The 72089-nt window shown below is 41.0% G+C and overlaps 1 protein-coding gene across 1 annotated transcript; it reads left to right on the top strand.

Annotated features, from left to right (window-relative positions):
- Positions 1 to 38225: 38225 nt before the first annotated feature.
- Positions 38226 to 60773, top strand: LOC133059164 (chorionic somatomammotropin hormone 2-like). The gene is made up of 5 exons (XM_061146196.1): positions 38226 to 38400; positions 56799 to 56971; positions 57912 to 58019; positions 59771 to 59950; positions 60585 to 60773. Exons 1-5 carry the CDS (start codon positions 38226 to 38228, stop codon positions 60771 to 60773), a joined length of 825 nt encoding a protein of 274 aa, XP_061002179.1.
- The last annotated feature ends 11316 nt before the right edge of the window (positions 60774 to 72089 follow it).

Below are 72089 nucleotides of genomic sequence, written 5' to 3'. Positions count from 1 at the left end.
TCTCCTCACATAATATTGGCCTGGGTGATTGGGTTTGGATAAAATGACACCAATCTAAAGCATTAGAACCTAAATAGAAAGGCCCTTATGTTGTTCTCCTTACCACTCCTACTGCTGTTAAGGTCTACGGGATCGGGCCCTGGGTTCACTGCAATCACGTGCGGCAAGCCACCACGGAAGAACAGGAGAAGGCACAAGCAAAATGATAGACAAGACCTCACCCGTCAAATCCTTTAAAACTGAAACTCCTACGACGAGAGCCCTCTTAACTCTCCTGCTGATAATAGTTTTCATCGGCCCAGGAGCAACCAGCCACAACCCCCATCAGCCAGGTAACCTGACTTGGGTGATCTACAATCGTGAGACTGGAGAACTGCTTAATTCGAGCTCCAACGTGGCCCCCAAGAGACATGGTGGCCAGTACTGACCTTTGATTTGTGCGTGCTGGCGGCTGACGGTAATGGGTTTGGTCCCCACCAACTGACCAAGTTCTTTGCCCACGGTTCTTTCGGTCTGTTCACCCATAACTGTGAACGAAAAGGCCCACAGTACTACAAACAGGTGCCTGTCTATGTCTGCCCTGGGGGAGGAAGAGATCGGAACCAAATTAAAAAATGTGGGGGAGTTGACTCCTTTTATTGTGCTGCTTGGGGTTGCAAAACCATGGGAACAGTCCATTTCGCACCTCCAAGAATCCTTGAGCTCCTTGGCTGAAGTAGTGTTACAGAATAAGAGAGGTTTAAATTTGTTGTTTCTACAACAAAGAAGATTATGTGCAATACTGAGAGAAGAATGCTGTTTCTATATCGACCATTCGGGAGTGGTACAAAAATCTCTCCAGAAAATAAGAGAGAGACTAGCCCAGCAAAAAAGAAAACGAGAAGCCCAACAAGGCTGGTTTGAATCTTGGTTTCAGCGCTCCCCCTGGTTGACCACTTTGATTTCCACCCTCCTGGGTCCACTCATAATACTAATATTGTTACTGACCTTTGGTCCATGCATTTTAAACCGTCTGGTCTCATTTATTAGGGAGCGCCTAAATACCATCCAAATTATGGTATTAAAACAACAATGTCAGTCAATTTCACAGGGTGAAGAAAAAGATTCCTCTACAAAAGTACAAGACAGGGGGGAAATGTGAGGCTGTCACGGCTAACGCCATGACAGGCAGCCTAGATTAGGAGTAGGTCTGGTTTCCCGGGGTAACATAATTATCAGGCCTCCTGGAGCTAGCCAATCAACATATGCCTAGCAAGAAAAAGGGAAACTATCAGGGGAAAGCTGAAAAGCCCCACGTTGGGCCAACAAAAATTGCCTTGCAACTGTGTAACCAATCCGCTTGTGCCAACTACCTGCTGCTTTTTTTGACCTAATAAATACCCGAGAGAACTGGGGCTCGGGGCCTTTTCATCCTCACACCCTTGGTGAGGGCGAGAGGCCCTGGCTTGAGTCAGTAATAAATTCCCCTATTACAAGTTACACTGTCTCGAAGAGTCTCTTTTCCCAATCGGAGATCCAGACTACGGGCAATACACTTACAGATTAGGAAATCACATGTCATGGATACACTGAGGACTTAAACTGAGGTTTAAAAAAATCTCTATTTTCCAGAGGCAGGCTTTCAAGTTGTGGAGAAAGAGGGTGTGATATAAACAAACAAATTGCTATATTACGTGGTAGAATGAAGAATAAGATGTGATGTCAACATGGTGCTACAGTAGATTGAAGTAAAGCTAGGAGCCATCTGAGTGTGTCATGGGAGTGACACAAATGATATTGCTTTGTGATGGAGTTTTGAAAGGTTGATGGGATACTGATGTACTAAATAGGAAAACAGTATATCTGTCAATTCATTTAGGATCATCTTATGAGGTAAGGATCTCTGACATCCTAGATCAAGGCAACTGAGATATTATTGTAGGGTTAGAATGGAGAAATGCTTGTATGGATTTTCATGCATTAGGGAGAATCATATACGCCAAAATGGAGAGTTTGTCTTTATTCTACAAAGCAACAGGAAACCAAGAACATTTAGTCCAAGAGAGCAGTATGTCCAGAATTAGAAAAGAGAAACTTTAATGTGGATTGAGAAGTTGTGGCAGTTGGGGCTAGTAGAGAGAAAGAAAGACCAGAAAGAGCTGGAAATATTATGACATGAAAAATCAAAGAGGGCTCTGCCAGGTGATAAGATGCAAAGAATGTGAGAGATACAGGAAATGAAATAGACCTTGACCACATGCAAGGAATGAGGCAGACATAAGAGTCAAAAAAGGCATCCAACAATATGGGAGTGGTTGAGTCAATAAATGACTGAAAAGTAGAAAGAAGGGAGGAGAAAAATTAAGGTTTTATCCAAAAGCACCTGAGCTCTATTTTCCTGTATTTCAACAACTTAGTACCAGAAATCACCAAAACATGTTAAGCTTCTGCAGCAAATGATAGAAATAAGTACTCTACAGAACCTCTGTTAGACCCTGTGGAATACCAGAACCAAATCTCGAACCACCCAGTGATAACAAGCAGTAGTCACTAGTCATTTTTAACACTTAAATAAGACATAGATTGTAAAGCATAGATGATGAATGGAAATAAATTGGAAACAACACATTTCTTTACAGAGCCAGCCTAAACAAAAGCTAAAACTTAACCAAAATAAAGGTAATGGTCCCCTTATTAATGTGTCCACTTTCTCCAAGAGTTCCTCATTCCTTTTGCCTGAATCCTCCATTGTTTACTAACCCTTCATTGCCTTACTCTCAGCAGATGGTCAGCTAATCACTAATCAAATAAATAATTAAACAGTGTTCACTCCTGAGATATACTTGTATTGATGGACTCTTCAAACTGAAAAGCTTTCTAATGCCCTGAAAGTAAAATACTAATACTGGAAAGAATCCTTCCTAGCCTCTTTCCAAAATGCCTTCAGTTCAATTCAGTTCAGTCACTCAGTCCTGTCTGACTCTTTGCGACCCCATGAATTGTAGCACGCCAGGCCTCCCTTTCCATCACCAGCTCCCAGAGTTTACTCAAACTCATGCCCATCAAGTCAGTGATGCCATCCAGCCATCTCATCCTCTGTCATCCCCTTCTCCTCCTGCCCCCAATCCCTCCCAGCATCAGGGTCTTTTCCAATGAGTCAACGCTTTGCATGAGATTGCCAAAGTATTGGAGTTTCAGCTAGCTTCAGTCCTTCCAAAATATCTAGTGGGCATCAATTGCGAGTCTAGCTAATTAGACATCTTCTGCTGTAATTATTACCTGTTTGGATAGTGAAGACAGGAGACAGATGAAGCACCGAAAGATGTCGAGAAAGAAATGCATGGACAAGTGGAAAAAATAGCGTAAGCCTTAAACACGGATCTATGCCTGCACACCATACTATGTGTGATGGGAACCAGGTTGGCCTAATGAGGGATGGATCTTTCAAGAAAGATCCATATGAGTTGGCACTGAGAAGTTTAATTCAACTCAAATTGTTCAAGATGATTCTTTGATTCTAAGACTCAAAGCCACTTGTCTCATTTAAGTGCACTTAGTCTAAAAGGGAATATACTTATTGCCTATTTGAACACTGCCATTTCAGTTCAGTTCTGGCACTCAGTCATGTCTGACTCTTTGCGACCTCATGAATTGCAGCACACCAGGCCTCCCTGTCCATCGGAAACTCCCAGAATTTACTCAAACTTTGTCCATCGAGTCGCTGATGCCATCCAGCCATCTCATCCTCTGTCGTCCCCTTCTTCTCCTGCCCCCAATCCCTATGAGCATCAGGGTCTTTTCCAATGAGACAACTCTTCGCATAAGGTGACCAAAGTACTGGAGTTTCAGCTTCAGCATAAGTCCTTTCAATGAACTCCCAGGACTGATATCCTTTAGGATGAACTGGTTGGATCTCCTTGCAGTCCAAGGGCCTCTCAAGAGTCTTCTCCAACACCACAGTTCAAAAGCATCAATTTGTCGGCACTCAGCTTCCTTCCAGAACAACATGAACATCCATACATGACCAGTGGGAAAACCATAGCCTTGACCAGACAGACCTTTGTTGGCAAAGTAATGTCTCTGCTTTTTAATATGCTATCTATGTTGGTCATAACTTTCCTTCCAAGGAGTAAGCATCTTTTAATTTCATGGCTGCAATCACCATCTTCAGTGATTATGGAGCCCAAAAAAGTATAGTCTGACACTGCTTACACTGTTTCCCCATCTATTTCCCATAATGTACTCTGCAGATAAATTAAATAAGCAGGGTGGTAATAAGCAGCCTTGACATACTCCAGTCTGTTGTTCCATGTCCAGTTCTCTCTGTTGCTTCCTGACCTGCATATAGGTTTTTTAAGAGGCAGGTCAGGTGGTCTGGTATTCCCATCTGTTTCAGAATTTTCCTGTTTATTGTGATCCACACAGTCGAAGTCTTTGGCATAGTCAATAAACCAGAAATAGATGTTTTTCTGGAACTTTTTTGCTTTTTCGATGATCCAGCAGATGTTGGCAATATGATCTCTGGTTCCTCTGCCTTTGCTAAAACCAGCTTGGACATCTGGAAGTTCACGGTTCATGTATTGCTGAAGCTTGGCTTGGAGAATTTGAGCATTACTTTACCAGCGTGTGAGATGAGTGCAATAGTGTGGTAGTTTGAGAATTTTTTGGGATTGCCTTTGTCTGGGATTGGAATGAAAACTGACCTTTTCCAGTCCTATGGCCAATGCTGAGTTTTCCAAATTTGCTGGTATATTGCATGCAGCACTTTCACAGCATCATCTTTCAGGATTTGAAATAGCTCAACTGGAATTCCATGACATCCACTAGCTTTGTTCCTAATGATGCCTTCTAAGGCCCACTTGAGTTCGCATTCAAGATGTCTGGCTCTAGGTGAGTGATCACACCATTGTGATTACCTGGGTCATGAAAATCTGCTTTGTACAGTTCTTCTGTGTATTCTTGCCACCACTTCTTAATATCTTCTGCTTCTGTTAGGTCCATACCATTTCTGTCCTTTATCAATCCCATCTTAGCACGAAATATCCTCTTGGTATCTGTAATTTTCTTGAAGAGATCTTTATTCTTTACCATTCTGTTGTTTTCCTCTATTTCTCTGCACTGATCAAAGAGGAAGGCTTTCTTATCTCTCCTTGCTATTCTTTGGAACTCTGCATTCAAATGGGAATATCTTTCTTTTTCTACTTTGCTTTCTGCTTCTCTTCTTTTCACAGCTATTTGTAAGCCCTCCTCAGACAACCATTTTGCATTTTTGCATTTCTTTTCCATGAGGATGGTTTTGAACCCTGTCTCCTGTACAATGTCATGAACCTACATCCATAGTTCATCAGGCACTCTGTCTATCAGATCTAGTCCCTTAAATCTATTTCTCACTTCCACTGTATTGTCATAAGGAATTTGATTTAGGTCATACCTGAATGATCCAATGATTTTTCCTACTTTTTTCAGTTTAATTCTGCATTTGACAATAAGGAGTTCATGATCTGAGTCACAGTCAGCTCCTGGTCATGTTTTTGCTGACAGTGTAGAGCTTCTCCATGTTTGGCTGCAAAGAATATAATCAATCTGATTTCGGTCTCGACCATCTGGTGATGTCCATGTGTAGAGTCTTTTCTTGTGTTGTTGGAAGAGGGTGTTTGCTATGACCAGTGCGTTCTCTTGGCAAAACTCTATTAGCCTTTGCCCTGCTTAATTTGTACTCCAAGGCCAATTTTGCCTGTCACTCCAGGTGTTTTTTGACTTCCTATTTTTGCATTTCAGTCCCCTAGAATGAAAAGGACCTCTTTTTTGAGTATATTTGTGACATTTTAAAAATATACACAAAATATAAACCAAATGACAGTGAGATAAAAATAAATAGACATGGAATTGCTAACATTTTCTTCCCCAGGGAATGAGGCCACCCATTGTAATGGCCACCGGATTAATGGATTCTAAATGTACAGACATAATGATACGAGTTGTTTAACTATCATAATAAAGTAATTTCTTTTACATATAGCTTCAATCAAAGTTCTCAGAACACCGCAAGGAGCCAAGAATAAAATTACATGTGAATAACTCTCTTCATATGCATATGTAAAATTTTGGGAGCTCAATTAAGTAATCAACTTTAGTTCTTTTGTTATTCCATCAATTCATCTACTGGTAAATAAACCAAACTCTACAATAAATATCTTTTCTTCAGAGTTTAAATCTCATGTCATAATAAAAGTGGAGCAATGGCCTAGAAGAATGAATAAAATTTCATATGGATATCATTATATATATGCATTTGTAAAGAGAATTAATGAAAAAATACAGAAGACTTACAGTTTGCTGAAACTGAAAGTGTATACACACAGAGCTGTATATATATTACCTAGAAAAAATACTTTCTCAGCTTCTGATGACTTCTAAAGAAAGGGACTCCATGACTTTCATCTCCAGCCTACTGTGGACTCCTTTTCCCTTTTACCTCAACTTCCCTACATGAAATCTCTGCCCTATGTTATAAAACACTTCTTAGGCTTCTGGTTCAGACAAGATGGCCTTGATCTCTTTGTGCCCACTCCTCCGTTTGTTCTGGAAAAAAGAAGAGACCACTAAAGGAGACCTTGTGTATTTGGCAAGAAGAAGGGGAACTAGTTTAGGGCCTGAAGAAAGGAAGAGCAACAGAGCAGCACCTAAGAGAAGACAACCCAGGCCCAGCATTCCTGACCTCCAACCTAGCATCAGAAGGCAGCCTGAGAAGGGCTGTTCCTCCCAAAGAATAAATGTGAAGGAACAGCAGGTAGTGGTTTAGTTATGTCTGACTCTTTGTGACCCCAAGGACTGTAACCCCCTGGGTTCTCTGTCCATGGAATTCTCCAGGCCAGAATCCAGATTCCCATGTGTTCCGCCAGGGGATCTTCCCAACCCAAGGACTGAATCCAGGTCTTCACAAGGCAAGTGGATTCCTTACTGCCAGAGCCACCAGGAAAGCCCAAGAAACTCAATAATGGCATGGCTATTTGGAAAATAAAAGGATAAAAATGTATGTTAATGTTAGATAAAGTCGACTTGAGAGCAAAGAAAATTTCCATAGACAAAGGAATACAAGGACATTACATAAAGGAAAAAAGAGTGGAATCCCTGGGTCAGGAAGATCCCCTGGAGGAGGGCATGGTAACCCACCTTAACATTCTTTCCTGGAGAATCCCCATGGACAGAGGAGTCTGGCAGGCTATATAGTCCATGGGGTCACAAAGAGTTGAACATGACTGAAGTCACTTAGCACACATGTAAGAGAGGAAAACTTAAATGTTCTCACCAAAATGATCTTGAAAAGTAAATATGTGAGGAGATATTAATAGATATGTTAATTAAATCAATGAGGAAATCCATTAATAATGTATATCTATTTAAATTGTCCTGTATATGTTAAATATCTTTTATTTTATCAGCAAAATATATTTTTTAAAAAACTGAAAAGAGAAAAATAGCAATAATTTCAATGCTTTTTACATAGTTTTGTAGGTATTTCAGATATTGCAGTTGATATGTAAAAGGGTTTTTTTCTTTTTCTTTATTCCAGATAATAACCAGTGGGATTCACTGGATATTCAGAAAAAGAAGAAACCTTGGAAATTATCTAGGCAATCCTCCCATATTAATGATATATAAGTAAATCCAAGAATGATTAAGTCACTTATTTAAACTTACAAAACTGAGTGCAAAAGTAGAAATAGAAACCAGGTTTCCTAGGTTTAAGTGAATCTTTACCGAATAACCCAGCAAATGGAAATATCTCCTATGCTCTGCAAAACTTGATCTTATCTCTTTCACAGAACTGATCATATTCCACATTGTATTCACTGTCCAGTTAGCATAAGTTTTAACAAGTAAGTTATATTCATTGAAGGTTCAATCCTGGCATTTTTGTTCTTCTCATTTATATTCTCACACATTGCTAAAGCTCTTTATAAATGTCTTCTCCCTGGAATACCCTCACTGTCTTACCTGATTACCTCCTCAACATCTTTCAGATCTCAGTAAAAACCACTTCCTAAAAGCAGCATTTCCTGACTCTGTCACAGCTCAGGTCTCCTTGTCATGTGGACATATGGAATTCCTGTGCTTTTCACTCTTGAACATGTCCCAGTTGTGGTGCAACATTTAACTTTCAAATTCACTTCATTTCTGCCAGTGAACTAAAACCATTGAGGGCTTATCTTCCCATCCAAACCCTCATACATGATTTTTGGACATAATTACAGAACTAGAACTGTGGGGGCTTCCCTTGTGGCTCAGCTGGTAAAAAATCTGCCTGCAATGTGGGAGGCCTAGGTTTGATCCCTGGGTTGAGAGGCTTCCCTGGAGAAGGGAAAGGCTACCCACTCCAGGATTCTGGCCTGGGGAATTCCATGGACTGCATAGTCCATGGGGTAACAAAGAGTCAGACACGACTGAGCGACTTTCACTTTCACAGAACTGTGGATGCATTTGCTTTTAATTATTACCCTATTAGATGGAAAGGAATGGATATTCAGCCTTTTATTTCACATACACTAGCCCTCACAGTTTCCTGTCCTAAGATAATGTGATAATTGAGTCCCTGACTAAAGGCTGAATAGGACAGAACTAGACACAGTGTTGTGTGCTGCATGCAATATGTCAGCAAATATGGAAAACTCATCAGTGGCCACAGGTCTGGAAAAGGTCAATTTTCATTCCAATCCCAAAGAAAGGCAATCCCAAACAATGCTCAAACTACCACTCAATTGCACTCATCTCACACGCTAGTAAAGTAATGCTCAAAATTCTCCAAGCCTGGCTTCATCAATATATGAACTGTGAACTTCCAAATGTTCAAGCTGGTTTTAGAAAAGGCAGAGGAACAGAGATCAAATTGCCAACATCTGCTGGATCATCAAAAAAGCAAGAGAGTTCCAGAAAAACATCTATTTCTGCTTTATTTACTATGCCAAAGCCTTTCACTGTGTGGATATCTATAAACTGAGGAAAATTCTGAAATAGATGGGATTACCAGACCACCTGACCTACCTCTTGAGAAACCTATATGCAGGTAAGGAAGCAACAGTTAGAACTGAACATGGATCAACAGACTGGTTCCAAATAGGAAAAGGAGTACGTCAAGGCTGAATATTGTCACCCTGCTTATTTAACTTATATGCAGAGTACGTCATGAGAAACACTGTGCTGGATGAAGCACAAGCTGGAATCAAGATTGCCAGGAGAAATATCAATAATCTCAGATATGCAGATGACACCACCCTTATGACAGAAAGTGAAGAGGAACTAAAAAACCTCTTGATAAAAGTGAAAAGGGAGAGTGAAAAAGTTGGGTTAAAGCTCAACATTCAGAAAACTAAGATCATGGCATCGGTTCCCATCACTTCGTGGGAAATAGATGGGGAAACAGTGGAAGCAGTGTCAGACTTTATTTTTGGGGGCTCCAGAAAAACTACAGATGGTGATTGCAACCATGAAATTAAAAGACGCTTACTCCTTGGAAGGAAAGTTATCACCAACCTACATAGCATATTAAAAAGCAGAGACATTACTTTGCCAAAAAAGGTCCCTCTTGTCAAGTCTGTGGTTTCCAGTGGTCATGTATGGTTGTGATAGTCAGACTGTGAAGAAAGCTGAGGGCCAAAAAATTGAAGCTTTTGAACTGTGGTGTTGGAGAAGACTCTTGAGAGTCCCTTGGACTCCAAGGAGATAGAATCAATCCATCCTAAAGGAGATCAGTCCTGGGTGTTCATTGGAAGACTAATGCTGAAGCTGAAACTCCAATACTTTGGCCACCTCATGCAAACAGTTGACTCATTGGAAAAAACCCTGATGCTGGGAGGGATTGGGGGCAGGAGGAGAAGGGGATGACAGAGGATGAGATGGCTGGATGGCATCACCGACTCGATGGGCATGAGTTTGAGTAAATTCCGGGAGTTGGTGATGGACAGGGAGGCATGGCGTGCTGCGGTTCATGTGGTCGGAAAGAGTCGGACACGACTGAGCGACTGAACTAACTGAGACACAGTGCCCTGAACCTGCACTTGAGTCTCCTTTTGACCATAGGGTCTTAACTTCACTAGAGGAGTTCAGTTACTTAGCTGTACTCGCTGATCATGACAGATGAAAATACTTCAAGGAGTATCTACAAATCAAATTTTTTTTTTCCCAGTGGGTTTTGTCATACATTGATATTTGTACACAAACACCTAATCTCTCTCTGAATGTACAAAAAAATTCACCTCTTTACTGAAGTGTTACCTTCTTTTCCTAGATGAAAGTACCATCTTTCTCCTTATTGCTTCCTAATTTCATTCTCACCATTTTTATCTCACTGACCACACTCTGTCTTATAGTCACTTATCTGAACAACACCAACTCCCACTGCTTTAATTCAGTTTCCTTGGATCTATAAAGGCTGCACCAACTACCCTGAAGTTACCATTTACTGAATATCAACCTTGGCAGAAACTCGTATTTTTCACAGACCAGCTTATTTGTTCCTTTTGAGGTAAATATTACAATTAAAAGCAAAGTACTCAGCCTCTGGTATTTTGGATACACTGACAACTGGACAAAATCTTAACCGCTATTATAGACAAAAGTTCCTTTCGTGTTACTTTTTTTTCTTTGAGGAAAAACTTGTATTAAGATAGCTTTCAAGTGAATAGAAACGGGACCAGTATATTAATTGGGAAAAAACAATAAAAAAACACTGTTGCAGGAAACAAAAGTAGACAAATAATGCATCTTCTCTATACGTGAAGACTCATTTTTATGGGCAGCTGTTGGCTCAGACAGTATAGAGTCCGCCTGCACTATAAGAAACCTGGATTCCACCCCTGGTCAGGAAGATCCCTGGAAGAGGACATGTCAAACCACTCTAGTATTCTTGCCTAGAGAATCCCCATGGACAGAGGATCCTGGTGGGTTGCAGTCCATGGGGTTGTCAGACCATGGGGTCATAAAGCGTTGGACACGACTGAGAAATTACACATAGCAAAATTCCTCAAGGTGACATACTGACATTTAGAAAATTTCTCTAACTAGTATGCTTAACTACAACTCCTGCTTTTCAAAGAAAGAACGAAGATAAATGTAGTATTCCAAAACAATCAAGTAATGATTTCTATCAAGGAATTTTTCTTAAAGCTAAGTTAGAGAAATACATTGTGAGATAGAGCACATAATGAGAAGAAGATGAGATCCAAACATGGAAGCTGCATAGCTAATCGATAATTTTCTTTTCAAGAAAAAGAATAAAACCTCAGTTTGGGATCATGCTTGATACGGAGATTTGCATAATCTTTGGAAATGTAAAGGATTTTCTACTTTAATTTCCTTGTTTAGTTGAGAAAAACAAGGCCTAGAGAAGAAAAGATAAGTTTTCTGAGTCAAAGAGCAGTTATGTTAGGATTCTGATGAGAGCCCAGTGACAGGCCTTAGGGTCCAGTTGCTTCATCTTTAGGCTGACAGGCTGGTGATTGGGGTTCCAGTAATGGTCTTGTCTTCAGGCTGAATTGCTTTTACTTTGGGAAACCTCTGTCTTTGCTCTTAACACCTTCAACTGATCCCATAGAATCCACAATCTATTTATTTAAATGTTAGTTACATCCAAGGAAATATCTTCCCAAGTGAGCATGTCAAAGAACTACAATTTGAAAGAAATGTTAAGTTCTATGGAATATGTTACCTCATTCCACAGGAATTGAATATCCATGCTACCTGTTCCATATTCATGATCTTCTAAGGGAAAACATGACTGAGAGATTTCTTTTTTCCCATTTAATCATGTCCAGTGTTTTAGTGCATGCAGGCTGCTGTTACAGAATGCCAGAGGCAGGGTGGTTTATAAACCATGTTATCTATCACTGGTCTGGAGGCTAGAAGTCCAAGATCAGGGTGCCAGCATGGTTGAGTGAGTACGGGCCTCTTCCAGGACATATCCCTAAATAGAAGGGATGAGCAAGTATTTTAGGCCTCTTTCACAAAAGCCCTAATCCCATTCATGTGGGTGCTGCACTCATGACCTAATTATTTTCAAATGGTCCCATCATCTAAAATCGTCACTTTGGGGATTAGCTTTACAACATACGAATTTTGGGAGTACACAATCATTAGGCCATGGTCCCCAACGAGGAGACTGATTTGTCTAAGGTAACCCAGTGCCTCATGCTACTGAATGCTCTGTGGTACTGATAGGAAGCCAAGGACTAAGGAATTGTAGATTTCTCCTGGCATATACGCAGGGGATTGCAGAGTTTTGAAAGATACAGATAAAAACTGCCCAGGGAAAAAGGCATATAGGGCAGAGTCAAAGACAGTGTGAGCATGGAACTTTTGGTTTCCTCTTCCCAGGGTGTCATGGGCAGCTTTGTGTTCCCAGCACCTATGTGCCAACAATGAGCACTTGCAGACACGGGAGCCTACTCCAGGCTCTGTGTCCAGTGGTTTTACTGGGGCTCCACCTCGTAGGCCTGATTGACTGTCCATACAGCTGAACTCAGCTGCAAACCCCTCTAGAGGTGCAACTGATACTGCATGACCAAAACCCCCATCCTGAATCACATTGTTCAGGTGGCCCAAAATTTTTACTCTAAATCAGATAATTTGCATCCGTATCAGGCTGTCCCAAGACCCTCACAAAAATAAAAGCACTTTTCTCAGTGTCAATCTTTGACACCCTTAGGAACACTTTATCAGAGAAAACAACCGTAGGGTTTAGAGAGGAGCTACCAGGAAACAAGTACAAAGTCCAGACTTCCCTTTGGATGAGGCTGAGCCCTTCACTACAGAGCTGGGTGGCTGGTTTTGCCTGAGGAGACTCCCCTGTTGTAACATCACTTTAAGAAAATGTGAAGTGACAAACATTGGTCAGGCATTTATCTTCTTCTGGTCTTTCTCTGAAATGCTTTTCCTGCATTATCTTCATTAATTCTTTTGCAACTCCATGAGGCGAACACTAGTTTGAATGGAATTATGGAGAGAAGTAAAATAAGGCTTGCTTAAAGATTCAGAGCTAGTGAGTGGTGGAGTGGGAGTATGTACAAAGGCTACAGGACTCCAAGGTTCATACTTAAAGTCACTATGTTGCAAAGATACCCACATTTCTTTTTTTAGCATTTTTATTTACTTGCTTGCCTTGTGTCTTAGTTGTAGCATAGCTGGGTCTTCCACCTCTCTTGTGGAATGTGGAATCTAGATCTGTGAGCGAGATTGAACCCCAGGACCCCCTTCACTGGGAGCACGGATTCCTTAGCACTGGACAGTCGGGAAAGTTCCAACACCGTTTCCATTTGGAGTAAATGTTCACATGCAAGTGCATATCCAAAGAAGATTGTTGAATCAATATTGTCCAGTCCTATCTTTCTGTTCCACAGTATATATGAAATGAGGAAGTTGCAATATTAACTCTTCTTGCTATCCATTTAACAGAAATAAATAAAAGACAGAAGGTCATGAAGACTTACCATAAGCTCATGACGCCATGACCAAAGAAGGCTTAGGTGACAAGAGCATTTCATATGGTCTTTGTCTGGCATCCCAGAAATCTATACACCCTGGGGCATCACACAGTAATAAGATTCCAGGTAGTGAAAAGCATGCCTTTCTTTATAAAACTGGTCCAGGGCAATTCTGAAATGGGTGGTGGGAAAGAAGACCAGTATTTAAGCCTTCACATACTAATGCTTTCTCAGAGAGAAAAATTTAGAAAAGAATTCATATGAATGTTGAGAGTCTGAAAATTGTTTTCATTAAAACTCTCTCCATGAACACATGACATGTAAAACTTCAAGTACCCCAGAATACCGTGGTTTCTTACCACAGTCTGAGTAAACCTGTATTTTAATGATTTTCTTAATTTCAGGTGAAGCTTTCATTAACTTCCCATGTGACCAGTGGTGTTGACAATTGATGGATCAATTGGAACGGGGTTCCTGAAAATGGAGTGGACAGATTTGAAATGTAATCTGAAGTCTAAGTGAAGGGAGTTTGATACACAGAGGGAGAAAGGAATTTTAACTTTTCTGAGGAATGCTGGTTAGTGAGATGTGGTCCTCAAGAATCTATGTGAAAGAGTCCACTTCCTGCAACAACTGAGGACAGGGAAAAGGATGGAGTCTAAGCTCTGGTGTCAAGACAGAAGTGTTTCAACCCTCAGACCTTCATTATAGACAGACTGAGCTCTCTGAAGGCAACGGTATCCAAAATAGGATACCAGCAACAGCAATACAAATGACCAAGTGATGGAGGAGCAACACAGACCTGTTCTAATCAACCCAAGGTGTTCTTAGTGTGAAAATATTAATGGCCTCCTGACCACTTACTGTTTAGTTCTACTTTTGTCTGAGAGAAAAGTTCCTCCAAGAAGGATAGTTCACACTCCTTCCAGGAAGCCAACTGGTGACTCTAAGCCATGGAATTAACATTTGCATCTAGAATTAATTTTAAAACAATACTGTGTCTCCCACCATTCAAGTGGGTGGCCTTGGAAACAGCAGTTACAATCGTGATTTTAAAGAAATATTAAATACAGATGTTCATCCCTTGTTCTGCCTGTAAACTTTAGAAACATGTACTTGTGAAATTGTTTTTCAAAGATGGGACAGCTGCCTGCTTTTTAATTACCTTGATTACTGTAGAATATGCCCTAAGGTTAAAATTTCTTTTGCTGAGAAAAGTGACTTTTTTCCTACCACACCTAATCTGTTATCTTCTTCACTAAAATTCTCTAGCAATGTAAGTTCTAATTTTTAATTTGTTAATACCCACTATCCCCAGGAATCGTAGCAAAGAGTCGGACATGACTAAGTGACTGAACTGAGCTGAACTGACCTGAATACCCACTATCCACAGGAAGTAGAAGCTTTATGGACAAATGAGTACCCTGTCTTAATATAAAATGTCCCCATATGGCTACTGTTCTTAAAGACCCAGATGGCCATTCTTTCCTACCACCCAGAACTTTATTAAGTGCACATTTTTACATTTATTTGTGGTTCTCTTCTTTTTCTCCAATTTCAACTTTAAGCACCTCATTTTTGTTTTAATTTTATACCCCTATTGTCTCACTAGCCTCAGGATTTCTTAGTGAACATAGTAGACTCAGTGTAAATTTGAGTCATGCTCTGTGATAAAGAATACAACTTTGAGATATAAATCAGAATCATTAAAGAAACATGGTTCAGTTCAGCTAAGTTCAATCACTCAGTCATGTCCGACTCTTTGCAACCCCATGAATCACAGCATGCCAGGCCTCCTTGTCTATCACCAACTCCCAGCGTTTACTCAAACCCATGTCCATCGAGTCAGTGATGCCATCCAGCCATCTCATTCTCTGTCATCCCCAATCCCTCCAGCATCAGAGTCTTTTCCAATGATTCAACTCTTCGCATGACGCGGCCAAAGTATTAGAGTTTTAGCTTCAACATCAGTCCTTCCAATGAACAGCCAGGAATGATCTCCTTTAGGATGGCCTGGATGGATCTCCTTGCAGGCCAATGGACTCTCAAGAGTCTTCACCAACACCACAGTTCAAAAGCATCAATTTTTCGGTGCTCATCTTTCTTTGCAGTCCAAATCTCACATACATACATGACCACAGGAAAAGCAATAGCTTTGGCTAGACGGAACTTTGTTTGCAAAGTAATGTCTCTGCATTTAATATGCTGTCTATGTTGGTCATAGCTTTCCTTCCAAGGAGTAAGGGTCTTTTAATTTCATGGCTGCAGTCACCATCTGCAGTGATTTTGGATCCCAAGAGATAAAGTCTGACACTTTCCAGTGTTTCCCCATCTGTTTCCCATGAAGTGATGGGACCAGATGCCATAATCTTAGTTTTCTGAATGTTGAGCTTTAGGCCAACTTTTTCACTCTCCTCTTTCACTTTCATCAAGAGGCTTTTTAGTTCCTCTACACTTTCTGCCATAAGGGTGGTGTCATCTGCATATCTGAGATTATTGATATTTCTCCTGGCAATCTTGATTCCAGCTTGTGCTTCTTCCAGCCCAGCATTTTTCATGATGTACTCTGCATAAAAGTTAAGTAAGCAGGGTGATGATATAGCCTTAACATACTCCTTTTCCTACTTGAACAAGTAATCGCAAACATGAAGAGCTGTGGAAACAGGAAGGACTCACACTGTGGGAGCAGAGAGCAAGGGAACTCGGCTCCTAGTCAAAAGGGTTAGGAGTCACTGTCCAAGGAGCTGGTGCAGAAGCTAAAAATCTAAAAGATACATGGGAGGACGCTGAACAAACTAAAGAAAAAACGTTCTAGGCAAAGCAAAGCAAGGCAAGGAAGATGGTGCAGGATCATGGTATGTTCAGGGAACTGATCAGATCTGGTGTAGCTGGACTGGAAAGAGGAGAGGACAGGGCAGGAGTGAAGCTGAAACCCAGTCAAGGGCCAGATCTAGGAGAGACCCAGGAACAGTGGGAAGAAATTTAGGCTCTCTTCTATGGAAAGGGGGTAGCCATGCAAGAGTTTAGGTAGCGGAGACACAATTATCCTTCTATTTTTAAAGCAAAGTCCCGCTTAGAACGGAGCCAGTATTCGAGGGAGCAGAAGGGGATTCCAGGGATATTAATTCAGGGACTGGGGACCACCAGGAGATTGATGGAGCAGTTTGTGGTAGAAGATCTGGAAAGAAAATAAATCTTTAAAAGATTTAAGTAAAAGAATGTTTAAAATTTACAACAAAGTCTAATATGTAAGAGGGAAAAGCAAAGCAGGAGAGAAAGTTCTCTATCTATAAAATAACTAGGGAATCATCCCTGTCATGTATGATCGTGTGAATAAAAATATAAATGTGACAATGTAGACTACATAAGCATCTCTTAAACTGCCTAATGCATATAATAAACTCAAAAAAATAAAACGGCTATCTTTAGAATGAAATAGCAATTCACACTTCTTACAAGTGATGTGAGGTTGAATTTTTTTTCTGGGTCAAATCCCTTATCTTTGCACTCTACCACTGGGTGCAAAGACTGCAGTTCACCAATGCAAATGGAAAGAAATGTGACAGGAGACTTTGTATGAGGAAAGAGTCTACAGTGTGACCTCCAGATTATAAATGCTCCACCTTTACATGCTGGCAGCCAATAAAAAGTGTTATTTGAGAATATATATCAAACAGTTTGGTGAGATTTTTCTCTTAAATTTATGTAGATGTTCAAGACCATGATCTTGGTCATGGTTTGTGTTCTTTTCCAGGCTGCCTGTTTTTACTCCTATGGATTATACCTTTCTGATGAACCCTTTGGGATAGAATGAAATCGTGTGACTCTGTAGTTTGCACCTCCAGTGCCCAAGACAAAGTTCTTGGCAGGGGTGCTAGAGAACTGTGGTTGACCCACACACAAGGTATGCATAGATGGAGATGGCCACACACAGACCTCTCTGGTGGGCAGGGCACAGGAGAGCCATCACACAACAGAAGAAGCCTGTTTTACTTCTCTAACTATAGACACTGCAGCTATGAAATTAAAAGATGCTTACTCCTTGGAATGAAAGTTATGTCCAACCTAGATAGCATGTTAAAAAGCAGAGACATTACTTTGCCAACAAAGGTCTGTCCTGTCAAGGCTATGGATTATCCAGTGGTCATGTATGGATGTGAGAGTTGGATGGTGAAGAATGCTGAATGCTGAAGAATTGATGCTTTTATTTATTTATTTTATTAGTTGGAGGCCAATCACTTCACAACATTTCAGTGGGTTTTGTCATACATTGATATGAATCAGCCATGGATTTACACGTATTCCCCATCCCGATCCCCGCTCCCACCTCCCTCTCCACCCGATTCCCCGGAGTCCTCCCAGTGCACCAGGCTGGAGCACTTGTCTCATGCATTCCACCTGGGCTGGTGATCTCTTTCACCATAGATAGTATACATGCTGTTCTTTTGAAATATCCCACCCTCACATTCTCCCACAGAGTTCAAAAGTCTGTTCTGTATTTCTGTGTTTCTTTTTCTATTTTGCATATAGGGTTATCGTTACCACCTTTCTAAATTCCATATATATGTGTTAGTATGCTGTAATGTTCTTTATCTTTCTGGCTTACTTCACTCTGTATAAGGGGCTCCAGCTTCATCCATCTCATTAGGACTGGTTCAAATGAATTCTTTTTAATGGCTGAGTAATATTCCATGGTGTATATGTACCACAGCTTCCTTATCCATTCGTCTGCTGATGGGCATCTAGGTTGCTTCCATGTCCTGGCTATTATAAACAGTGTTGAGATGAACATTGGGGTGCACGTGTCTCTTTCAGATCTGGTTTCCTCAGTGTGTATGCCCAGAAGTGGGATTGCTGGGTCATATGGAAGTTCTATTTCCAGTTTTATAAGAAATCTCCACACTGTTTTCCATAGCGGCTGTACTAGTTTGCATCCCCACCAACAGTGTAAGAGGGTTCCCTTTTCTCCACACCCTCTCCAGCATTTATTGCTTGTAGACTTTTGGATAGCAGCCATCCTGACTGGCGTGTAATGGTACCTCATTGTGGTTTTGATTTGCATTTGTCTAATAATGAGTGATGTTGAGCATCTTTTCATGTGTTTGTTAGCCATCTGTATGTCTTCTTTGGAGAAATGTCTGTTTAGTTCTTTGGCCCATTTTTTGATTGGGTCATTTATTTTTCTGGAATTGAGCTGCAGGAGTTGCTTGTATATTTTTGAGATTAATCCTTTGTCTGTTTCTTCATTTGCTATTATTTTCTCCCAATCTGAGGGCTGTCTTTTCACCTTACTTATAGTTTCCTTTGTAGTGCAAAAGCTTTTAAGTTTCATTAGGTCCCATTTGTTTAGTTTTGCTTTTATTTCCAATATTCTGGGAAGTGGGTCATAGAGGATCTTGCTGTGATTTATGTCAGAGAGTGTTTTGCCTATGTTCTCCTCTAGGAGTTTTATAGTTTCTGGTCTTACATTTAGATCTTTAATCCATTTTGAGTTTATTTTTGTGTATGGTGTTAGAAAGTGTTCTAGTTTCATTCTTTTACAAGTGGTTGACCAGTTTTCCCAGCACCACTTGTTAAAGAGGTTGTCTTTTTTCCCTTGTATATCCTTGCCTCCTTTGTCAAAGATAAGGTGTCCATAGGTTTGTGGATTTTTCTCTGGGCTTTCTATTCTGTTCCACTGGTCTATATTTCTGTCTTTGTGCCAGTACCATACTGTCTTGATGACTGTGGCTTTGTAGTAGAGTCTGAAGTCAGGCAGGTTGATTCCTCCAGTTCCATTCTTCTTTCTCAAGATTACTTTGGCTATTCGAGGTTTTTTGTATTTCCATACAAATGGTGAAATTATTTGGTCTAGTTCTGTGAAAAATACCGTTGGTAGCTTGATAGGGATTGCATTGAATCTATAGATTGCTTTGGGTAGAATAGCCATTTTGACAATATTGATTCTTCCAATCCATGAACACGGTATGTTTCTCCATCTGTTTGTGTCCTCTTTGATTTCTTTCATCAGTGTTTTATAGTTTTCTATGTATAGGTCTTTTATTTCTTTAGGTAGATATACTCCTAAGTATTTTATTCTTTTTGTTGCAATGGTGAATGGTATTGTTTCCTTAATTTCTCTTTCTGTTTTTTCATTGTTAGTATATAGGAACGCGAGGGATTTCTGTGTGTTAATTTTATATCCTGCAACTTTACTATATTCATTGATTAGCTCTAGTAATTTTCTGGTAGAGTCTTTAGGGTTTTCTATGTAGAGGATCATGGCATCTGCAAACAGTGAGTTTCACTTCTTCTTTTCCTATCTGGATTCCTTTTACTTTTTCTGCTCTGATTGCTATGGCCAGAAATTCCAACACTATGTTGAACAGTAGTGGTGAGAGTGGGCACCCTTGTCTTGTTCCTGATTTCAGGGCAAATGCTTTCAATTTTTCACCATTGAGGGTGATGCTTGCTGTGGGTTTGTCATATATAGCTTTTATTATGTTGAGGTATGTTCCTTCTATTCCTGCTTTTTGGAGAGTTTTAATCACAAATGAGTGTTGAATTTTGTCAAAGACTTTCTCTGCATCTATTGAGATAATCATATGGTTTTTATCTTTCAATTTGTTAATGTGGTGTATTACATTGATTGATTTGTGGATATTAAAGAATCCTTGCATTCCTGGGATAAAGCCCACTTGGTCATGGTGTATGATTTTTTTAATATCTTGTTGGATTCTGTTTGCTAGAATTTTGTTAAGGATTTTTGCACCTATGTTCATCAGTGATATTGGCCTGTAGTTTTCTTTTTTTGTGGCATCTTTGTCTGGTTTTGGAATTAGGGTGATGTTGGCCTCATAGAATGAGTTTGGAAGCTTACCTTCATCTGCAATTTTCTGGAAGAGTTTGAGTAAGACAGGTGTTAGCTCTTCTCTAAATTTTTGGTAGAATCAGCGAATTGATGCTTTTAAAATGTGGTGTTCGAGAAGACTCTTGAGTGTCCCTTGGACTGCAACGATATCCAACCAGTCTATCCTAAAGGAGATCAGTCCCGGGTGTTCATTGGACGGACTGATGCTGAAGTTGAAGTTCCAATATTTGGCCACCTCATGGGACGAGTTGTCTCATTGGAAAAGACCCTGATCATGGGAAAGATTGGGGGCAGGAGGAGAAGGAAACGACAGAGGATGAGATGGCTGGATGGCATCACTGACTCAATGGACATGAGTTTGAGTAAACTCTGAGGATTGTTGATGGACAGGGAGGCCTGGAGTGCAGCGATACATGGGATCGCAAAGAAGTGGACCTGATTGAGAGACTGAACTGAACTGAACTATAGACACAGACCGTCACTATCACCAAGGAGGAGGGTAGTGTTTCTGTATTGTAGGTTAACATGCATACATTTAGATTTTGCAACTACAAGGATGCAGTTCTAACACAGAACAGGAATTGAACAGGCTTTTTTCTAAATTCATAAGATTTCCATATCTTTATACAGAATTATTCTTTCTGAATATTTCAAAAGACAAGGGAGTCTGCGTGCTGCAGTTTGTAGAGATGCAAATAGTTGAACACGATTTAGGACTGAAGAACAGCAACTCTAAATATTCTACTGTGCGATTACAATGCAGCTGTATCTTACCTAGGAATTAAATAAGTGGGGGAAATTTGTATGGAGAAAAACTTACGCTTGAACATTCTTGAATCACCCACAAAGAATGGTTCAGATCAGTTCAGTCACTCAGTCATGTCCGAATCTTTGCAACCCCATGAATCGCAGCACACCAGGCCTCCCTATCCATCACCAACTCCCAGAGTCTACACAAACCCTTGTCCATCAAGTCGGTGATGCCATCTAGCCATCTCATCCTCTATCATCTCCTTGTCCTCCTGTCCCCAATCCTTCCCAGAATAAGGTTCTTTTCCAATGAGTCAATTCTTCGCATGAGGTGGCCAAAGTATTGGAGTTTCAGCTTCAGCATCAGTCTTTCCAATGAACACCCAGGACTGATCTCCTTTAGGATGGACTGATTCGATCTCCTTGCAGTCCAAAGGACTCTCAAGAGTGTTCTTCAACAACACAGTTCAAAAGCATCAATTCTTTGGTGCTCAGCTTTCTTCACCATCATGGTATATGTTGTTTTATACATCCTTTGTGGTCTTGCAATAAGCCTAACATGGTCAGGCTTTCTCAAGCATTTAGACAAATTCCTACCTTGTTAGAGGAGAAACCAGATGAAACACTAGGCCTCCGTTTAGTGGTTAGTTTTTAAAAATAAATGTTAGTCTGTTTTCTGTTTTGTTTAAAAATATACACAATGTTTAGAGGTTGCTTTTTATTTATAATTACTACAAAACATTGGCTACATTAACCATGTTGTACAAAACATCCTTCAGCCTAACTTATATCCAATAGATAGTACACTCACTGTCACTAAATAACCCCCAACCCACTACTAACCACTAGTTTGTTCTACACATCTGTAAGTTTACCTTTCTGATTTTTTAAAGCACATTTAGATGAGTAAGTTAAAGCTATTCAACTCTACTGCAAAGAAAAGCACTTTTCTAAATCTATATTCAAAATCAATACTCAAAGTCCTATTCTAATTTTTAAAAACAATGTTCAAGAAAAATTTGAATGAATTTATTTTCCTATTTAACTTGTAAATTTCCTAACTCTTTTGCCTGTCACGTGAAACAGTAAAACACCATTGGCCTAATAAGTCATGCTTTCAATGAACTGGGGTATTAAATGTGCAGAAAAGACGGGCAGTAATGTAAGATTTCCCTACTCTTTGCTCACTCACAGGTGTACATTAATACAAATGAATCCCAATGTCATGTCATTCTAGACTTTTATTCATCCTCATTTTATTTTAGAACTGAAAGACAAGTCCAAGATTATCTGCCATGCCAGATACATTCTCTTTGCCCTTCTGGATATACTTTCTTCCTTCTCCACCATGTTTATGGCCTCTGTGGGATGGCCTAGGGACCACATCAACAGGCTGCCTTACTTTCTGTCTTCCTGTTGGGATCAACAAATGGGAAGCCATGGCAGGAGATGGATGGAAGGAAACAAAATGAGATCAGTGAACATATTCCCCTGGCCCCTCCTCTTAAATTGTCCCAGATACAATCACAGTTCTTCAAGGTGTCCTCCCCTGTAAAACTCTGCTTAAGTTCCACAGATGCCCCCTTCTTTGAATCTAGACTGATAAGAACTCTTTTAATATCACCCAACTCCCATAACTTGATAACACTCCTGAAATATTTTCATTCTATATACTGTTTGTTTGATTTCTAGATACTACAATTTAATAATTTAATTTTACACATGAAAACACTGAACGTGAGGAAACATGACTGTCAAATTCAAGGTCACACAACCACTAGCCAGCCAGTGAATGGCGATGGGAAGAAACCAGAACATTCCATTGCCAGGAACAGAAGCTTCCGTGAAGCAAATTAAACAGACAAAAACATGGAGATGTTCTTTGGACCACAGAGCAGGGAAGTTCAGTGGGACTGAGTTGGAGAACGGGAGGAGGCAGAGTCTAACCTTTGCTATCAGGAATGTGTCTCTTTTCTCCATCCCTCTCCTTAGCTCCAGGTTGACAGGAGGCTGTCCCCACAGAACAGAAAATGTGACTATTAGAAGCTGTAGCCTTACTCATCCCAAAAGTTCTAGCAAAGTCCCAGAGGCAAGTACCGTTAAGTTAGCAATACTCACAAGCCTGCCATGAACAAATTAGGTGAATCCTGAGTTGTCAGATTAAGACAGCGGGCCATCCCTAGAGTGAGGAAATAGGGTCAGCCTCATTCTCAAATTGCAGACTCAAGTGGAGAATAGATGATTTCTAAGAAAAAGAGACAGAGATAAAGCAGAAGAAAGTAACATTCCCTACAAATAGGGGTAGAAGGGGCCTAGAACCAACAGAAAACTGGTATAACAAGGCAAGAACAGAATCATTGATCTGAACCTAATTCAATTTATGTTTCACTGTGACACATACAGAAACCAAATATATGGCCTAATCTAAATCTTATTTCATTAAACCTAAAGAAAATAATCAAACTGTACATACCAATGATCAACATTAGTCTTGTAGTTACAAGTCACAGAGAATTATCACATACATTATCTCATTTAATTCAGTTTTTCCAGATTTGACATTCCATATACTCTCCCTGTGGCTTTTCTCAAGGTCAGACAAATGTTTGTGAACTTTGAGAATCCAAAGATTATTTATAAATGCCTCAATGGTGTTCACATGTGGTTAAGAAACTACAGTGTAAACATTTCCGAAAAACTCATGGTTGTCAGTTTTATTGTGCTAAGAATCACTGTGGAAATTCAGCCAGAGACCCATTAGGATATATTTCTGAGTCAAAGGCCAAAGTCCTTGGAATGGTCATGTCTTCTTTTCTGCAATCTGCATTTTACCCAGGCCCCAGGGTAACTCTAGTACTAAAAATAGAGCTTCCCCACTCCCTGTGAAACCCACTGACCAAGGCTTTAGCTATAATATTGCAGAAAAGCATGGATATGTGCGCCTACATACCCAGAAATGCATCGTTAGTATAAAAATCTCAAACAAATGATCAAGAGGCCAAGGCTGGCAGACTCTCATGAGGTTTTGAGGCAAACTGTGGGTTTGCTCTGGTGAAATTTAGAGGTCAGAAAATACATGAAGATGACCCCTTGATGAAGTATTTAATAAGCTTGGGGAGAAAACAAACTTGGTGTGGATTTCACTCAATTTAGAGTGAAAACTAGAACCTGATTGAGAAGGTTAAGAGGAAAGATAAAACACAATAACATGAAAGTCTGAATTTGTTTTTCCATTTCTTGATAAAGGTAAAATGTATTTAATACAAATAATCTTTGCTAGCTATATATACACACACACACACACACACACACACAAACACATATTTAAGTTGATATATATATATATATAAACTATATCTAATATAAAACAGGATATAAAATTCCATATATACAGTTTCAGACATTTTCTAAATTTCTCAGTTATGACAACAGATGGATTGAAGATTCCCAATATTTGCAACTGAATTACACATCATGTGATAGTTTCATATTTACTTTTCTAAATTGTGATGGCAACCATGGATCAATCCCAGTTGGTAGACAGGAGGTCAGTAATCCCCATGTCAGAATTCATTTGGTGCTCATACTTAGAAAAACTGAAGTTGATATGTCTGTCAAAATCAAAACTATTTTTAGTGCATTTCACATCAGAAGCAGGTGGAAACGCCCACTCTCTGGAGGAATCATCTGAGAAATCTAGTGGCAGATGTGAAATGAGGAAAGGAAAGGAGAAGTGAGTAAGCAAAAGGTGACTCGTAAGTCTTGAGACTCTAGCTCTGTATTCACTCAAATATCGCCAGTCCAGGTTGGATGCATGAGACAAGTGCTCGAGGCTGGTGCACTGGGATGAGCCAGAGGGATGGGATGGGGAGGGAGGAGGAAGGGGTTTCAGGATGGGGAACACATGTAAATCCATGGCTGATTCATGTCAATGTATGGCAAAAACCACTACAATATTGTAAGGTAATTAGCCTCCAACTAATAAAAAGAAATGGAAAAAAAAAAAAATATATGCTTCAGTTCAGTTCAGTTCAGTCACTCAGTCGTGTCCAACTCTCTGTGACCCCATGAACCACACCAGGCCAGGCCTCGCTGTCCATCACAAACTCCCGGAGTCTACCAAAAATGATGTCCATTGAGTCAGAGATGCCATCCAATCATCTCATCCTCGGTCGCCCCTTCTCCTCCTGCCTTCACCTTTCCCACATCATGGTCTTTTCAAATGAGTCAGCTCTTCACATGAGATGGTCAAAGTATTGGAGTTTCAGCTTCAACATCAGTCTTTCCAATGAACACCCAGGATTGATCTCCATTAGGATGGACTGGTTGGATCTCCTTGCAGTCCAAGGGACTCTCAGGAGTTTTCTCCAACACCACAGTTCAAAAGCATCAATTCTTCAGCACTCAGCTTTCTTTATTGTCCAACTCTCACATCCATACATGACCACTGGAAAAATCATAGCCTTGACTAGATGGACCTTTGCTGGCAAACTAATGCTTCAGCTTTTTAATATCCTGTCTAGATTGGTCATAACTTTCCTTCCAAGGAGTAAGTGTCTTTTAATTTCATGGCTGCAATCACCATCTGCAGCAATCTTGGAGCCCAGGAAAATATAGTCACCCACTGTTTCTAGTGTTTCCCCATTTTTTGCCATGAGGAAATGGGACCAGATGCCATGATCTTAGTTTTCTGAATGTTGCACTTTAGGCCAACATTTTCACTCTCCTCTTTCATTTTCATCAAGAGGCTCTTTAGTTCTTCTTCACCTTCTGCCATAAGGATGGTGTCATCTCCATATCTGAGGTTATTGATTTTTCTCTCGGCAATCTTGATTCCAGCTTGTGCTTCTTCCAGCCCAGAGTTTCTCATGATATACTCTGCATATAACCTAAATAAGCAGGGTGACAATATACAGCCTTGACATATTGCTTTTCCCATTTGGAACCAGTCTGTTGTTCCATGTCCAGTTCTAACTGTTGCTTCCTGACCTGCATACAGGTTTCTCAAGAGGTAGCTCAGGTGGTCTGGTATTCCCATCTCTTTCAGAATTTTCTGTAGTTTATTGTGATCCATAAGTCAAAGGCTTTGGCATAGCCAATAAAGCAGAAATAGATGTTTTTCTGGAACTCTCTTGCTTTTTCAATGATCCAGCAGATGTCGGCAATTTGATCTCTGGTTCCTCTGCCTTCCTTAAAATCAGCTTGAACATCTGGAAGTTCACTTTTCACGTACTGCTGAAGCCTGACTTAGAGAATTTTAAGCATTACTTTGCTAGAGTGTGAGATGAGTGCAATTGTGTGGTAGTTTGAGCATTCTTTGACATTACCTTTCTTTGGGACTGAAATAAAAACTGACCTTTTCTAGTCCTGTGGCCACTGCTGACTTTTCCAAATTTGCTGGCATATTGACTGCAGCACTTTCACAGATTCATCTTTTAGGATTTGAAATAGTTCAACTGGAATTCCATCACCTCCACTAGCTTTGTTCATAGTGATGCTTCCTAAGGCTCACTGGCTTCACATTCTGGCCTCCTCAGACAGCCATTTTGCTTTTTTCCGTTACTTGTTCTTGGTGATGGTCTTTATCCCTGTCTCCTGTACAATGTCACGTACCTTCATTCATAGTTCATGAGGCTCTCTGTCTATCAGATCTAGTCCCTTAAATCTATTTCTCACTTCCACTGTATTCTCATAAGGGATTTGATTTAGGTCATACCTGAATGGTCTAGTGCTTTTCCTTACTTTCTTCAATTTAAGAATGAATTTGGCCATAAGGAGTTCATGATCTGAGCCACAGTCAGCTCCGGGCTTGTTTTTGCTGACTGTATAGAGCTTTTCCATCCTTGGCCTCAAAGAACATAATCAATCTGATTTCGGTCTCAACCATCTGGTGATGTCCATGTGTAGAGTCTTCTCTTGTGTTGTTGGAAGAGGGTGTTTGCTATGACCAGTGTGTTCTCTTGGAAGAACTCTATTAGCCTTTGCCCTGCTTCATTCTGTACTCCAAGGCCAAATTTGCCTGTTACTCCAGGTGTCTCTTGACTTCCTATTTTTGCAGTCCAGTCCCCTATAATGAAAAGGACATCTTTTTTAGGTTAGGTGCTCAGCGCCTTTTACTTTTCTACTGACTACAAAACAGTAGGCAAGAAAAGAGCCCAAGTCAGCGTGTTTTCTTACACCACTCAGTCACTGAGCAATACAAGAGGTAGCCATTTTAGGGGTTGCAATTTCATTCTGCAAAGTGTTGGGAGGTTCCCCTAGGTTTATGAACTGAGTCCAAGGGGATTGCTGCTGCTGTTGCTAACTCCTTTCAATCGTGTCCAACTCTGTGCATCCCTATAGATGGCAGCCCACCAGGCTCCACTGTCCCTTGGATTCTCCAGGCAAGAACACTAGAGTGGGCTGTCATTTCCTTCTCCAATGCGTGAAAGTGAAACGTGAAAGTGAAGTTGCTCAGTCCTGTCCGACTCTTTGCAACCCCATGGACTGCAGCCCACCAGGCTCCTCTCCCTGTGGGATTTTCCAGGCAAGAGTACTGGAGTGAGTTGCCATTGTCTTCTCTGCTAAGGGGATTAACTAAAAGTAAATTCAAAAGAACCTGATCAAAATCTCTGAAGCACTTTCGGAGTTTAAGTAGAAATGAAACTCAGGTCTGGTAACAAAGATTCAGTCACAGATGAGTCAGATCCAGAACCAGTTTAGACAAATATCTGTGTATCATATCTTTTCAATCAGGAGTCTCCCCGTTTTCCAAACAAATGATTCTGTAGTATCATCTAAGATCCAGCATTCAGTTTTCCTCTCAGTCTACATATGAATTTTGACATGTTAGCACTGTGTTGAAAAGAGGATGCAAACAAGTAGATGTATCAGAGGTTGAGAAGCAAAATAAGAGCTACTGTTGTGGAAGGAAAAATATCACCTTGCCTAACTGCTGACATAATGTCTGATGGGCTAAGGCAAAGTTAAGGAACAGATCAGACCTCAAGATTCAATCTCTGAGTCTCATGTTTTGACATTCTGAACCTAGAGTTCCACAACATTATAGTTCACCATCATCATTTCAGGAAAGAATATGGGGAAAGAAAGAGTTGTCAGGAGAGTTCATTTTCATCACAATATGGTTAATATTTAGTTTCTGGCAAATCAGATAATGTATGCAAGGTACATATGTCGAGTAAATATCAATATAATATTCTAAAACTTTTGCATGCATAGATGCACACAGAAGACTCTTTCTAATGTCATCATAAAGTATGTTGAACATGCAAAGAAAAAAATAAAGAGCCCTATGCCTAAAATGTTGTGTAATCTAAAGATACAATTACACTCTACTTAGGAGAATGGCAGTCACCCATAAGATGGGTACTCAACAAATACTATAACAACAACAGAAACAGATCCTATGAACACAACTGATTTCCTGGGAAGAAAGGTATCTAAGGGGCTAATCCACATTATCTCTGTTTCTTATTTTAAATTCTTCCCTAAAATGCTATTCTTTCAAAAAAGTGCAACTAATCTGCATTCAAAAAGAGTGAGGTAGATAAAAGTTTGTCACCCTTGTAAATTAAGTGTACAAGATTATCACAGGTACAGGCAATTAATAAGCAGATTGCCCTACACCCAGAGTCCTTGGGGACCCGTCACTAGCAGTAAAGGGATAGTCGAGATTTCATCTCAGTTACAAACAGAATTAGGCAGAGAAAACTTATACACCCTGTTCTCATGTTCTCCATTTTCATTTGAAATTGAGAATACACTTGAGATACTTTGAAGTGATATTATTGACTTGCATAACATTTTCTTTTTGTTCTCCAATGTGAATGTGCATTTTTCAAGTAGCAAGCCTTTGATCTGAGTTGCTCCACCAGAACACTCTATAGAGACTGGAAACCATTTCTATATAAGGGTTTGCTATGCTGAGAGGAAGACTACTCTAGCTTGGAAGAGGTTGGAAATATCCCATCTTGAAACTTTTTTCAGTCCTCCTCAGCCGAAACACCTTACTGAGGGGTCAAAAGTCACCAATTGCTCAAACAAAACCCAAATTTTGCAGTGCTTCCATCAGGAAGCTAAGCTAAATGGAAACTCAGAGGTCACCAACTGGACTCCTAAATGCAGCAAGGGACAAACAGAAAAAATGCCTTTAAAAAGCAACAGATACATTCTTCTAAGTTCTACTGATTTTTACAAGTTGTCCAGTAAGTTTAAACGACTAGCCTCTTAGGTATCAATGTAGAAACTAAATTGAACTATTAAAGAAGGAGGAGGGAGTGGTAGCAGTAGTGGTGTGGTCAGTCCAAACTTTGAACTCTCAAAGCAACTAGCCTGCCAACTATGAAGCGCCAAATGGTTTTATAAACCTGAGTGTCCATAAATCTTCCCTTAAATTTTCCAAAAAAAAAAAAAAAAGGTTGTTTTCTTTGTGGGATTGGGGAAAATTTTTGCCATTGGGTATCTGAGCCCCCCAAATCCTAATAGCTTTTTAAGTTTTCCTGCTCCGCATGCAGGAGACATGCGGGACAGAGGCCAAGAGAACAAGCTCAGAGCACAGCATCATCTGGCAACTGTCTTGCTGGGGAGAGAAGACTGAGCTTCTATTTCTCAACCTTGACTGTCTCACTGTAGTCATCACAACGTAATGAAGTTCTAAGATTTTAAGCATGCATGGACTGAGTTTAGAGATTCCTCCCTCAATTGGAAAATTAGTATATATTTCTGATTTTCAATTACAACTCCAAATCTCCAGTTTTTAAATCATATTCAGCAGTGGCCAGAAAGAGGTAATGATGAGGGAAAGACTTCCCTGATTTTGTTATTTATCACTAATTTGTGCCTGATTCTTTTTGCGACCCCATGGACAGTCACCAACCAGGCTCCTCTGTCCGTGGGGTTTTCCTGGCATGAATACTGGAGTCGCTGCCATTTCCTTGTCCGGGGGATCTTCACCACTCAGGAAATCGACCCCGGGTCTCCTGCCTTGGCAGCTGGGTTCTTTACTGCTGAGCCAGCAGTGTAACTTTAATTTGTAATGGAGTCAACTTTATCCCTACAACTTTTAATGTGTGTGTTTGAGCTACCCATTTCCCACATCCTACCAGGAAGAACATGCAGGAAGAGTAGAGAAAATTGGAGGGAAAGAGGGGCAAACCAAAGAGCGATTGGTGGCCACAATGCAAATAGGCTCATTTCACTTGTCAAGGTCTGTGTACACACCTGTGTGAGGAGCATCTGTGTGCCAACTTTGTCAGGATGGGATTCAATCAGGCAAGAGTCTGCAAAAATATGAGGCTTTGATTTTGCTTCAAAAATTAGTGAATCAGAAAAGGCCAAATGTTCTTGGCAGATGCATCTATATTACATAGTTTGGCCAATTAAATATGTAAGCATCCCATTATTTCATGTTCTTACATCCATTTCCTGCTCTATTCAACCCTTCGTTACACATCACCTTATCTTCCTTCCTTTCTTCCCAGATTTCTTTCTTCCCTAAGTGCATGAAACCCTTGTCTCCTTGTTTATCACAATGAGACTAAGACCAGCATGGATATAAAAATTGCTTTGTAAATAATGAAGTTTTGAAACAATCTCAATCATGATTATTTATTCATATGCCCCAATATACAAAAGATAGAGTGCAAAGGAAGACATCAGAAATGCTAAATGCTTAAGATGGCTTACCTTTAGAATATTATGTTCAAGATCATGTAATAATCACATCAAAGTGTATTAGGAATTGTTAGACTAGAGAGGTTTCAAATTCCATAGAAAATGGAAAACAAAACATGGAATGACTTCGAGCTTCAAGGTATATATAACAAGAAATTTCAACAGTCTGAGCTGTTGAGTCCTGGGGTGGATGGATCATTAAAGGAAACTGTGGACTGACTTCCCAGGAATTGTATAAGGAGCAGAATGGTCACCATCTGATGTGGATCCCACTCTGTAACCAAGAGGGCTGAGAGAAATCAGGTCACCCTGATCCTATTTTCTAGTTCCAAAATTTGATGAAAGCATTAAGTTTTAAAGACTGTTATGCAAAGTTCCTATAACTTTAACACAAACACTCAGATTTAAAAATGGAAAACTTCCTACAGAATGGAAAAGTAGTCGAAAATTCCAATGTTATGGTAACAAATAATAAAAATATTATTTTCAAATGCAACAAATCGACATTTTAACAGAAGCCAGTTCAGAGGAGACTTCTGTTTATAAGACACCCCCAGAAGTTAAAAAATCTGAGGTGGTGATAGGAAAACAAGAGCAAGTTTCTCAGTTTTTGCATGTAGCCCCACAAAGGCTGTATCATCTGAAGTGTCCAGAAAAAAATATATTTCAGCCACATGAAAAATGTCAAACATTTCAGGGACTGGTCATCATAAACACTGTCACAGACCTTCCACACCAAAGTTAATGACATCCTTGTTAGAAGATCCTTCAGCTACCCTTTATGTATATCTATATGAATATATTGATGTCTATGCATTTGTATTTATTTGAATACTTTTATTTTAAGAAAATGAAGGAGGAATGCTAAAATTCTCTTCTGATTTGAAGGTTTTGTGTGGGATTTTCTCTTTTTTCATTCACATATTACTCTGAAGAGAAGAGAATTAGGGCAGCAAGATAAGGCTAAATTTTTTATCTTCAGTCACTGGAAAATGAGAACATGACTTTCTTTGCATGCCGGTCATTTATTATGTGGGGAGTGTCTGTGTGTGTATGTGTGTGTGATGGGCATATGTATACAAGCATAAGACAGCCACTGCTGCTCTAGCAGCCTGAAAAATTTCATACACCACCAATCTAATCCTGACAAGAGGAGTCCAGCCTGGAAAACAAAACCTCTCCCACAGCCTACCCTCAGCCTTTTGGATCTACTTTAAAAACACAAATGATACAGGGGGAGGCTTTTATTTCACACAAGAAGCATCAAGTGATAAGGGACTTTGTCACCTCTGGGGACTAACCACCCAGTTATAACATTTGTATGGAAGCTGACTTGATAAATTTGGCCTCAAAGATAAGGAACCTACCAAAGCACTAGAAAGAGGAGAAGCAGGGTCGAGTTAAAAGTGAGGCCAGAGGCTGAGGGGGCTAATCATCCACTGATAACTACTTAATTATTAATCTTTTTCCTTAAGTGATATTTAAGCATCAAAAAAGTCTCCATTTTGCCTTTCTCAGTAGATAGTGAAAGTTCTTTGTTTTTCTTTGTAGACACCAACATGTATAAACCATGTCATGAATAGTGATTAGCAAGCAGAGTATTGTTTGAGACAGATTTGGCAAATAAAACTGTAAGATATTTAAATATATAACATGAGAATTTGATAGATGTATATATTATTTTTTGAATTTACTTTTAACTGGAGTATAATTTCTTTACAGTGTGTTGGTTTCTGCTTTACAGCGATGTGAATCAGCCATAAGTGTACATATACCCCCTCCCCCTTGAGTCCCCCACTCGCACCCCGTCCCGCTTCTCCAGGTGGTCACACAGACGGGGTGAGCTTCCTGTGTCATACAGCCACCGCCCACCAGCTGTCTGTTAACATTTTACAGATGATAATGGACTGCGTTTCAATGTTACTCTCTCAATTCAACTTGCCCTCTCCTTCCCGCCTTATATCCACAAACCTGTTCTCTGTCTGTGTCTCTCTTTCTGCCCTGAAAACAGGTTAATCAGTGCCATTTTTCTAGATTCCATATATACTCATTAATATACAACATTTGGTTTTCTCTTTCTGACCTACTTCACTCTCCACAATAGGCTGTAGGTTCATCCACCTCAGCTCAAGTGACCCAAATTCACTTCTCTTTATGGTTAACTAAAATTCCCTTGTATAGATGCACCACAACTTCTTTATCCATTCCTCTCTCAGTGCACATCTAGGTTGCTTCCATGTCCTGGCTATTGTAAACACTGTTGCAATGAATTTTGGGGTACACGTGTCTGTTTGAATTATGGTTTTCTCAGGGTATATGCCCAATAGTAGAATTTCTAGGATATATGGTAGTTTTCTTAGGACTTCCCTGATGACTCAGCAGCTAAAGAATCTGCCTGCGATGCAGGAGACACAGGCGATGGTTCAATCTCTAAGTCGAGAAGCTTTGCTGAAGGAGGAAATGCAACCCACTCCAATATACTTGCCATTTCCACCTACCCCTCTGCCATAGTGCTGACCCTCATTTACATATGTATTAGAAAAGACTTTCCCTTTCTATTAATTTAAGTAACATACCTATCATTTGACATGATTACCTTTGCTTTTTGAAGAGAACACAGGCAAGTTCCACTCTCTTAGACAGCATCAATTATACAACACAATTTTATCAGTTATTGCCATCATGCTATACATTAGATCCTCAGACCTTATAATTATAATATGTTAAAATGTATAACTTTTTACAAACCCATCCCTATTTCCCCCACCCTCCAGACCTTGGCAATCACTTTCCTACTCTGTTTCTGAGTTCCATTTTTTTTTTTTTTTAATTCCTTACAATTGAGATCATACAGTATCCGTCTTTCACTAACTTTACTTAGCATGCTGCTGCTAAGTCAGTTCAGTCGTGTCCGACTCTGTATGGGGTTGTGTCCGACCCCATAGATGGCAGTCCACCAGGCTGTCCCGTCCCTGGGATTCTGCAGGCAAAACACTGGAGTGGGTTGCCATTTCCTTCTCCAATGTAGGAAAGTGAAAAGTGAGCATGAAGTCACTCAGTCGTGTCCGACTCTTCACGACCCCATGGACTGCAGCCTACCAGGCTCCTCTGTCCATGGATTTTCCAGGCAAGAGTTAGCATAAGGCCCTCCAATTTCATGCATGCTGCCAAATATGGAAGAATTTCTTTCTTCCTTAATGGCCAAATAAAATTCACACACACACACATATATACATATATATATATATATATCACATCACTTTGTTTTAATCTCTTCACCAGCTGACAGATACTTAGATTGTTCCTGTAATAATTTGTTTCTAGGCTATTGTGAATATAGATGCAATGAATATGGGAGTATAGATTTCTCATTGAGATAATTATTTCACTTCCTTTCAATATATATTCAGAAGTGTATATATATCCAGAAGTGGAATTAATGGCCACATAACAGTTCTTTTTGAAATTTCATGAGAAACTTCCAGAAGGTTTTCCATGGAAGTTGCACCAATATACATGCCTACCAATAATGCATTAAGACCCCCATTTTCTACACATCCTCAATCACACTTATTTCTTACTTTTTGGTGAAAACCATTTAAACAGGAATGATCTGGTATATGTTGTACTTTTGATTGGCACTTCCCTGATACTGATGCTGAGCATCTTGTCATATAATTCTTGGGCATTCTGTATGTCTTATTGGGGAGGGGGGCGAATTGTCTGCTCTGTAAAAATAGCATGCATTTGTATACTGTATTTGAATATATAAAACTCAGTTACCTATCCATACACAAAAACAAATTACAGAAATACAAATAATCCTATTTACAATTGATTCAAAAAAATACATAGAAATATATTTAAACAAGGTGTTGAAAGATCTATGTATGAAAACATTCAAGAGACGCATGAAAGAAATGTTTATAAGACACAAAAGGAAACATATTTCATATTTATTGACTGGAAGAATTAATATTGTGAATACATCCATACTACCCAAATCTATATACATATTCACTGCAGTCTCTTTCAAAATTCCAAGGCAATTTTCACAAAACAGAAAAAAAATTCTACAACATGCATAAAAATGTTGTTGTTGCTGTTCAATTGCCAGGTCATGTCTGACACTCTGTGACTCCAGGGACTGCAGTATGCCAGACTTCCCGGTCCCTTACCTTCTCTTAGAATTTGCCCAAGTTGATGCCCATTGAATTGGTGATGCCAGCCAACCATCTCACCCTCTGTCAGCCTCTTTTTCTTCTGCCTTCAATCTTTCCCAGCATCAGGGTCTTTTCCAGTGAGTCAGCTATTCACATTAGGTGGTCAAAGTATTGGAGCTTCAGCTTCAGCATCAGTCCTTCCAAAGAGTACTCAGGGTTGATTTCCTTTAAGGTTGACTGGTTTGATCTCGCTATCCAAGGGACTCTCAAGAGTCTTCTACAGAACCAAAATGCATAAACATAAGTTCTTCAGTACTCTTCCTTCTTTATTTTCTGTCCAGCTCTTACATGCACACACGACTACTGGAAAGAGTATAGCCTTGACTGTACAGACTTTTGTCAGCAAAGTGATGTTTTTGCTTTTAACACACTGTCTAGGTTTATCATAGCTTTCCTGTCAAAAAGGAATCGTCTTCTAATTTCAGGGCTGCAGTCATAATCCACGGTCATTTTAGAGGCCAAGAAGAGGATATCTGTTACTGCTTCCATCTTTTCCCCTTCAATTTGTCATGGAAGTGATGGGACCAGATGCCACGATCTTAGCTTTTTTGATATCGAGTTTTAAGCCGGCTTTTTCACTCTCCTTTTTCACCCCATCAAGAGGCTCTATAGTTCCTCTTCCCTTTCTGCCATTAGAGTGATATCATTCACATATCTGAGGTTGTTGATATTTCTCCCAGCAATCCTGATTCCAGCCTTTAGGAATCATCTAGTCCAGCATTTTGCATATGCTCTGCATATAAGCTAAATCAGCAGGGTGACAATATACCGCGTTGACGGACTCCTTCACCAATTTAGAACCAATTTATTATTCCTTGTCTGCTTCTAACTGTTACTTTTTGAACTGCATACAGGTTTCTCAGAAGACAGGTAAGTTTGGTCTGGTATTCCCATCTCCTTAAGAGTTTTCCACTTTGTTGTGATCCACACACTTTGGTGAGGTCAATGAAGCAGATGCTTTTCTGGATCCCTTGCTTACTCTATGTTCCAGCAAATGTTGGCAATTTGATCTCTGGTTCCTCTGCCTTTGCTAAACCAAGCTTGAACTTCTGGAATTTCTATGTTCACATAATGCTGAAGCCTAGCCTGGAGGAATTGAGCATAACCTTATTAGCATGGGAGATGAGTACAACTGTTCAGTGGCTTGAACATTCTTTAGTACTGCCCTTCTTGGGAACTAGGATGAGGATGGACCTCTTCCTGTCCTCTGGTCCCTACTGGCTTTTCCAAATTTTCTGACATATTGACCGGAGCACTTTACTAACATCATCTTTTAGGATTTTAAGTAGCTTTGCTGGCATTCTATCACCTCCACTAGCTTTATGGGCAGCAGTGCTTCTTAAGACCCACTTGACTTCACATTCCAGAACATCTGGCTCTGAGTGAGAAAATACACCATGTGATTATCTGGGCCATTAAGTTTTTTTTTTTTTTTTTTTTTTTTTTTGTATAGTTCTTCTGTGTACTTTTTCCATCTCTTCTTGGTCTATTCTGCTTTATTAACTCACAAAATACCAAAGAGTCAAAGTGATCTTGGGAAAGAAGAACAACATTCGAGACTAGGGTTGCTGATTTCAAATTGTAGTAGAAAGCTATAGTAATCAAAACAGAATGATTTGCTTCTGGCACAAAAGCAGACACATAGATCAACAGAGCAGAACAGAGAAGCAAGAAAGAAACACACACCCATATATTGTCAGTTAGCTTATGAGAAAGGAGCCAAGACTATCAAGTGGGAAAAGGAGAAGCTTTTCAAATATTGCACTGGGAAAACTGGATAATGCTATGGAAAATGAAACTGTGCCCCTGTCTTTTACCATACACAAAAATTAACTAAAGAGAAATTAAAAAGTTGAACATATGACTTGAAGTGATTAAACCCCTAGAATAGAACATTGAGGCAATCTTCTTGCCTTCTGTCTTTGCAATGAGTTTTTGGGTTTCACACCAAAATCCAAGGCAACAAGGCAACAACTGGAAAAACAAACAAGTGACACCACATCAAACTCCAAACAAAGGAACATCAACAAATTCAAATGGCAATTTACAGATTGACAGAAGGTATTTCCAAATCATATATTTCAATCAGTCGCTCAGTCGTGTCCGACTCTTTGCGACCCCATGAATCACAGCATGCCAGGCCTCCCTATCCATCACCAGCTCTCAGAGTGTACTCAAACTCATGTCTATCGAGTCAGTGATGCCATCCAGCCATCTCATCCTCTGTTGTCCCCTTCTCCTCCTGCCCCCCTATATTTGATAAGAGCTTAATATCCAAAAATACATGAGACATACAACTCAAGGGCAACAAAGACCAAATAATCCAAGTTTTTAAAGGAGCTTAAGAAAATTAAGAGTTTCAATAAATCTGAAGATTAGACTGCAGATGAGAGACACAGCAAGGTGTTCCTTCTAGAACAACAAAAGCTTGTGCCTTCTTGGTATTATTTCATTGATCTCCACTCATTTGTTTGACAATTACAGTTCAAAGTGTACATTCTTCAGTCAACAGAACTCACCCCACACTGAGCTATAATATGTACTAAGAACAGCCACACTGGGAAAATAAACAAACTATTATTTGCATATCTCTATGAGACCTATAAAAGGCAAGGTAATTTCCAGAGTTGACCACTCCATTGTTTTCTATATTTCATTTCAAAATTGAGCCACTAAGTAAGGAAAATGAGTTAAGAGACCTCAATGATATATATAGAGAGAATCAGTTTCAAATGGGAGCATTAATGGATTATAATTTGGAGGTAATTTATTACTAGTGTTGTAACTGTAGTCCTTTTGATTCTCTACTGCATCAGGGTAATACTTCATTATAAATATTAATACTAACATAGGGACACATACCACTAAAGTGATAGTGAATAGAGAAAGACATAGAATATAGTAGGCAAGAAGTGAAAGTATGGGAAGTCAGCAATGGTAGTAAAGTAAAGGGCAGTATTGCCTTGAGAGGAAGGAAGGTTCTCAGAGTTTCTTGAAACACCAAGAATGAGCCACATGTGAGGGATTAGTTTAATTTGTAAACCAGAAACTCGGCCAGAAGAAATTTAAGTTCATAAAAATATTACGATGTTAAAACCCACAATTTAGACAGATAATAGGGTAGGGTAGGGTATTAGACATTTAAATTCTCCATTGCTTAGTGCATCAGGCACTCAAGGACCACCCTCACTGACGTCTGTATCTATTGCTCAACCTACAGGTACCACCATGGAGAAAGCTATAGCTCTACTCCACTGGTAATTGAACCCTACTTTTATGGTCTCGTGGATTTCCTTAAGAAGCATTCGATGTAGCAGATTTCCTCCATCCCATCCCATCTGGCTGACTCCCCACGGTCAACAGGAGTGCTCGTCCTGGGATCATTCCGCAATCCCCATGGCCTCAGCTCCCAGCTTCCGTGGACATCAGTGGACTTACAATCCTGTCCAAGGTATGAAACACAGCAGCATGGCTTGTCTATGTGGTTCTTTGTTCAGATTGTCACAGGTTAGTTGGTTCACTCCCCAACAGCTTCAAATGACTCCCCCATTCCAGTGGACAGCCATGGACACGGGGATCTCTCCCCTGCGCTTCAGCTCCCTCAGCCCCACGTGCAGTCTGGTCCCACTTACTCTCCTCCTTCTTTCCCCTTCATCCTCGTCCCTTCTCTCCTTTGTCTTACCGAGTTCTGTGTGGCCCCTAATATTCCTCCTCAGTAGTCAGGGCATCCCGCCAGTATTCACCTGGTCTTCTGAGAGAACTGCTGCATCTTTAGACATTCTTGATGCATCGGTGGAGAGAGGTGTACCCCACTTCCAACTACTGCTCCATCATCTTTTCCACTACCATTTTTGAATGTATTAGAAATGAGTTTCCCTTTCTTTTAAGTACCATTGCCATCACCACACATGTTTAACTTTTGCTTTTTGAGGAAAACACAGGTAAGTTCCACTCTCTTCAGTTGAGTCAGTTATTCAGTTGTGTCCGACTCTTTTGACCCCATGGACTATGGCAATACAGGCTTCCCTGTCCATAATCAACATCCAGAGCTTGATCAATCTCATTATTAGATCTCATGATTAGATCATGACTCTCAAATATTAAAATCTCAGATCAGTTCTGTTCAGTCACTCTTTCGGATCTGAGTCTTTGCGACCCCATGAATCATAGCATGCCAGGCCTCCCTGTCCATCACAAATTCATGGAGTTACTCAAACTATTGTTGATCCAGTCAATGATGTCATCCAGCCATCTCATCCTCTGTCATCCCCTTCTCCTCCTGCCCCCCATCCCTCCCATCATCAGAGTCTTTTTCAATGAGTCAACTTTTTGCATGAGGTGGCCAAAGTATTGGAGTTTCAGCTTCAGCATCAGTCCTTCCAATGAACACACAGGACTGAGCTCCTTTAGGATGGTCTTGTTGGATGTCCTTGCAGTCCAGGGACTCTAAAGAGTCGTCACCAACACCACAGTTCAAAAGCATAAATTTTTTAGGGCTCAGCTTTCTTTACCGTCCAACTCTCACATCCATACACGACCACTGGAAAAACCATAGCTGTTGGCAAAGTAATGTCTCTGCTCTTAAACATGCTATCTAATTTGGTAATAACTTTCCTTCCAAGGAGTAAGCATCTTTTAATGTCATGGCTGCAATCTGCATCTGTAGTGATTTTGGAGCCCCAGGAACAAACTCTGACACTGTTTCCACTGTTTTCCCCATCTATTTCCCATGAAGTGATGGGACCAGATACCATGATCTTAGTTTTCTGAATGTTGAATTTAAAGCCCACTTTTTCACTCTCCTCTTTCACTTTCATCAAGAGGCTTTTTAGTTCCTCTTCACTTTCTGCCACAAGGGTGGTGTCATCTGCATATCAGAGGTTACTTATATTTCTCCTGGCAATCTTGATTCCAGCTTGTGCTTCTCCAGCCCAGCGTTTTTCATGATATACTCTGCATATAAGTTAAATAAGCAGGGTGACAATATACAGCCTTGATGTACTCCTTTTCCTATCTGGAACCAGTCTGTTGGTCCATGTCCAATTCTAACTGTTGCTTCCTGACCTGCATACAGATTTCTCAGGAAGCAAGTCAGGTGGTCTGGTATTCCCATCTCTTTCAGAATTTTCCACAGTTTATTGTGATCCACACAGTCAACAGGTTTGGCATAGTCAATAAAGCAGAAGTAGACGTTTTTCTGGAACTCTCTTGCTTTTTCGATGTTCCAGCAGATGTTGGCAATTTGATCTCTGGTTCCTCTGCCTTTTCTAAAACCAGCTTGAACATCTGGAGGTTCACGGTTCACGTATTGCTGAAGCCTGGCTTTCAGAATTTTGAGCATTACTTTCCTAGCGTGTGAGCTGAGTGCAATTATGCCATAGTTTGAGCAGTCTTTGGGATTGCCTTTCCTTGGGAATTGCACTGAAAATTGACTTTTTCAAGTCCTGTGGCCACTGCTGATTTTTCCAAATTTGCTGGCATATTGAGTGCAGTACTTTCACAGCATCATCTTTCAGGATTTGAAATAGCTCAACTGGAATTCCATCACATCCACTAGCTTTGTTCCTAGTGATGCTTCCTAAGGCCCACTTGACTTCACATTCCAGGATGTCTGGATCTACTGAATGACCACACCATTGTGATTATCTGGGTCATGAAGATCTTTTTTGTACAGTTCTTCTGTGTATTCTTGCCACCTCTTCTCTGCATCTTCTGCTTCTTTTAGGTCTATACCATTTCTATGCTTTATCGAACCCATCTTTGCCTGAAATGTTCCCTTGGTATCTCTCATTTTCTTGAAGTGATCTCTTGTCTTTCCCATTCTGTTTTCCTCTATTTCTTTGCATTGATCGCTACAGAAGGCTTTCTTATCTCTCCTTGCTATTCTTTGGAACTCTGCATTGAAATGGGAATATCTTTCCATTTCTCCTTTGCTTTTCACTTCTCTTCTTTTCACAGCTATTTGTAAGGTCTCCTCAAACAACCATTTTGCCTTTTGCATTTCTTTTCCATGAGGATGGTCTTGATCCCTGTCTCTTTTACAATGTTATGAACCTCTGTCCATAGTTCATCAGCACTCTATCAGATCTAGTTCCTTAAATCTATTTCTCACTTCTACTGTATAGTCATAAGGGATTTGAGTTAGGTCATACCTGAATGGTCTAGTGATTTTCCCTACTTTCTTCAATTTAAGTCTGAATTTGGCCATAAGGAGTTCATTATTGTTCTCCCTGTAGTCTGAGTCCCCGGTCGGGAAAGAAGACTCCTAGAAACAATGCAACTTGCAATAGGGGAATTTATTACTGACTCGAGCCAGGGACCCCCCCCGCCCTCACCAAGTGTGTGAGGACAAAAAGGCCCTGAGCCCCAGTTCTCTCAGGTGTTTATTAGGTAAAAAAAAGCAGCAGGTAGTTGGCGCAAGCGGATTGGTTACACAGTAGGTAGTTGGCGCAAGCGGATTGGTTACACAGTTGCAAGGTAATTTTTGTTGGTCCAACGTGGGGCTTTCAGCTTTCCCCTGATAGGTTCCCTTTTTTCTGTCTGGGCATATGTTGATTGGCTGGCTCCAGGAGGCCTGATAATTATGTTACCCTGGGAAACCAGGCCTACTCCTAATCTAGGCTGGCTGTCATGGCGTTAACAGCCTCACATTTCCCCCCGTCTTTGTACTTTTGTAGAGGAATCTTTCTCTTCACCCTGTGAAATTGACTGATATTGTTGTCTCAATACCATAGTTTGGATGGTATTTAGGCGCTCCCTAATAAATGAGACCAGACGGTTTAAAATGCATGGACCAAAGGTCAGTAACAATATTAATATTATGAGTGGACCCAGGAGGGTGGAAATCAAAGTGGTCAAGCAGGGGAAGCGCTGAAACCAAGATTCAAACCAGCCTTGTTGGGCTTCTCGGTTTCTCTTCCGCTGGGCTAGTCCTTCTCTTACTTTCTGGAGAGATTTTTGTACCACACCTGAATGGTCGGTATAGAAACAGCATTCTTCTCCCAGTGCTGCACATAATCCCCCTTGTTGCAGAAACAAATCTAAATCTCTCCTATTCTGTAACACTACTTCAGCCAAGGAGCTCAAGGATTCTTGGAGGTGTGAAATGGACTTCTTGAATTGCTCAATATCTTCATCTATTGCAGCCCTTAGTTCATTATACTGTTTATCTTGCAATGTTAAGGCTGCAATCCCACTTCCCATTCCTATAGCACCCAATAGGGCTGCTAAAGTCAGGGCAGTGACTGGTTCTCGTTTTTCCCTATATTGACCCGATGGATCTAACCTTGGTTGCAGCTCTTCCTTTGAGTAATAGTTTAGCCGGGGGATCAGGTGGACTAGGACACAGAAATCTTGGGAGGCATTAAGTGCTGCCTTATGGACACACGGGGTTATTCCGGCAGAGCAAGCCCACCACCCGTTTTCTGGCGGAAGTACCCACTGGTGAGTAGAATTGGGGTGGCTAGTCCTAGGGACTGAATTATTATTACATATTTGTTGATAAGTCTTAGGGATAGTTCCTATACAGGTGCCTATGCCCGTAATGGAGCCTACTGTCAACCGGCCTGACCCAGGTTGTTGCTGCCATCTGCAGGCCGAGACATCAGAGGTCACATTGAATCTTGAAGAAAAGGCAACCGCCTCATAATAGGGAGGCCTAATATTATAGCAAAGCCATCAACCATTTGTTAAGTCTGTATGAGAGGCATTTAGGGTGAGATAAGCTGAGGAGATCATTTTCATAAGGGGGTCTGTTGGTGGGGACATGTTAACCTTGGGGGGTCCCATGGTGCGTGAAGTCGATCTATTAGCCTGACTTTGGTTCTGGGAGGGAGGCTTTGGGGTTGTTCCCTCGTTTGGTCCTAAGGCTACTTTGGGTGCCAAATAGAGTGGTCCCAGTTTTAATTTAAGCTCAAACTGGAATCCTGTGTCATAGCCTGTCTTGTAAAGACGGAGGCCCCAAGCTCGACCAACATCCCACCTGGTAAATTTCTTTCCTTTGTCTGTGAATTTGATCTGTAATGGGAAACATTGCCTGGGTATGGATGATACTCCCTTAGTTGGACATTTCTGGGAATTCGGGGGTGATTTTACCTGAATGAGGTCCTTGTCGGAGTTAGTGAGCCAATGGACTGTTCCTGTGGTTTCGCAACCCCAAGCGGCGCAATAAAAAGAGTCAACTCCCCCACATTTTTCAATTTGGTTCTGATCCCTTCCTCCCTCTGGGCAGACATAGACAGGCACCTGTTCCTAGTACTATGGGCCTTTTCACTCACAGTTACAGGTGAACAGACCGAAAGAGCCGTGGGCAAAGAACTTGGTCAGTTGGTGGGGACCAAACCCATTACCGTCAGCCACCAGCATGCACAAATCAAAGGTCAGTATTGGCCACCATGTCCCTTAGGGGGCCACGTTGGAGCTCGAATTAAGCACTTCTCCAGTCTCAGGATTGTAGATCACCCAAGTCAGGTTAGCTGGCTGATGGGGGTTGTGGCTGGTTGCTCCTGGGCCAATGAAAACTGTTATTAGCAGGAGGGTTAAGAGGACTCCCGTCGTATGAGTTTCAGTTTCAAAGGGTTGGACGGGTGAGGCCTTGCCTCCCATTCTGCTTGTGCCTTCTCCTGTTCTTCCGGGGTGGCTTGTGGCACGTGGTTGCAGTGAACCCAGGGCCCGATCCCGTTGACCTTAACAGCAGTAGGAGTGGTAAGGAGAACAACATAAGGGCCTTTCTATTTAGGTTCTAATGCTTAGATGGGTGTCGTTTTCCCAAACTGAATCACCTGGGCCAATATTATGTGAGGGGATGGTTCCCTTGCTTGTTCCCTCGTGTATCTCTCGAATTAATTTCCAAATATGGCTATGCATCTTACTTAATGCCATCAGTGATTGCTGGAATTGTCTTAAGGTAGGGGGTGCTAGGCATTTTCTCTTCAATATTGGACACACAGGAGGGGGGTCTTCCATACAGAATCTCAAAAGGGGTAAGATTCAACTTATAAGGGGTGTTACATGGTCAAAAGAGCGCGAAGGGAAGGAGGGTCACCCAGTCCCCGCCAGTCTCTATTGCCAACATTTTCAAAGTTTATTTTAGGGTCTGATTGATTCTTTCAACCTGTCCTGAGCTCTGGGGATTATATTCACAATGTAACTTCCATTTTGTCCCCAGAGCTTGGGCCAGCCCTTGTACAATCTGGCTCACAAAGGCAGGTCCGTTTTCAGAGCCCATAGTCACTGGCAGCCCGTACCTAGGCACTATCGCCTCTAAGATCTTTTTAGCAACCACTGTTGCTGTCTCTCCCTTAGTGGGGAAGGCTTCTACCCATCCCGAGAAGGTATCTACCAGAACCAACAGATAGTGATACCCGTACTTGCCTGGTCTTACCTCAGTGAAATCTATCTCCCAGTGTTTCCCTGGCTCTTTTCCTCGGTACCTCGTTCCAGTGTGCTGCCTTTTCCCTGTCCTCATCAGCTGGCACGCTTTGCAAGCCTCGATTATCTCTCGTACAGTTGCATTTTGTCGAGGGAACCTCACGCAGGCTGTCTGGAGAAGTGTCAAGATCTTTTTCTCCCCCAAGTGTGTAGTTGTGTGCAGGTGTTCACATAGGTGACGACCCAGGATGGCAGGCAGTATCAGGTTGTTGTTTTGATCTCGGTATCATCTATTTTTGTCATCCTTCTGGAGGGTGGTATCATCATTGATCCAAACGAGGTCAGGGAGGGACTAGTCGGGGACTGGCGGCAGAGTCCCCATACCAGGGGGTGGAAGTCCCACGGCTAATATGGGGGCGGCGTAGTCCCGGCTCACCGCTTCTCGAGCAGCTGCATCAGCAGCCCAATTGCCCCGTGCCCTAGGGTCTTCTCCTTTCTGGTGACCGGGGACATGTACAATTGCTACTGCCCAGGGCAGTTGAACAGCTTTCAGGAGCCTGCGGATCTCGGGCAAATTCTTGACTTTTTTTCCCTCTGCTGTTCTAAATCCCCTTTCCTGGTATATCGGACCTTGAATATGGACAGTGCTAAAAGCATATCGGCTGTCCGTAAAAATGGTGACTCTCTTCCCTTTCGCTTGTTCCAGAGCCTGTATTAGGGCAATCAACTCTGCTTTTTGTGCAGACGTGTTTGGGGGAAGTGTCTCAGCCCATATTGTCTGTCCTGAATCATCAACTATATCGGTTCCCACCTTCCTTTGTCCATCTTTTACATAGCTGCTCCCATCAGTGAACCATACTAGTTCACTGTTATTTAGCGGCACATCAGTTAAGTCTTTTCGAGCCGCCAGGGCCTCAGCCAGTATCTCACTGCAATCATGGAGAGGGTGGTCCTTCTCTGGGTTAGGTAGAAGCGTGGCTGGATTCAGGAAGCAAGGGGTCTGAAAACACACCCGTGGGGCATCAAGCAGCAGGTAATGTGTCAAACGGGCATTGGAGATCCACTTACCCGGCGGCTGCTTTAGAACCCCTTCGATGTCGTGGGGGGTGTAAACCCAGAGTTGCTGTCCATACGTCAACTTGTCGGCGTCGCGGACAAGGAGGGCAGTGGCTGCAATAATGTGGAGGCAAGGGGGCCATCCAGAGGCCACCGGGTTTAATCGCTTTGAAAGGTATGCTACCGGCCGCCTCCATGGTCCCCATTGTTGCATCAAGACCCCCTTTCCTATTCCTTGCTATTCATCTACAAACAGCTGGAATGGCTTATTTGGGTTAGGCAGGGCAAGGGCTGGGGCTTCTAGTAGGGCCCATCTGAGTGTCTGGAAAGCCTGTTTCATTGGCTCAGTCCAAGTCCAGTTTGGGGTCTCTTTACTTCCCTCATACAAGGGCCAGGCCTTATCAGCAAATCCCATGATCCACAGCCTACAATATCCAACAGTCCCCAAAAACTCTCTTACCTGGCGGGGGGTCTTGGGCTCTGGTATCTGCAATATTGTTTCCTTCATGGCCTGAGTTAGCCACCTTTGCCCCTGCCTGATCTTATACCCCAAATAGGTGACCTCTTGCCGGGATATTTGCTCCTTCTTTGCACTAGCATGATACCCCAAGGTGCCTAGAGTCTATAAGAGGTCACCAGTGGCACGGCTGCATGCCTCCTCTGTGGTTCCAGCCAACATAAGGTCATCTACATATTGCAACAGGATGACCTCTGGTTGGCGAGTCCGATATTCATAGAGGTCTTTACTCAAAGCGTCATTAAACAAGGTAGGAGAGTTTTTGAACCCTTGTGGGAGGCGGGTCCAAGTTAGTTGTACTACCGGTTGGCCTTCCCCTTCAGTCCACTCAAAGGCAAATATTTCCTGGCTCTGGGCCGCCAGGGGTAGGCTGAAAAAAGCATCTTTCAAGTCCAACACAGTGTACCAAGTGTACTCAGGCAGCAGACTGCTCAGAAGGGTATACGGGTTGGGGACAGTAGGGTGTATGTCACTCACCTGCTTGTTGACTTCTCATAGGTCCTGGACAGGTCTGTAATCCGTACTCCCCTGCTTCTTCACCGGTAGTAAGGGGGTGTTCCAAGGGGATTGGCACCGCTTGAGAATTCCAGCAGCCATGAGCCGTCAAATGTGGGGAGTGATCCCCCACCGAGCCTCCTGGCTCATAGGGTATTGCCTCACCCTCACAGGAGTCGCCTCGGCTTTTAGTTCAATGACGACTGGATGTCTCTGTTTAGCCAGTCTCATTCCTGCTGTTTCTGCCCATGTCAACGGGTATTTGTGGACCCATGGTTGTATATCTGGTGCTATAACCTCTGAGTGCTTAGACACAAAAAGTCTGTATTCATCTCTTAAAGCTAGAGACAAGACATGTATCGGCTGTCCAAGTCCATCCGTGACTGACATTGCCCCAGGGTCAAAATGGATCTGAGCATTAACTTTAGTCAACAAGTCCCATTCAAGTAGAGGGACTGGGCATTCTGGTATCACCAAAAATGAATGGGACACCTGGTGGGTCCCCAGGTTTACTTTCTGTTCCGTGGTCCAACAATATCTTTTTGTCCCCATGGCTCCCTGCACCAAGTTGGTTTTTTTAGACATTGGTCCCAGTTTTTGATTTAAAACAGAGTGTTGGGCCCCAGTGTCCACCATGAAGCCAACGGGTTTCCCCTCCACATGTATGGTTACCCAGGACTCGGGGAGGGGTGCCGAGTCTTGACTCCCCTAGTCACTGTCTTCCCCCGCATATAGAACTCGAGTTCCAGGGGAAATTCTCTCTCTCTGGGTTGTTCCTCTCTTCAGATCCCTCTTAGGGCACTCATTTTTCCAGTGCCCCCGTTCTTTGCAGTAAGCACACTGATCTTTCTTTAGGGCCTGCCTTTTTGGTCTCTCTGTTTCTCTCATCAGGGGGTCTCAAGGTTCCCTCAATTCTGTTCCGGCCTTCATCCCCACAAAAAGAATATTGGCTAGCTCTCTCTGGTTCTTCGTGTTTTCCTTCACCCTATGTTCCCTATCGTCTTTCCTGATCTTCTCAGCTAGTTCCTTTTCCTCCCAACAAAGTCGTTCCTCCCTTTCTTCTGGGGTCTCCCTATTATTAAATACCTTTTCAGCTGCTTTCAGTAAGTCTTGTATTGTCTGTTCTCCTAACCCCTCTATATTTTATAATTTCCTCTTAATATCTGGGGCTGCCTGATTCACAAACGTTAGTAGCACTGCAGCGCGTGATTCCTCAGCCTGGGGGTCCATGGGTGTATATTGCCTAAAGGCTGCCATTAGCCTCTCTAGGAAGGCTGACGGGCTCTCAGTGGGCTCTTGCCTTATTAAATTTACCTTCGCCAAATTTGTTGGCTTCCTAGCTGCGGCCCGCAGGCCAGCCATTAGAGTCTAGCGGTACACTCAGAGATGCTCCCTCCCTTCCACTCACTCAAAATCCCAGCTAGGCCGCAACAGAGGAAACCCCTCGTCCACAAGATGAGGCTGGGTGGTTGGTCTCCCGTCGACCCCCGGGACCCGTTTCCGCGCCTCTGCCAGGATTCGCTCCCGTTCTTCTGTGGTGAAGAGCACCTGCAACAGCTGCTGGCAATCATCCCAGGTGGGGTTATGAGTGAACAAAATGAAACCTAAGAGGTTAATGAGGCCTTGGGGTTTCTCCAAAAAAGGAGGATTTTGGGTTTTCCAATTATACAGATCACTCGTGGAAAAGGGCCAATACTGATAGGTTTGCTCTCCGTCCGGGTTAGCTGGTCCCACCCGGACGGGGAGTGCCTGTACAGTAGATGAAGGTAACTCTGGGTCCCCCTGATCCTGCTCACCCCTATTTCCTCTATTCCTTCTCCGGGGCCAGGATTCCCTTATCCCTTCTGATTCATTGGGGGGGGGGGGGCTCTTTCCCCTGGGGGAACCTGCAACGGAGAAGGGACGTATGGCAGGGGCCTGATTTCCGTCTCCAAGTCAATCAGGTTCCGGTCCGAGGATTCCTGCAAGACTGGTTTTGGGCCCTTATTCTTCTTGGCTTCCTCTGGGGGAGTGGGAGTTTCCATAACCAGGGCCTGTACATTAGGAGAATCAGGGAGTTTTTGAACAAAAGGTTTAACCATTTGGGCGGATCTTCTACTAGATCTTGCCAGACTATAACATATGGGACTTGGCCTGGGTGGCCCCAGGGATCAGGAGCCATAACTTTCTCTTTCACCACCCGAATAATAGAAGGTTGAAAAGTTCCCTCTGGAGGCCATCCAACGTGGAAGGCGGGCCACTCTGCAGAGCAAAAGGTTATTAATTTACTCTTTGTAACCAGTAGCGACAGATCATACGCTCTAGCCCTGACATCCGAGAAATGATCAGTCATGAGAGAGAGTGGGGTGGATTCTCCTTGCCCCATAACGAGAGTCAGAAGAAAGTCACCGAGAATTACCACCTAAAAAATCCTATCGGGAGTGGTGGCAGCCAGGAGGTTGGGCTTGTGGTATGCTTCGTGGAACTATTTGAGTGCCTTAGTCGTTTCACGGAAGATTTCTTGCTGGGGCCGGGCACCCTAAGTGTTTCTAGCCCGTTCCATGACCCCCTTATCCTTTCACGGGAGTCTTCCAGTGGCAGGCACCCTATCAGCTCTTAAGTGCCTGTCCCGTGCCCACACAGACGGGTTTTTATTTGGCCAGATTCTCAGTTTGGAATACAAGAAAAAAGAAAAGAGTTTCACCCTCTCTGGCTCCGGTTACGGGGCTGACTTGTTGGGATGCCTTCAGAATCCGCCAGGGAGTAGCCCTGGCCAGGACTCGTCAGTTGCCCCGACAACTGTGTGGCCATTCACTGAAACTCTCAGAAACAGAAATGAGGAAGTAGACAATGAAACAACGAGACAGGAGACAATGCCGGCAGTTATACAGAAAAACACACAGACAGACACACATCGGCTGACAACACAGATCCTCTGGAACAAGGGTCACCTTACCAAAATGCATCCACTATTCCCCAGATTTGGGCTTAGGAGAGGAGGTCTCCTTCCTGCGGAGCTGGCTGCCTTCCAGCGCGCTCGCTGGCCTCGGCCTCATGCCAGCTGGAACGGCCAGTCCGTTCCCTCATGGAAAACTTTCCCTCACACCAGACACCTTCCTGCCTTTAAGCAGGGCCTCGGATTTACTCTGGTCTTTTTGCGCCAGACACCTTCCTGCTTCACAGCAGGGCCCCGGATTTACTCTGATCTTTCTGCGCCAGACACCTTCCTGCTTCACAGCAGGGCCCCGGATTTACTCTGGGCTTTTCTAGATCTGCCTGAGCACCAGTGCTATTACCTGTCCTTTTCCCCCTTGTTCCAAAGAGCGTTCTTCCCTGGGCAAGGGATCCCGGACGAGCCCCCAAATGTTCTGCCCGTAGTCCGAGTCCCCGGTCAGGAAAGAAGACTCCTAGAAACAATGCAACTTGCAATAGGGGAATTTATTACTGACTCGAGCCAGGGCCCCCCCGCCCTCACCAAGTGTGTGAGGACAAAAAGGCCCTGAGCCCCAGTTCTCTCGGGTATATATTAGGTCAAAAAAAGCAGCAGGTACTTGGCGCAAGCGGATTGGTTACACAGTTGCAAGCTAATTTTGGCCCAATGTGGGGCTTTCAGCTTTCCCCTGATAGGTTCCCTTTTTTCTGGTTAGGCATATGTTGATTGGCTGGCTCCAGGAGGCCTGATAATTATGTTACCCTGGGAAACCAGACCTACTCCTAATCTAAGCTGCCTGTCATGGCGTTAGCCGTGACAGCCTCACAATTATCTGAGGCACAGTCAGCTCCTGGTCTTGTTTTTGCTGACTGTACAGAGCTTCTCCATCTTTGGTCGCAAAGAATATAATCAATCTGAATTCAGTTTCAACCATCTGGTGTTTTCCATGTGTAGAGTCTTCTCTTGTGTTGCTGGAAGAAGGTGATTGCTATGACCAGTGTTTTCTCTAGGGAAAACTCTATTAGCCTTTGCCCTGCTTCATTCTGTATTCCAAGGCCAAATGTGCCTCTTACTCCAAGTGTTTTTTGACTTCCTACTTTTGCTTTCCAGTCCCCTAGAATGAAAAGGACATCTTTTTTGGATGTTAGTCCTAAAAGGTCTTGTAGGTCTTCATAGAACTGTTCAACTTCAGCTTCTTCAGGGTTACTGGTTGGGGAATAGTCTTGGATTATCACGATTTTGAATGGTTTGCCTTGGAAATAAAAGAGATCATACTGTCATTTTTTAGTTTGCCACCAAGTAGTGCATTTTGAACTCTTTTGTTGACCAAGACGGCTACTGCGTTTCTTCTAAGGGATTCCTGCCCACAGTAGTAGATATAATGGTCATCTGAGTTAATTTTGCCCATTCCAGTCCATTTTAGTTCACTGATTCCTAGAATGTCGACATTCACCTTTGCCATCTCCTGTTTGACCACTTCCAATTTGCCTTGATTCATGGACCTTACATTCCAGGTTCCTATGCAATATTGCTCTTTATAGCATCAGACCTTGCTTCTATCACTAGTCCCATCCTCAAATGGGTATTGTTTTTGCTTTGGTTCCATCCTTTCATTCTTTCTGGAGTTATTTCTCCACTGATCTCCAGTAGCATATTGGGCACCTTCTGACCTGCAGAGATCCTCTTTCAGTATCCTATCATTTTGCCTTTTCATACTGTTCATGAGGTTCTCAAGGCAAGAATTCTGAAGTTGTTTGCCATTCCCTTCTCTAGTGGACCACATTCTGTGAGACCTCTCCACGATGACCCATCCGTCTTCAGTGGCCCCACACTGCATGGCTTAGTTTCATTAAGTTAGAGAAGAGTGTGGACCGTGTGATCAGATTGTCTTGTTTTCTGTGATTATGGTTTCAGTGTGTCTGCCCTTTGATGCTCACTCGCAACACCTACCATCTTACTTGGGTTTCTCTTACCTTGGATGTGGGATATCTCTTTATGGCTGCTCCAGCAAAGCGCAGCCACTGCTCCTTATTTTGGACCAGGGGAATCTCCTCATGGCCGCCCCTTCTGACCTTGAACGTGGAGTACCTCCTCTCGGCCCAGCTGCCACTCCTTGGCCATGGGATTGCTCCTCTCGGCCGCAGCCCATGACTTCGGCGTAGGGTAGCTCCTCTCTGCTGCTGTCCCTGACCTCGGAAGTGGGATAGCTCCCCTTAGCCACCACCTCTGACCTCAGACCTGGGGTGGATCCTCTCGGCCGCTCCTACACCATTGCAGCCTGGTGCTCTCAGTCACCACCCCTGGCCTTGGGTGAGGGGCTGCTCCTCATGGCCACGCTTCTGCACAGTCCATCATGCAAAATCAAGAGTCAGGGTTGGGACATTCTAGGGACTGAGGAAACATTGGTTTCTAGAGGTTTGCTCAGCACGCTTCCTTCTGCATCCTCTTCTGATGACAGAGCCTGTCGTTGATGGGTCTAAATTAGAATCTCAGAACGTATTAATTTTTTATACATGAGAATATGTAACCTTTAAAAATCTCTCCCTATTTCTCCTACCCTCGAGTCTTTGGCAATCATTTTTCTACTCTGAGTTCCATCTTTTTTTTTTTTTGATACCTTATAATTGCGATCATATAGTATTTTTCTTCCTCTGACTTAGTTAACTTAGCATAATACCCTCCAGTTTCATCCAAGCAGTCACAAATGGAAGGACTTCTTTCTTTTTCTAATGGCTAAATAATATTTACCTACATATGTCACATCACATTGTTTTAATCCACTCATCTGTTGAAAGATACTCAGTTTGTTCCTATACCAAGGCTACTGTGAATAATGCTGCAATGAACTTGGGAATACAGATTTCTCTTTGAGACAATGATTTCATTTCCTTTGACTATATGTCCAGAAGTGGGATAATGGATCACATAAGAGCTCTCTTTTAAATTTCTTGAGGAACCACCAGAATATTTTTCCATGACAGTTGCACTGGTACACATCCCTACAAACAGTGTATCAGTTCAGTTCAGTTCAGTCACTCAGTCGTGTCCGATTCTTTGTGACCCCATGCATCGCAGCATGCCAGGCCTCCCTGGCCATCAAAACCTCCCGGAGTTTACTCAGACTCATGCCCATCGAGTCGGTGATGCCATCCAAGCATCTCATCCTCTGTTGTCCCCTTCTCCTCCTGCCCCCTATCCTTCCCAGCCTTAGGTTCTTTTCCACTGAATCAACTCTTCGCATGAGGTGGCCAAAGTATTGGAGTTTCAGCTTCAACATCAGTCCTTCTAAGAACACCCAGGGCGGATCTCCTTTAGGATGGACTGGTTGGATCTCCTTGCAGTCAAAGGGAGTCTCAAGAATCTTCTGCAACACCACAGTTCAAAAGCATCAATTCTTTGGCGCTTAGCTTTCTTCACAGTCCAACTCTCACATCCCTACATGACCACTGGAGAAACCATAGCCTTGACCAGACGGACCTTTTTTGGCAAAATAGTGTCTCTGCTTTTTAATATGCTATCTAGGTTGGTCATGACTTTCCTTCCAAGGAGAAAGCATCTTTTAATTTCATAGCTACAATCACCATCTGCAGTGATTTTGGAGCCCCCAAAAATAAAGTCTGAGACTGTTTCCACTGTCTGCCCTTCTATTTCCCATGAGGTGACGGGACCAGATGTCATAATCTTAGTTTTCTGAATGTTAAGCTTTAAGCCAACTTTTTCACTCTCCTCTTCCACTTTCATCAAGAGGCTTTTTAGTTCCTCTTCACTTTCTGCCATAAGGGTCCCTTTTTCTCTATATCCTCAATAACATTTGTCATTTCTTACTTTTTTGGCACTAGCCATTCACACAGTTATGAGGTGATAACTCTTGTATTTTTGATCTGCATTTCCTTTGATTATTAGTGATGCTGAGCATCTTGTAATATACCTCTTGATCATCTATATGTCGTATTTGTGGGAAAATGTCTATTCTTTAAAGATGTAGCATACATAATGTTTACTATATTCCGATATACGAAACTCAGTTGCCTACCTGTATGTCAACAACAAACTCTCAGAAAGTGGAATAAAGAAAACAATCTCATTTACTCTTGCATCACAAAAAGATAAAACACTTAGAAATAAACTTAAGCAAGGTGTGGAAAGATTTTATGCAAAACCTTTAAGACATTGATAAGAGAAATTTAAAAAGCATTAAAAATATGTAAAGTTAGGTGGTCATTTCAATGTGTTTCTTGAGGTAGGATTTGTATTACTTTAAACTTCTCTCTTAGAACTGCTTATGTTGAACCATATAGGTTTTAGATCATCATGTTTTCATTGTTCTTTCTTTCTAGGGCTGTTTCAATTTCCTTTATTTCTTCAGTAACGTGTTCATTATTTAGAAATGGTTTGTTTAATCTCCATGTGTTTTTGGTCTTTAAATTTGTTTTTTTTTTTTTTTTTTAAATTCTCATAGTCGTTATCTTGTCTCACAGTGTTGTGTTCAGAGAAAATGCTTGGTAAAATTTCAATTTCCTTAAATTTACTGAGGTTTGATTTGTGACCCAAGATGAGAAAAATGTTCCACTTTCACCTGAGAAGAAAGTGTATTCTGCATTTGCATGGAATGTGCTGAAGATATCTATTAGGTCTGTTTGCTCTAATAGTTCCCTTTAGGCTTATATTTCCTTATTTATTTTCTGTTTTGATGATCTATCCATGGGTAGAGGTGGGGTGTTAACACGCCCTACTATTATTGTGTTATTGTCAATTTCCTATTTTATGTCAGTTAGTGTTCATCTTATGTATGGAAGTGCTCCTATGTTGGGTACATAAATATTTAAAATTGTTTTGTCTTTTTCTTGGACTGATCCCTTGATCATTTTGCAGTGTCCTTCTTTATCCCTTGTAATAGATTTTATTTTAAGGTCTATTTTTTCTGATATGAAAATTGCCTATCTGGTTTTCTTTGGATTTCCATTTGCCTGGAATATCTTTTACCATCCTCTCACTTACAGTCTGTATGAGTCTCTAGGACTGATGTGGGCCTCTTGTAGACAGCCTATATACGGGTCTTATTTTTGTATCCATTCAGCCACTCTGTGTCTTTTGGTAAGAATGGGAGAAGATAATACCAAATAAAACAACTGATAAAGCATTGCTTTCCGGAATACAAGTAGCTCAAACAAGTCAGTCATCAAAAGCAAAGGCAAGAGCTTTTCTAAAAAATAAACTAGTGAGAGCACATCAAACTCAAAATCTTCTGCATAGTAAAAGAAGCCATCAAGAAAATGAAATGGCAAACTATGGAATGAAAAAAAAAATTGCAAATCACATATTTTGTAAGGGCTTCATATCCAGGTATATATAAGAGATTCATGCAACTCAGTAGTAGAAGAAATCAAACAACCCAAATTATTAAATGGGCAAGGAAGAATAAAATTTTTGAAAATTTTTAAGATTAGACAATAGATGACAGACACTGTAAGTTTTTCCTTCCAAAACAGAAGCCTGTGTCTTCCTGACAGTGCTTTCTTTATTTCCAATCTCCTTTTTCATGATTGCACTTCACAGTATGCATCCTTTACTCAATAGCAATTACAAAGTGCTAAGAATAGCCCCACTAACTATAAAAAACTAATAATTACATACTTAACCTCTAGGCATCAAAAATCCAAGGTGATTTTCAGAATTTTCCACTCCATTGTTTTCTACTTTCTGTTTCAAAATTGAAACACCTAGTAAGGTCAAGTGAGTAGGGGACTTCAAAAATACATGGATAGTAAGTCATTTAAAACTGGGAGCATTACTGGATTGAAATGTTGGGGGAATGTATTATTACTAATACTATTGTAATTTTATTCCCTTTAATTCTCTGGTATACTAGGTTGATATTTATTTAAAATAATAATACAGCCACTATGGAGAACAGGGTGGAGATTCCTTAAAACACTGGAAATAGAAGTGCCATATGACTGAGCAATCCCACTGCTATGCATACACACCGAGGAAACCAGAACTGAATGAGACACGTGTACCCCAATATTCATCACAGCACTGTTTATAATAGCCAGCACATGGAAGCAGCATAGATGCCCATCAGCAGACAAATGACTAAGAAAGCTGTGGTACATATACACAATGGGATATTACTCAGCCATGGAAAATAATACTTTTGAATCAGTTCTAATGAGGTGGATGAAATGGCACCTATTATACTGAGTGAAGTAAGCCAGAAAGAAAAACACCAATACAGTATACTAATGCATATATATGGATTTTAGAAAGATGTTATCACATGTGACATGAATGGCCAGTCCAGGTTCAATGCATGATACAGGGTGCTGGGGGCTGGTCCACTGGGATAAGCAGAGGGATGGGATGGGGAGGGAGGTGGGAGGGGGGTCAGGAAGGGGAACACATGTACACCCATGGCGGATTCCTGTCAATGTATAGCAAATCCACTAAAATATTGTAAAGTAATTAGCCTCCAATTAAAATTAACAAAATGAAATAAACAAGTAATACCAACATAGAGACACTTAGTACTCGAGTTACAGTAGACTGAGAAAGACAAAGCTTATGAGGCAGATTAGCAATGGCATCAAAAGAAGGGTCAGTATTGTCTAGAAAGAAAGCAAATTCTCTAATTTTTTGGAGACAACACAAACAACCAGGTGGGAGCCAACCAGCTTAAGCTGTATACCAGAAACTTCACCAGAAGGAAAATGAAGTTCATAAAAGTATGCTGATGCTAAACACCAAAATCCAGACAGTAAGGAAATACGGTAGGGTATACGTAGATACTGAAAACTACTCAGAGAGGTAGACATGGAAGCAGATACACTAATGAGCACCAGAAAAATCAAAGCACAAAAGGGTCTGAAAAGTCAATCGTAAAGAGACTTGGCACTCTGATAAAAGAATAAGAGAATCAAATTAAAAAAAACCAAAATAGAAAGACTTGTGCACATGATAGAACCAGAGAATGCTCAGGAGAGAAAGTTTCGGACCTAGTGGACCAGCGAACAGAATCCTCCAGCATCAGGAACAGAAACCCTGGGCAGGACTTATGACTGTGAGCTCTGGGAACGGCCTCAGTTTCAAAGTTGGGGCACTATACCGCCTAAAGGCGAACGCAGACAAGGACTATAGCTTGCTGTGACACTGAGTCACAGACGATAGTGTTTGTTAGCTTACTTTTCTCATTCAACTACAAAGTTAATGAATCAGTAATCAATGATAACTGACTCCATCAGTTTCCAGTCAGAGTGTACAGCTGAACCTGTTATATGATCCCCAAAAACATCTTTATACTTAAATTTATTGATGTTTAATTGAAGGGTAATTGCTTTACAATACTGTACTGCTTTCGGCTCCTTCTTCACCACCCCAACTTCTACAGCACCAACTCCTGCTCAGACCAACAGGGAAAGAGAAGGCTTCCCTCCACAGGGCGGATTTGATAACCTCAGGTGACTAGATCATCTAAGCATGGCTCATGTTTTTATTTAAGGAGGGTCCTGCCTGCTCCTGCTGCTGGTCATGTCAAATCTGCTCCTGTGCCAAGGCAACTTATGCCCATCCTGCAGTCCTGACACCCCCCTGAGTTCCCTTACAGACCTGCTTATCGATTCTGCCTGGCTGACCCACAACTTCCATAACCTTTCCACAATGATGTTCAAAGAGTTTGTAAGTACTGTGGTGGTGTTGGTTTAGTAGCTAAATCTTGTATGACACTTAGGATCCCATATACTGTAGCCCGCCAGGCTCTCGAAAGGAAATTTCACATAAGTGACTGGCCTATACTATCCTTTAAACAAGAAGGCTGCAATAACATACTCTCTAGGTACAAGATGTCATCAGTTCATAAGGTGGTGAAATCAAAAAAAGGATCAGTTTTGTGAAATCTCAAAGATTCCTAAGAAGTGCGATGGTTTTTACAATTTCCTTTCATTCATTTTCTTTTTTTAACATTTCCAAAATAAATGAATTTGTATTTGTCAGCCAGGAATGCCATAAGAGAATACAATAGACTCAGTGGAATTAACACCAGAAATTTATTTCCTCACAGTTCTGGGGGCTAGAAGTCCCAGATCAGGGCACCAGCAAGTTGAGGTTCTGGTAAGAACTCTTTCTTCCCAGGATGGCTTCTCTGTGCGTCCTCACACAGGGTGGGGGGTGGGGAAGAGAGACAGAGGAAAGGACACACAGACACAGAGACAGAAGAGAAAATTCTCTGGTGTTTTGCTTCATGGAGACACTAAACCTATTGGATGAGTGTTCCATCCTAAGAGCTCATTTAACATTAATATCTCCTGCATTAGCAGGAATGTTCTTTATTACTACCGTCTCTGGGAAGCACCAACTATTGGTACATATGTACTATATTTGGTTCAAACATTTAAAAAAAAAAAGGATAAAAATAAACAGAGAAGAGAAAAGGTTAAACTTAGAAGAGTTAGATATAAAATCATTTTTATAGAGACAACGTAAGGGAAAGAATGAATTTGAAATTTTGGGAAACCCCACTGTTAAAAAAATTACACATCTATCAAGCATATAAACGTTCTTATAATGGGTTCTATACTGAATGCCCAACAACCCTAACTAATTGCCTGATCACTTTTAGGATGAAAAATATGCCCAGGACAAACAGTACCATATCAATGCCACCAACAGCTGCCACACCGATCCCCTCCATGCTCCTGGAGAAAGAGAAGAAGCCCAAGAGATGAACGTGAGTCTTTCACCTGGGTTTTTCACCAGATCAATGAGACAGTACGTAGGTTACCAGGCTTCAGACTATTAGAGGTCATGGTACCTGTACATGCAGAAAAAGGTGGAGGAACTGTAAGCCATTGAAGATAAATTATATTATGCAGTTGATGAAGCATAAGTGAAATCAAGGGATAACTAAAGATCTGTAGTAGCAAAACCAAGAACAGATCTATAAAGTGTCCATGCACACAACTTTAGTTCAACCAATGCATCCGACACAAGATTGCAGCTATTATTCTGTATGAAAACAGGAAATGAATGGGAACTTCCATGTGTAAAATATAAGACTGCAAAATTCATGAATATGTAAGAAACACACCCCAGTCTTGAGTATTCCCTGTCACTAGTGACGCCTACTTGGGAGTCCTATACCGCACCACTCGAGCATCACGTCTGCCTTTCTAGGTTCTCCTGATTCTGCTTCTACTTCTCTGATACCTCCCTCATTCATCATTCTCAAACATTTCTCTGTCACCTTTCATTCTTAATTTGCAAGTCTCCCCCACAATGGCCCATAAAACATTGCTTTGCTTTTCATGGCCGCAACAATTGCCTCTGTTCTGAGGACAAAACTGTTTACATATCAAGCCTCAATCATTTATGGCAGCTCTTAATGTTGACCATTATAATCTCTCCTTTCTGATTTCCTGCATTATCCCTCGTCCTAACATTATTTAAAATATTTTCACATGCATCCCCCCTTAAAATTCTATCCTCTCTCTCTACAACCTTCTTAGTGATATCAGCATTCTTTTGCTCTGTTAAGCTCATTAATAATGAGGATGATCAAGTAAAGGAAAAAGGTCAAAGAGCAAGAAGATGAGGGATTTTTCAATAACCTTGAATTTATAGTTTATTGAGAGTTACTACAGAGCCATACATTTTACTAAGCACTTTATGTGCATTATTATATTTAGTCCTATTCAGTTCTATGTTCTTTACCACTAAAACAGTTCATGGATATAAAGAAATCAAGCATATTAACTAGAGATATTCAGCCCCCGGTATTTTCATGCTCAATTCTACTAGTAGTAGTGAACAAGGGGGAAAACCCTCCATTGTGAATCCCACTGATGCTGTTACTAAAGACAACACTGTGCCTTTTTCTGCCCGGACACCTGTCAACAAGACCGACTCTTCTGATACCAGCATGGGGGCTGGTGTTGGGATCAACTGAGGAAAGAAAACCTGTTTAGGAATGTCACATCTTCCTCATTGTCTCTTTGTTGTAATATCATAAAACAAATTACCAATCAAAAATCAATATGAATGACTCATCTGATTCATTAATATGGAAGAACCACTGGGTGACAATGATGTGGGCACAGGTAGAATGCCTCTTTCCTGGGTCAGGTAATGCAGGTACATACTGACTTGTCAAAAAATACTTAGATTTCTCTCACACAAATATACAAACATAAAAGAGCTCACTGAGTGGTGGTCGAATTTCAGAGGAAAAAAGAAAATTCTTCATGTTTTAAATTAGAACACATCAGAATTAGTTTCTAAAATAACCTAGATTTTTAATAATTCAGTGAAGTGTGAACTAATAATTTATACGTTTGCAACTTTTACTACCTTCAAAAATCTCTGCATTCACATAGGAGTAACCAGAAGTTTTTTCTAAGTCAGCTGCTCTGAGCAAAGATCATATGTTACCAATACCACTGAATTATGATTATTTTAATGAGACCGTTTCTTATTGCTTAGAATGAAGACCTTAGTAAGTTGATACTCAGCTTACTGTACAGCTGGAATAAACCTCTGGATCATCTAGTCACCGAGCTGCAGAGGTTGAAAGAAGTCTCACAGACTATCATATCAAGCGCCGTAGAGAATAAGAAAATGTTAGACAAACTTCAAGCATTCATAACAGGTCAATTCAGACAGGTGAGCATCCTGCAGAGGGCTTTCTTGCTTTGTTCATGAATAAAAGAGGTGACCTCTGTAATGCATAAGGAGTTTTGAAATATCTCAGTTTGTAAGAAAAAGATTCATGTCTTCTATATGCTAGACTGCTACTACATAAAGCAGGAGCCTAGTCATTCATAGAGATAGAGTCTACTGTAAAGGAATCAGAATTTCACTGCAATTTTTGATATGTGCAGCCGTCCCTGTATTGCATACAATTCCACCAAAAGCTTGCCTCTTCCTGGGCACAGGTGGTTGAAATATTATCAAGATTCAGAGAACTAGAGAACAGAATTTGCAAGCTCAGCATTTTCCTCAAAGTATCCCGGGACATCTGCTCTTGAAGTTCACTTGTCTTCTTTCTCTGTTCTCCTCAAATCAAAGGATGAGAGTGGGAAGGAAGAAAAGAGAAAGTTAAAGCTAATCTTGAATTATGTTTCTACTTTTTAGATTCCTAATAGTTTTCTCATAGGCTGGCTCCAAAATCCAAATCTAGAGTGTTTTATACTTGTATGTGTTCCCCAAATCTTAATTTGATAATTAGAAGCAAAAAAGATAAGTAAGTACTAATAAAACGCAATGACTAAGAAGTCATTATCTTTTTGGTATTCAGATTATTGTTCCAGCCTATCAGAAGATACTCAAGACTCGCATTGTCTGGTCATTCTCATCCCTGACGTCCCGCAATGAAGAGAGGCGTCTTTCTGAATTTTATAAACTGTTCAAGTGCCTAAGCAGGGATTCACGTAAAGTTGACCTTTACACCAAGATCCTGGCGTGCCGAATTCTCAAAACGTGCTAAATCCACATCCATCCCATCCAGCTCTGAGATGGTCATAATGATCTATCCCATAGCAAGCTCCTGTGAAATTTACAGCTTTTTAATGCATGCTCTGTGAAATGGTCTTCTCTTAAAAAAAATAAACACAGACTCTTTAAAGATGTCAAAATCTAAAAGGGCAATTTGTTAACATTTCTTATATTCATTTAATAGAAAATCAAAAGAAAATCCACGCCTACAATTGAAAGAATGAAGCTCCTATTAAATTTAGTCACAAATAGAAGCTAGCATTACGAAGAAGGCCATTAAGAGATTATTTAAGAATCACAGCCAATTATTCTGTGTAAAGTTATTAGAATCAAAGAATTAGACAATTGTTCATGGTTCTGGTCATGCTACCAAAAAGACTGAATTCTCAGGTTACTGAACGGAAACAAACAAATGAAGAACCTTTGAAGTTCATTGACCTTATAGATTAGTAAATCACATGTCATGGATACAATGAGGACATAAACTGAAGTTTAAAAAATCTCTGTTTTCCAGAAGCAGGCCTTCAAGTTGTGGAGAGAGAGAGGGTGATATAAACACACAAATTGCTATATTACATGATAGCATGAAGAAGAATAAGATATGATGTCAACACAGTGCTACAGTAGATTGAAGTAAAGCTAGGAGCCATCTGAGGGTGTCATAGGAGTCACGAAAATGGTATGGCTTTATGATGGAGTTTTGAAAGGTTGATGGGATATTGATGCACAAAAATAGGAAAACAGTATATCTTCATTTCATTTAGGATCGTCTTATGAAGTAAGGATCTCCGACATCCTAGATCCAGGCAACTGAGCTGGTAATACATATAGCATTATAAGGTATCAGTGAATAATTAAGTTTGACAAAAACACAAGAAATGTTCATTGTTTACCATACATGCTGTATCTCTCATGATTATGCTCCCATGATATGCTGTATATATTATTGTAGGGTTAGAATAGAGAAATGCTTGTATGGATTTTCATGCATTAGGGAGAAACATATATGCCAAAATAGAGAGTTTGTTTTTATTCTACAAAGCAACAGGAAACCAAGACCATTTAGTCCAAGAGAGCAGTATGTCCAGAATTAGAAAAGAGAAACTTTAATGTGGATTGAGAAGTTGTGGCAGTTGGGGCTGGTAGAGGGAAAGAAAGAGACCAGAAAAAGCTGGGAATATTATGACATGAAAAATCAAAGAGGGCTCTGCCAGGTGATAAGACACAAAGGATGTGAGAGATACAGGAAATGAAATAGACCTTGACCACATGCAAGGAATGAGGCAGACATAAGAGTCAAAAAAGGCATCCAACAATATGGGAGTGGTTGAGTCAATAAATGACTGAAAAGTAGAAAGAAGGGAGGAGAAAAATTAAGGTTTTATCCAAAAGCACCTGAGCTCTATTTTCCTGTATTTCATCAACTTAGTATCAAAAATCACCAAAACATGTTAAGCTTCTGCAGCAAATGATAGAAATAAGTACTCTACAGAACCTCTGCTAGACCCTGTGGAATACCAGAACCAAATCTCGAACCACCCAGTGATAACAAGCAGTAGTCACTAGTCATTTTTAACACTTAAATAAGACATAGATTGTAAAGCATAGATGATGAATGGAAACAAATTGGAAACAACACATTTCTTTACAGAGCCAGCCTAAACAAAACCTAAAACTTAACCAAAATAGAGGTAATGGTCTCTTTATTCATGTGTCCAATTTCTCCAAGAGTTCCTCATTCCTTTTGCCTGAATCCTCCATTGTTTACTAACCCTTCATTGCCTTACTCTCAGCAGATGGTCAGCTAATCACTAATCAAATAAATAATTAAACAGTGTTCATGCTTCAGATATATTTGTATTGATGGACTCTTCAAACTGAAAATCTTTCTAATGCCCTGAAACTAAAATACTAATACTGGAAAGAATCCTTCCTAGCCTCTTTCCAAAATGCCTTCAGTTCAATTCAGTTCAGTCAGTCAGTCATATCTGACTCTTTGCAACCCCATGAATCACAGCATGCCAGGCCTCCCTTTCCATCAGCAACTCCCAGAGTTTACTCAAACTCATGCCCATCGAGTCAGTGATGCCATCCAACCATCTCATCCTCTGTCATCCCTTTCTCCTCCTGCCCCCAATCCCTCCCAGCATCAGGGTCTTTTCCAATGAGTCAACTCTTTGCATGAGATGGCCAAAGCATTGGAGTTTCAGCTTTAGCTTTAGCCCTTCCAAAATGCCTAGTGGGCAGCAATTTCAAGTCTAGCTACTTAGACATCTTCTGCTCTAATTATTATCTGTTTGGATAGAGAAGACAGGAGGCAGATGAAGCACTGAAAGATGTTGAGAAAGAAATGCATGGACAAGTGGAAAAGATAGCGTAAGCCTTAAACACGGATCTATGCCTGCACACCATACTATGTGTGATGGGAGCCAGGTTGGCCTAATGAGGGATGGATCTTTCAAGAAAGATCCATATGAGTTGGCACTGACAAGTTTGATTCAACTCTAATATTTCAAGATGATTCTTTGATTCTAAGACTCAAAGCCACTTGTCTCATGTAAGTGCACTTAGTCTAAAAGGGAATATACTTATTGCCTATTTGAACACTGACAGTTCAGTTCAGTTCAGTCACTCAGTCATGTCTGACTCTTTGTGACCTCATGAATTGCAGCACACCAGGCCTCCCTGTCCATCACAAACTCCCAGAGTTTATTCAAACTTTGTCCATCGAGTCGCTGATGCCATCCAGCCAACTCATCCTGTGTCATCCCCTTCTTCTCCTGCCCCCAATCCCTATGAGCATCAGGGTCTTTTCCAATGAGTAAACTCTTTGCATGAGGTGACCCAAGAACTGGAGTTTCAGCTTCAGCATCAGTCCTTCCAATGAACACCCAGGACTGATGTCTTTTAGGATGAACTGGTTGGATCTCCTTGCAGTCCAAGGGACTCTCAAGAGTCTTCTCCAACACCACAGTTCAAAAGCATCAATTTTGTGGCACTCAGCTTTCTTCCAGATCAACTCTTACATCCATACATGACCACTGGAAAAACCATAGCCTTGACCAGACGGACCTTTGTTGGCAAAATAATGTCTCTGCTTTTTAATATGCTGTCCCTGTTGGTCATAACTTTCCTTCCAAGGAGTAAGCATCTTTTAATTTCATGGCTGCAGTCACCATCTGCAGTGATTTTGGAGCCCAAGAAAATATAGTCTGACACTGCTTCCACTGTTTCCCCATCTATTTCCAATAACGTACTCTGCATATAAGTTAAATAAGCAGGGTGATAATATACAGCCTGGACATACTTTTCCTACTTTCCTATTCACACGTACTCGTTTTCCTATTTGGTACCAGTCTGTTGTTCCATGTCCAGTTCTCACTGTTGCTTCCTGACCTACATGTAGGTTTCTCAAGAGGCAGGTCAGGTGGTCTGGTATTCCCATCTCTTTCAGAATTTTCCTCTGTTTATTGTGATCTACACAGCCAAAGCCTTTGGCATAGTCAATCAAGCAGAAATAGATGTTTTTCTGGAACTCTCTTGCTTTTTTGATGATCCAGCGGATGTTGGCAATTTGATCTCTGGTTCCTCTGCCTTTCCTAAAACCAGCTTGGACATCTGGAAGTTCACGGTTCATGTATTGCTGAAGCTTGGCTTGGAGAATTTTGAGCATTACTTTACCAGCGTGTGAGATGAGTGCAATAGTGCAGTGGTTTGAGCATTTTTTTGGGATTGCCTTTCTTTGGGATTGCAATGAAAACTGACCTTTTCCAGTCCTTTGGCCACTGCTGAGTTTTCCAAATTTGCTGGTATATTGCATGCGGCACTTTCACAGCATCATCTTTCAGGATTTGAAAGAGCTCAACTGGAATTCCATCACATTCACTAGCTTTCTTCCTAGTGATGCCTTGTAGGGCCCACTTGAGTTCACATTCAAGATGTCTGGCTCTAGGTGAGTGATCACACCATTGTGATTACCTGGGCCATGAAAATCTTCTTTGTACAGTTCTTCTGTGTATTCTTGCCACCTCTTCTTAATATCTTCTGCTTCTGTTAGGTCCATACATTTTCTGTCCTTTATCAATCCCATCTTCACACAAAATATTCCCTTGGTATCTGCAATTTTCTTGAAGAGATCTCTATTCTTTACCATTCTGTTTTTTCCTCGATTTCTTTGCATTGATCACTGAGGAAGGCTTTCTTATCTCTTCTTGCTATTCTGTGGAACTCTGCATCCAAATGGGAATATCTTTCCTTTTCTCCTTTGCTTTTTGCTTCTCTTCTTAGCCCAGCTGTTTGTAAGGCCTCCTCAGACAACCATTTCGCCTTTTTGCATTTGTGTTCCATGGGGATGATTATGAACCCTGTCTCCTGTACAATGTCATGAAACTCCATCCATAGTTCATCAGGCACTCTGTCTATCAGATCTAGTCCCTTAAATCTATTTCTCACTTCCACTGTATAATCATAAGGGATTTGATTTAGATCATACCTGAATGGTCCAGTGGTTTTTCCTACTTTTTTCAGTTTAATTCTGAATTTGACAATAAAGAGTTCATGATCTGAGTCACAGTCAGCTCCTGATCTTGTTTTTGCTGACTGAGTAGAGCTTCTCCATCTTTGGCTGCAAAGAATATAATCAATCTGATTTCGGTCTCTACCATCTGGTGATGTCCATGTGTAGAGTCTTCTCTTGTATTGTTGGAAGAGGGTGTTTGCTATGACCAGCGCGTTCTCTTGCAAAAACTTGATTAGCCTTTGCCCTGCTTCATTTGTACTCCAAGGCCAAATTTTCCTGTCACTACAGGTGTTTTTTTGACTTCTTACTTTTGCATTCCAGTCCCCTAGAATAAAAAGGATATCTTTTTGGGTATTAGTTCTAAAAGGTCTTGTAGGTCTTCATAGAACTGTTCAACTTCAGCTTCTTCAGCATTACTGGTTGGGGCATAGGCTTGGATTACAGTGATATTGAATGGTTTGCCTTGGAAATGCACAGAGATCATTTTGGTGTTTAAGAGATTGCCTCCAAGTACTGCATTTCAGACACTTTTGTTGACCAAGATGGCTACTGCATTTATTCTAAGGGATTCCTGCCCACAGTAGTAGATATAATGGTCATCTGAGTTAATTTCACCCATTCCAATCCATTTTAGTTCCCTGATTCCTAGAATGTCGACATTCACTCTTGCCATCACCTGTTTGACCACTTCCAATTTGCCTTGATTCATGGACCTAACATTCCAGGTTCCTATGCATTATTGCCCTTTACAGCATCAGACCTTGCTTCTATCACCAGTCACATCCACAGCTGGGTATTGGTTTTGCTGTTGTTCCTTCCCTTCATTCTTTCTGGAGTTTTTTCTCCACTGATCTCCAGCAGCATATTGGGCTTCTACCATCCTGGGGAATTCCTCTTTCAGTTACCTGTCATTTTGCCTTTTCATACTGTTCATGGGGTTCTCAAAGCAAGAATACTGAAGTGGTTGCCATTCCCTTCTTCAGTGGACCACATTCTGTCAGACCTCTTCATCATGACCCAGCTGTCTTGGGTGGCACCACATGGCATGGCTTAGTTTAATTGAGTTAGACAAGGCTGTGGTCCTGTGATCAGATTGGCTAGATTTCTGTGATTATGGCTTCAGTATGTTTCCCCTTTGATGCCCACGCCCAACACCTACGTCTTACTTGGGTTTCTCTTACCTTGGACGTGGGGTATCTCTTCTCGGCTGCTCCAGCAAAGCGCAGCCACTGCTCCTTACCTTGGACCAGGGGTATCTCCTCACAGCTGCCCCTCCTGACTTCGAACGTGGAGTGGCTCCTCTCGGCCCTCTTCTGCCCTGCGCAGCCACCGCCCCTAACCTCGGACATTGGGTAGTTCCACTTGGCTGCTCCGGTGCCTGGCACTCACGGTCGCCGCACCCGACTTATTGCAGTGATCATTTTGCAGTATATATCAAATAGTTACGTTGTACACCTGAAACCAAAATAACATTATATATCAATATTATCTATGTATAATGTTACCTGAAACTAAAATACCATATTTGTCAATGTGACCTAGGTATAATGATCATATAATCATTATGTTACATACATAACACATATGCATACCTTCAGTTAAGTTCAATCAGTCATATCCAACTCTTTGAGACCCCATGGACTGACTAAAGCACATTAGGCTCCCCTGTCTTCCACCATCACCTGGGACATGCTCAAACTCTTGTCCATCAATAAGGTGATACCATCCAACCATGTCATCCTTTGCCATCTCCTTCACCTCCTGCCATCAGTCTTTCCCAGCATCAGGCTCTTTTCCAATGAGTCAATTCTTTCCATCAGGTGGCCAAAGTATTGGAACTTCAGCTTAAGTATCAATCCTTTCAATGAATATTCAGGGCTGATTTCCTTTAGTATTGACCGGTTTGATCTCCTTGCAGTCCAAGGGACTCTCAGGAGTCTTCTCCAACACTGCAATTCAAAAGCATCAATTCCTCTGTGTTCAGTTTCCTTTGGTCCAGCTCTCACATCCATCCTGACTACTGGAAAAACCATAGCTTTGACTAGATGGAAATTTATTTGTATATATGTACACACACATATGTAAGTAAAAGTTTTTGAAAAGGTATATAAGTCTATTTTGGATAAAGAAAACAAATAAACTAATATAATTTTTTTTTCAAATGTGCATTTTACTATCATGTTTCATCTAAAACCTTATCTTCAAATGTAGTTTATTTTTATGCTCATAAAAGAAACAGAAACATGTCTTAATCTTGTAACATTAACTGCAAAAGCTTATTTACAATAGCAAATCAAAATCACAAAAGTTTGAAACAGATAGGCCTGCCCAGTACTCTGCTCTTGGTCATTTAACCAAGTGATCATTGACTTAATTCCTCCTTGACTCAGAATCTCTTGCAGGTGCTTAGTTTACATCAATAAAGAAAGGCAGACACGTATCCTCATGGAACAGGTTTTCCAGCTAGGGGAAGACAGATAGTCTGCAATAAACATGAATCTGAGTACAGTATATGGTATATTAACAGGTGATCTGTACTATGGGAAAAGAAAAAGTAAAGCAGAGGACGGGGTTTCGGGAATAATGGTGAAGAAAAGGAGGTGATTTAAAGAAAAAATCTTAGACCACACTAAGGGGATCAAACATGCTTTTTTTTTTTTTTTTCTTGCATTCAAGATTCCAGTTTGGCCCTGTCCAGTCCGGTCAACTTCAAAAATGTTTCCGTCTCTGAGGCTCTATGCAAACACTCATGCAAACATGGATGTTCTTTTTTTTTTTTTTTTTTTCTCTCTCTCTCATTTATTTTTATTAGTTGGAGGCTAATTACTTTACAATATTGTAGTGGTTTTTGTCATATATTGACATGAATTAGCCATGGATTTACATGTATTCCCCATCCCGCTCCCCCCCCCCCCACCTCCCTCTCTACCCGATCCCTCTGGGTCTTCCCAGTGCAGCAAGTCCGAGCACTTGTCTCATGCATCCCACCTGGGCTGGTGATCTGTTTCACCCTAGATAATATACATGTTTCGATGCTGTTCTCTTGAAACATCTCACCCTTGCATTCTCCCACAGAGTACAAAGTCTGTTCTGTACATCTGTGTCTCTTTTTCTGTTTTGCATATAGGGTTATCATTACCTTCTTTCTAAATCCCATATATATGTGTTAGTATGCTGTAATGGTCTTTATCTTTCTGGCTAACTTCACTCTGTATAATGGGCTCCAGTTTCACCCATCTCATTAGAACTGATTCAAATGAATTCTTTTTAATGGCTGAGTAATATTCCATGGTGTATATGTACCACAGCTTTCTTATCCATTCATCTGCTGATGGGCATCTAGGTTGCTTCCATGTCCTGGCTATTATAAACAGTGCTGCGATGAACATTGGGGTGCACGTGTCTCTTTCAGACCTGGTTTCCTCAATGTGTATGCCCAGAAGTGGGATTGCTGGGTCATATGGCAGTTCTATTTCCAGTTTTTTAAGAAATCTCCACACTGTTTTCCATAGCGGCTGTACTAGTTTGCATTCCCACCAACAGTGTAAGAGGGTTCCCTTTTCTCCACACCCTCTCCAGCATTTATTGCCTGTAGACTTTTGGATATCAGCCATCCTGACTGGCGTGCAATGGTACCTCATTGTGGATTTGATTTGCATTTCTCTGATAATGAGTGATGTTGAGCATCTTTTCATGTGTTTTTTAGCCATCTGTATGTCTTCTTTGTAGAAATGTCTGTTTAGTTCTTTGGTCCATTTTTTGATTGGGTCATTTATTTTTCTGGAGTTGAGCTTCAGGAGTTGCTTGTATATTTTTGAGATTAATCCTTTGCTGCTTCATTTGCTATTATCTTCTCCCAATCTGAGGGCTGTCTTTTCACCTTGCTTATAGTTTCCTTTGTTGTGCAAAAGCTTTTAAGTTTCATTAGGTCCCATTTGTTTATTTTTGCTTTTATTTCCAATGTTCTGGGATGTGGGTCATAAAGGATCCTGCTGTGATTTATGTCGGAGAGAGTTTTGCCTATGTTCTCCTCTAGGAGTTTTATAGTTTCTGGTCTTACATTTAGATCTTTAATCCATTTTGAGTTTATTTTTGTGTATGATGTTAGAAAGTGTTCTAGTTTCATTCTTTTACAAGTGGTTGACCAGTTTTCCCAGCACCACTTGTTAAAGAGGTTGTCTTTTTTCCATTGTACATCCTTGCCTCCTTTGTTGAAGATAAGGTGTCCATAGGTTCATAGATATATCTCTGGGCTTTCTATTCTTTTCCACTGATCTATATTTCTGTCTTTGTGTCAGTACCATACTGTCTTGATGAGTGTGGCTTTGTAGTAGAGTCTGAAGTCAGGGAGGTTGATTCCTCCAGTTCCTTTCTTCGTTCTCAAGATTACTTTGGCTATTCGAGGTTTTTTGTATTTCCATACAAATTGTGAAAATATTTGTTCTAGTTCTGTGAAAAATACCGTTGGTAGCTTGATAGGGATTGCATTGAATCTATAGATTGCTTTGGGTAGTATAGCCATTTTGACAATATTGATTCTTTCAATCCATGAACACGGTGTATTTCTCCATCTGTTTGTGTATTCTTTGATTTCTTTCACCATTGTTTTATAGTTTTCTATGTATATGTCTTTTGTTTTTTAGGTAGATATACTCCTAAGTATTTTATTCTTTTTGTTGCAATGGTGAATGGTATTGTTTCCTTAATTTCTCTTTCTGTTTTCTCATTGTTAGTGTATAGGAATGCAAGGGATTTCTGTGTGTTAATTGTATATCCTGCAACTTTACTATATTCATTGATTAGCTCTAGTAATTTTCTGGTAGAGTCTTTAGGGTTTTCTATGTAGAGGATCATGTCATCTGCAAACAGTGAGAGTTTCACTTCTTCTTTTCCTATCTGGATTCCTTTTACTTCTTTTTTGCTCTGATTGCTGTGGCCAAAACTTCCAAAACTATGTTGAATAGTAGTGTTGAGAGTGGGCACCCTTGTCTTTTTCCTGATTTTAGGGGAAATGCTTTCAATTTTTCACCATTGAGGGTGATGCTTGCTGTGGGTTTGTCATATATAGCTTTTATTATGTTGAGGTATGTTCCTTCTATTCCTGCTTTCTGGAGAGATTTTATCATAAATGGATGTTGAATTTTGTCAAAGGCTTTCTCTGCATCTATTGAGATAATCATATGGTTTTTATCTTTCAATTTGTTAATGTGGGGTATTACATTGATTGATTTTCAGATATTAAAGAATCCTTGCATTCCTGGGATAAAGCACACATGGTCATGGTGTATGATTTTTTTAATATGTTGTTGGATTCTGTTTGCTAGAATTTTGTTAAGGATTTTTGCACCTATGTTCATCAGTGATATTGGCCTGTAGTTTTCTTTTTTTGTGGCATCTTTGTCTGGTTTTGGAATTAGTATGATGGTGGCCTCATAGAATAAGTTTGGAAGTTTACCTTCTTCTGCAATTTTCTGGAAGAGTTTGAGTAAGATAGGTGTTAGCTCTTCTCTAAATTTTTGGTAGAATTCAGCTGTGAAGCCATCTGGCCCTGGGCTTTTGTTTGCTGGAAGATTTCTGATTACAGTTTCGATTTCCTTGCTTGTGAGGGATCTGTTAAGATCTTCTATTTTTTTCTGGTTCAGTTTTGGAAAATTATACTTTTCTAAGAACTTGTCCATTTCTTCCAAGTTTTCCATTTTATTGGCATAGAGCTGCTGGTAGTAGTCTCTTATGATCCTTTTTATTTCAGTGTTGTCTGTTGTGATCTCTCCAGTTTCATTTCTAATTTTGTTAATTTGGTTCTTCTCCCTTTGTTTCTTAATGAATCTTGCTAACAGTTTGTCAATTTTGTTTATGTTTTTCAAAAAACCAGCTTTTAGCTTTGTTGATTTTTTGCTATGGTCTCTTAGTTTCTTTTGCATTTATTTCTGCCCTAATTTTTAAGATTTCTTTCCTTCTTCTAACCCTGGGGTTCTTCATTTCTTCCTTCTCTAGTTGCTTAGGTGTAGAGTTAGGTTATTTATTTGACTTTTCTCTTGTTTCTTGAGGTAGGCCTGTAATGCTATGAATCTTCCCCTTTGCACTCCTTTTACAGTGTCCCATAGGTTTTGGGTTGTTGTGTTTTCATTTTCATTCATTTCTATGCATATTTTGATTTCTTTTTTGATTTCTTCTATGATTTGTTGGATATTCAGAAGCGTGTTGTTTAGCCTCCATATGTTTGAATTTTTAATAATTTTTTCCTGTAATTGAGATCTAATCTTACTGCACTGTGGTCAGAAAAGATGACTGGAATGAATTCAATTTTTTTGAATTTACCAAGACTAGATTTATGGCCCAGGATGTGATCTATTCTGGAGAAGGTTCCGTGTGCACTTGAGAAAAAGGTGAAGTTGACTGTTTTGGGGTGAAACGTCCTATAGATGTCAATTAGGTCTAGCTGGTCCATTGTGTCACTTAAGTTTATATTTCCTTGTTAATTTTCTGTTTAGTTGGTCTATCCATAGTTGTGAGTGGGGTATTAAAGTCTCCCACTATTTATGTGTTACTATTAATTTCCTCTTTCATACTCGTTAGCATTTGCCTTACGTATTGCGGTGCTCCTATGTTGGGTGCATATATATTTATAATTGTTATATCTTCTTCAGGATTGATCCTTTGATCATTATGTAGTGTCCTTCTTTGTCTCTTTTCACAGCCTTTATTTGAAAGTCTATTTTATCTGATATGAGTATTGCGACTCCTGCTTTCTTTGGTCTCTGTTTGCGTGAAATATTTTTACAGCCCTTC

This window comes from Dama dama, chromosome 7 (assembly GCF_033118175.1).
Source record: "Dama dama isolate Ldn47 chromosome 7, ASM3311817v1, whole genome shotgun sequence".
Lineage (NCBI taxonomy): Eukaryota > Metazoa > Chordata > Mammalia > Artiodactyla > Cervidae > Dama > Dama dama.
Note: the sequence above shows the minus strand (reverse complement) of the source record. Positions and strands in the feature narration are given on the sequence as shown.

Excerpts from the sequence above, each read along its gene's own strand:
- LOC133059164 (XM_061146196.1), top strand. The coding sequence starts at position 38,226 with ATGGTCTCGTGGATTTCCTTAAGAAGCATTCGATGTAGCAGATTTCCT. Across the intron at positions 38,401-56,798 it reads GACTTACAATCCTGTCCAAG|GGTCCTGCCTGCTCCTGCTG; the intron begins GTATGAAACACA and ends TTATTTAAGGAG. Across the intron at positions 59,951-60,584 it reads TAACAGGTCAATTCAGACAG|ATTATTGTTCCAGCCTATCA; the intron begins GTGAGCATCCTG and ends TTTGGTATTCAG.